Here is a 71,068-nt window from a genome sequence, read left to right on the forward strand (position 1 = left end):
TAAAAGTAACGGAAAAAGTAACGCGCTACATTTTAAATCGGTAACGTATTACATTTGATGAAGTAATTCTTTACCGTTACAAATTACTTCATCAAAAATGTAATGCGTTACCGATTAAAAATGTAACGCGTTACTTGTAATTGTAATTCAGCAATTGTAATTAATTACTTTTTCCGAGTAACGCGTACAAGTCTGCGTGCGTGTGCACATGCTTACGCAGTAAAATCAGACCCAAAAATGCATATATAACTGCTCCGTACAGCGTTAACAAATTCTAAATGCCTTCGTCTGAAAGCCCATTCGTCAGCTGAAAGATTGTGATTGGGGAATCAGGGTGTACTTGTGTTGTCCACAATCACTTGTCAATTTTTATTCGCATTTGAAATTACTTTCGTTTGTCTCGACAATTGTACACATTTTCACTGTAAAAAAAATTACAGACTAATAATTACATTTACAGGTTACCATTCGCGGGAATCCTACACATCAATGTTATAAAGAGAATAACTTCTCGTGCTGATGCTTGCTTCAGTTACCAATATCCACCTTCTTCTTCTTCCTCACACTTTCCGACCTTGATCCAGATCTTGATCTTACACCCCTAACCTTGGTCGTCGTCACACATCACAGGAAAGAAGTGAGGCGCCTGTCTTTCGATGATACGTGGAGCCACACGGAGACTTACAGCTTTATGGCTTTATTTAACTAGCATTATCGCCCTGGCGCCGTTTAAACCTCGTCGAGACCTCACCTCCTATATATCCCTAGCACACAACATTAAAAACAAGCGTCAAAGAAGCCCGAGGTAAGTGCGACCGATATATGTAGCGAACATTAATACACTAAAATGTGCGTATTCGATAACGCACACCGCAGAAAAAAATTGCGAAGGCAAATTGCATACAACCTGTTGATGACAGCGTGGAGTTCGAAATAAAGAAAACGTGCTCCGAATTAACTGGGCGCCTGCGTCCGTGGCGACTCTATGCCGCGCCCCAGAGATTATCAGACACTCCACCCTGATAACGGCTCAATAGGGTGCAAGACCTTTCGAATGGCGCCCCATTTTTTTACCTCCCTTCATAAAGAAAGGCAAAAGACAAACTGTCTCATAGGCTCACACAACATCCCTTCCCTACCTATAGACAGCCTGCAAGTAACCAATCAGCAAAGCACAACTGCTTTGCATAGGTGCTCTTGACAACAACTCATACCGTATGCGACGCATTCACGCAATGCAATACACTGTAATAACACGGACCAATGAGAACGTTAAGTTAGGATGGAGAAAGATGTTTTCTTTTTCCTTCACCTAAAGGGAGCCCCGACGGCTTGCGCTTGTTAGTGGAGAACCCTCCTTTGTCGCATGCTCTTCTTGTGACAGGTCGTTTCGTTTGCCACTGAAGTGAAGGAGCCAAGAGGTCGTCTGCTTCGTTTTTTGATGTATATCTCGCGCGTTCCCTTCTTCTGCTATCTCGACTGGAGACGAATCGCCGTTCTAAATCGTGGGAAATCTTTTGCCAGTTTAGTCGTCTGCCGATATTTTTGTGTTTCGGTTTCGGTTTTACGGGCTTCTGTTCTTGAGAGATTGTGTCGTCTGCTTCTGTCGTCTGCTTCTGTTCGTGCGTCTTCCAAAGAAGGTAGGAATGTTAGCGATGACGCGGATGATGTAATTAACGACATTGTAGATTGCGAACTGTTGCCTTTAATATTTGAACACCCGTGTGCAGTGTAGGATTACATTTCGGAACGGCGTTGCGTTGCACAACGCTGTTATTCAGATAGCACGGTTTAAGAATCAGGGTTATTTCTAAGGTCTTCTGCGTTCGAAGAGATGTGCTTTCAAACAAAGCAGGGCAACCCGTCACGGCCGTATAATTTTCAAGCAGCTTAGCTTGGGAGGTTTATGTGGAGCAATTAACCGCAATAGCAGTTTTAAACGTTCGCTGAAAAGAACATTTGTAACACTTGAACTCCGTGGACGGGCTCGCAACCATACGCATTGTCCTTGAAATGACATCCGGATAGTTGTGCACTTTAATGGGGGCTGCTTTGTTGCGCGTTACAGATAACAATGCTCACACAGGAGTAATTCTTAGAACGTGTTGTAACTGTCACATAAATGGAAATAATATCCAGGAACACGTCCCCGTCAGTCTGAGAGCAGTTATTAAGTAACGTTCTACTGGGTTCTTCCGGTTCATGAAAATGTCGAGCGGCCGGCATATGAAAAACGGAAGTCGTTCTGTATAGAGGGTTTCAGAAGATGAAGTACAGCATCTCTTCTGCGCTATAAAAATTACTGCCGGTAATTTTTACCAGTCACGTAATTTTTTTCCCTTATGTCGCTGATCCTTTTATGTAAAGTAAGGTGATCTGATGAAAGAGGGTATTGCTGTTCCGAATTATTATTATTTGAATTAAAGAGAGCTATGAGCAGCTGTCTCCTACTGCTACGTTTCGACGTTTCGAGACATTTCGTCGACATTCGACGTTTCCTTGAGCCGTCAGGAAGTCACCGGCTCTTTCAAAAGAACTCGGCATATATATTTATTAAGCGCGACGATAAAATGATGTTGTGTGACTATAACTGTACCCGCAGGCACATGGAAGCTTGCCAGGTGCTACCTAGATCGTTCAGGGGTCAACTGTCTTTCAATTCGCGCAATTCGAGAGAGAACTGGATCAAATTGAAAATTATTTGACGACTTTGAAAATGTTGACTGTTTAAGTCACAATCGGTCTTTCAAATTTATTTTTGTTTTATTAACAAGCGTTCTCCTCTGTGTTGGGAACCTTTCTTATTCTTTCCCTAAATGGTGTATGATCAGAGCTTGTCGATACTCCGTCAAGTGGACGATATAATAATAATAATAATAATAAATTTAGTTTTGGTCAGGTGCCCATAAACAACCCGAAGGTTTCGGAAATGGTGCACCGAACGTAAGTAAATACAAAAACACAAAAATAAACATAAATACACATAAATATATAGAAGCTTCACATCAAATACTAACAGCAAATGTTAAAGTCAGTCGTTGGAAAACCAAACAACTAAATGGAAGCATATACGTCAACTGTACATTAAAAATTGACTCGATGGCATTAGTAACGTTAGAAAAATCAGCGAATATGTCAACATCATGATTCTCGAACAGCGTATTCCAGCACGTTAGTGGACGATTAATCTGACTTAGCTCGTATATGCGGTCGACATGAAAGATGGGATGAGATCTAAACGAACGAGAAGGTGCATGGATATTAATTAAGCGTAGTAAAAATCAGGGGAGTTATGAAGACGGAGTGCGAACCAGTGTGTTTGTACAAGAAGACACAATTGACAAAGCGATGTGAACAACAGAAGAGACATTCCGCCCGAATGCTATATCTTTCGAGTCGCGAGGACATCATTTTTGCCTCGGTGTGCCACGTATAGGTGCATCGTCTGCTCATAAAAATCGTCACTGCCAGTTTTTCGTGTTCTGCCTTTATGCTCGCTCTTTTTGTCTTGCGCGTCGAGCTTGTTAAAAAGGGTCATAGATCATGTAGGTCAAATTCGAGCGTTTTGTGTTGTACAGTCAGTACAGTTGACAATGTGTGCACAGTACAGCTGACACAGTATATATTTCGTGGCGCCCGTAGCTCATAAATCTCCACGTCGGGCACATGCGCGGTCGTTCCATAAATAATGCAATCAATAAAACTGTAACGGGCAATGCTGGAAGATCCCGCTCGCCAAAATTCAAACCTGTACAGAATATATGTCACGCGAAGAAACAAATCTCCACTCCGTATATACACGATCCAACCTTATACGGTGGGCCGGCGAAGATCTAAAACTTAAAGACCATCGCAATTTGACATGCAGTACAGCTTTAAAACTTCACTGTGTTCTGCGTTCGTAGAGGTAGTAGTATATGTAGGGATTTTTCAGTGTTGGGGGGAAATGTGTGTAAGCGGGGGGATGCAAGGCGTCTTGAGGAGAGGGGGTCATTTTCCCACACTTCGGTGCCTTTGAGCTGGCGACCCCCTCCTCCCGGTCACCTCCTGCCAGGTGTCGTAGCAGGCAGTGCAGGGATGATGCACCGACCGAAGCAGCTGTTTGAGGACTGCTTTTTCTTCGCACGCCCCAGAAAGATGTGTCTGTATTTTGAAGCACTTAAGTCCTATATGTGTCTCCGAATGAGTACTAGGAAGTAATACGTTTTCGTAAACGCAATAAGATAACTTGAGTAATAAACAACGTTCTGAACAGAACAAGATGGGGCTTTTGCAGATGCATTAAACGGTATGCTTGCAGATGATGTTGCAACTATCTTTTATCTCTCTGTTTCTGTCCCTGCATTTTTTTTTTGTTATTTTTTGCACCTTTCATAACCAATGTCGTCTTTGCGGCATTGCTTGTAAAATGCATAACGCTCGCCGCGCAGAGTACAATTTAGTACAGAGTACTGCGCTGCTCTGCCTCGTCCATACCGCACTGTATCTCCATCTTTATGTACTGTGTCACTATCCGTTTCATTAATAAGTATGCACATATTCAACATCCTCATCAGTCATAATTAGCGAGCGTACTTGATTATGGCCCTTGCCAATCTAACGTTGATGGATTAAGGTCAGAAAGTGTGAGGAAGAAGTAGCTGCCGCGATAAAGAGATGCCGAGAAAACGCCACAACAAACTGAAATCTCACTGCCTTTGCAATACGCTGACAAGCTAGGTTGGATTTCCTGTACACTGGTATATTGACACACACCAAATATTTATCCTTAAAAATAATAATACATAAGTAAAGAAGACAACATTTTAGCCGTTGAGCGACAACGTGAGCTTGTAGTGCCGTTTAGCATGCCGTGCGAGACATATAGTGCACATATATCATAGCGTGTACTGCGCGTTAAATTAATATCTGGTTTGTGTAAGACGTGTTCGCAAACAGCTTCGCCGCACAACTTTAGTGTGATGCGGTGGAGCCGACTTGACGAAACCTTCTCTGTGCTGTATACTAATTTGTAAAATACAGAAGCCGACACTGAAGATTTTTGTTTAAGTTTAATTTGTACAAGCTTTCGCGTGGAGGTCCACGCTTCCTCAGGTACCTACCTGGTACCTAGTACCTACCTCAGGTACCTACCTGAGGAAGCGTGGACCTCCACGCGAAAGCTTGTACAAATTAAACTTAAACAAAAATCTTCAGTGTCGGCTTCTGTATTTTGTTTATGTGATCCACAGGACTTGACTCCCCTCTTCGTATACGCTTCAATTTGTAAAATACTTAAGATTTTTACGTAAGGTTTTGAGACACGAAGGCGTGCTTCGCAACTAGTATAATTCTGTATTTCGAGGCTACACAAATACACCTCAGCTGATGCAAATGACAGATGGGGAGAAAATACGTGCTGCATTTTTGTCCATTGGCATTTCGTGTCCATCACATACCTTTCTTTGAGACTAGCAGAATTTGCTCTGTACATGCACGTGCACTGAGGTATAGTACCGCAATTGTTGCGGTGAATCACCTCATTCCATCGTCATTCATGTTGTTGTTGTTGTTGCTCAGATCCCCCGCAGGCAAAACGCTCAGAAGCAAAAAGCTTTCGAAGAGCGAGCACGTGAAGTAGGCCGCGGTCAACGAGTGCACATGCGCTGCCATCTACCGACAGAAGGGTGAACTATCGTTGTCGTTCAGTTGCCTGTGACTTCTTTGCGTGTTTGTTCAAAGTAATTTCTGCTCGTTGCTGAACAATAATTGTAATTATATTTATTATTATAATCAGTTTGGGCAACTTCTATAACCTGAATGGAAGGTAATCCGTGTTCGAAGTCCAGCACAGGCTGTGTTGTCTCGGTGTTTTTCCAGTTTTTTTTTTTTTTTTTTTCCCCTCACACGCTGAAGGTAAATACTAAATATCGGCTGTTTCCTACGAAGTCGTCCCATGCGCGATCGCCATCGGCAATTAAACTGTCCTCACCAACCTATAGTTCAAATCAGTTGCAAGCGTAAGCTCGTGCAAGAATTTTATTGCATCAATAAAAAAATTTATGCTTGCTTGATCGTGATTTCTTCTTATTGTTGTATAATATATCGTTAGGCAATAAACGACGTATTTACTACTTGAATTTTTGTGCTCTACCAAATGTTGCCGAAAATGATATTGAATATAGAGATCACTATCTTAAAAAGGGGACTGGTAAAAGTACGAAGGCGCCCGGGGCGGATGCCCCTCTCGCCCCTTCCATCGCAGAACGGCTCTGTGCTGCGTTGCACCGCAACGCTATACTTGGTGCGACTCTTTCTTATTACTCTTAGTAACCGAACTACTGTTAGTAACTAGTTTTGAAGACTACCCATAGCTTATCATTGTAGTAACCGCTCCCCAACAATCACTTTTAAAGGACTATACTCCTAACGCTATAACAATAAATAAAATGATCGTTGTCTGCTGATCAGGTGCTAACGACTTCTCCGAACGGCTCAAAAGACGACCATATCCTTGCAGCTTCGAAAAGAAAAAAGCGTCGACACGTAATGGCCATGTGCTCTTTCCCCCTCTCCCTTTTTTTGCAGTGTTGTAAATAATGACGAGGCCATAACGAGGAGAACTGTGTCTTCGAAGGGTCCATGCTGTGTGGGAACGGCGCGTACAGTGTAATCATGAAGCATCAAGGGTGGCCAGTTACGGTCGCGTTCCAGCTAAGGACTGCAGTGCCTGCCTCGGTTCCTGTGATTTAAAGCGAGAGCCCCGGATAAAGTGACGCCCATATTTCCCACAGAGGCATGTTTTGCTAAGAACAGGCTCTGTTTGAAATATCGTGACGTCGCGCAAATTTGCGGTTGTGTGCGAAGTGGCGCAAAAACCGAATTATCAAATATTTTCATTTCATTTATAGCCCATAAACAGCATGATACAGCCTTAATGGAGCAAAGAAGGCAATAATTGTTATTCAACGGACACTGGATAGTGATGTTTTCACATTGCTGGTGTTGGAATGTAATAGTATCAAAATGTCAGTGTCAACAAAGACTTTAAACCTAACCTAAGTTCATGTCAGAAGATATTAAAAAGTTTCGAAGTTCACCTGCACTACCTGGGTTGCCCCTGGCTATAAAACATGTTATACTCAGTGTCTGACCCCTTATGTAAAATAATTACAATAATTCACGAATTCTCGTGGCGTAAAAAGCTGCCGACTTTTCTAATCTCTAAATCGTATCAAAATTTGGATGCCGTCGACATAAAAGTAAAACAGTTCTTCACCGCATTTTTAAAAATAAATTTTAAACTCCGTAAATGCCGCGCAATTATGTCTCACATTGCTTGTACTTCGTTTCTTTTTTTTTTCTTTTCTTTTTTAATGTTTCATGATGTAAGCCGTATTTGCAACTTCCAGTCTGAAGCCAGCACTGCCGTTCCTCTTCCATTTCCTTTTCGCCCGTATGGTCCGGAGAGCCGACCTGACCTGAAGCCAACTTCCACCCGGGGCAGGATGACCGTTGACCGCGATGGCCTCCCCCCCCCCCCCTTCCAAAGTACTGTCTAAAGGGCATAACAGTCAGGAAAACATTTGTCGCAGAATTTACGTATGAGCTCGCCATCTTTAACTAACGCACATCTGCCTGGTAATTTATTATGTCGCATAAATTTCTCCAATGCAATGGTCTACTAAAAAAATATATCTGAAAACAATATTTAAAAAAAACGGAAACGGTGAAAAATGAATCGGAAGAATTCTATTTTAAATTCCCCGAACTCTCGTTTTATCACCCAACCTAACGCGAACTTCCGGGATTCTTCCATCTTACACCCACCTCACCTCACCCCACCAGACTGCGCCAGCACTCATCCTTTAAAAAAAATCAAAAAAAAATCCCTAGTTCCATCACGTCCTATAGGCACTTTTCTCATCCCCTTTTTGTGCGAAGAAAGGAACCAAAAAAAGTCGCGACGCCAATGAAATTGACAACTTGAACCCCTTTTTTTTATCAGGCGTCATTTCTATGGGCGACTTTCTCTCCGCATGTTTCCTCACCCCTAATCTAAGTTCGAACACGTGCATGTTTCTAGTATGGCGTCCGTCTCTGCATCCGGCTCGCCGTCGCAACGGCGTCTTCAGAGTATGTTTTATCACGAGAAACCAGTCAAAGTGTCTCGGATCCAGTTCTGTCGCACTTTCCCATGGTCTGGCTTAATTAGACGATAGCCCCCCGTCCGTACCCGGAACAAGTGCAGACGCTTAATAATTCTTTTTTTTTTATCTCTACACGAAATTTTTTTTGCTTCGTCCAGCGATCGAGCCTCGTTTAATTTTTGTGTTTCTGATTTGCGCCTCTTATACGTTTATATGCTCGTGGCCGAGAGGCATTCTCTTCATTTTGTATAAAAGTTATGTCCTCGCAGTGTTTATATTTATACATTTATGTAAGTAATTCGTCGTTGATAACACATCGCCCAAGGCGTCCATTATCGTACCAACTCTCTGATATACGTCATGCTACCTGGTGACGTCATGTTTATTCTCATATCCTTCGTCCGAAGTACCGATCTATTTTTTTTTTGTTTCGTTTTCTTTTTCATTTCGTTTTAGCACCGGGACGCAACCGTTTCTGTGAGCGGTGTTCAGACGTGTGCACAGCTGAAGAGGAGGACAGCATGGACGAAAGAGCAGGACAGAAGGGAGTTAGTATGCCTTCGGGGCCGACTTCGACGATAATTATGCCGACGTCCCTCAGCAAAATCTATCGTCGAAAAACCCAGTGAAATCTTCGAACGACGTGGCGGCATTCGATCCTATCCCTATTGAAAAATCACATGTGGGTTCATATGGGTCCCATTTGAAATCATATGAGTCCCATTTAAAGTCATAAGGGTCCTACTTGGCTTCAAACAGGTTTCATATGAAATCGCATACGACTCATAAAGGTTCATAAGGGTCATATATGCGTACAGGACTTTGGACTTTAGTCAAGGTTGTGGGTTCGAACGCAGCAACGTGGTGGCAGGGTAAAGGTTGCTCGGGTACGTCATCCGCCGCCAGGGACATCAAATGCCTGGTGTCCCGTGGTGCCGAGAGAACCTTGATGCGGGCGAACCTAATCGACACTCCGGCCATATATGCCCTTAAAAATGGCGGTGGTGTTGTCTCGCGGATAATAAAGCCAGTCACGGGAAAGTTACTGCAAAGAAAGTAACTATATAAGCTACAGTTACAATTACCCGCAAAAATAGTCACTGGGTTACAGTTATAGTTACTCTTTTCGAAGTGTAAATAGTAACAGCTCCATGCAGTTACCGCATTGAAGTAACGAGGTTACTTTGCAGAGACATTTAAAAAAAAAAAAGGTCGAATAAGTGTAACTAAAGAAATTTATGATGAAAAGGAACGAAATTTATGAAAAACGAAAAAAGAAAAACGGAAACGAAAAAAGGACCCCCCCCCCCCCCGAAATTTATGAGGCTTTGTACGTATTTATCCTTTCTATGTGTTCCAGCCTCAGAACATCAATTCCCATCATGTTCTAAAGAAATTTACCTTTGCGATTGTACTGCTCACACTTAATTATACCGTGTTATGGTAAGAGGATTTTCTAGTGTAAAGCCATGCGGGTTAGTCTAGAAAGGGCCATCTTGGGCTGCGTATGAGATGACAAAAATTTAGCCAGAGAACTGGCGCGTGGAAAATATTGGAATGCGGGAGTAACTTAGTTGCAGTTACATTTTACAGTTACTTTAACCAAAAACGTTAACTAGTAAAATTTATAAGTTACATTCTCGGAATAAAGTTGTTTGTAAGTTACTTTTGTAGAACGTGAAGAAAAAACAATGTGCAAGTTTCCGGCGATGCAGAATCAAAAATAACAAAGACGGTTAAGAGCATCAGCTGTTTACTATTTACATTAAAAACAAGACTTTCGTGCAGTAGGCTGCACTTCTTCAGGTTGCACAGCCTACTGCACGAAAGTCTTGTTTTTAATGTATATAGTAAACAGCTGATGCTCTTAACCGTCTTTGTTATTTTTGTTACTTTTGTAGAAAAGTAACTAGTTACTGCAAAAAGTAACTAAAAGTAACTATCTGCCCAAGACTGAATAAAGCCTCGTTCGAACGAAACCTTCTCTTGACTGCGTTTCACGGCACCAGCCGTTCCGTCGGATACATATACTTGCAGGAGATAGCGCATTTTCCTGCAAGACAGAGAGTGACAGAGTCGGCTACTGCCATCCCCGCTGAATGCACGTGCTAGGGCAGGGGATTTGTTTGAGGAAGCGCCGTCTCTGCAGCTGCCATCTTGCGAGGGGGCCGTGGGAACGGAGAGGAGGTTGCTCCTGCGGGTGCAGGTAACTACTAACCAAGGTCGTCTCTTCCTCCTCGGGCTGTTTGCTCACTCCTCCCCCCCATCCAACCAAGTCATACGCACACGCCAAGGAAACAGCTGATCACGACGCCGTTGTCCATCGACAGTGTTAGTAGATTGTTCATTATGTATAGGAGAGTGCTAAGGCCACCGTAAAGCAGGCTTTGGTATAGTATAACTTTACAAGTCACTTGTAACTGTAACTGGCTAACGTTTTATTTTCTTTATTATTTACAAGCCTAACTAGACAACCAAACGACAGAGAAAAGCGACCGAGTTGGTTAGGATCTACAAAAATCATGGCGAAACAGGGGGAAAAAACGTCACTGTTTTTTCCCCGTGATTTTTGAAGAAACAGCGATAACCCACCAGTATGCGGAAATCAAAACTCTCGCTTTCATCCTACTATATTCATATCGTGGGAACGGCCGTCAGACAACGTGCATTGCATACAAATGTGCCATTATAAGCCTCCCCATCATCCTGTGTCTCTCGTTATTAGAGCACCAGAAGAAATTCCCCCGGGAGCGCATTAATACAACATCTTCACACCGGCTTCGTCGAGGTGATGCCTTCGAGGCGTAAAACGGCATCGCCGTTAGACCATTGGGTCTCTCCCTTGGCTGTGTCCCTGTCGGAATCGAGAAGCTTTGCCGCGTATTATGGCGATGCTCGTTTGGTGCAAATGCTCGGGGGTGCAACGAGGTAATGACCTAACCGCTCAGGGAACGAAATGTATGCGTTTCCAGTATACAGCTCACACCAGTGGCTATTAAGTTAGACACAAATCATCTCGTAAATAAACTAGTTAGAGCTTTACTTTTGAAGTCACTGTAAAATGTAACTGGAAGTGCACGTTCGCAACTTCGCATGCTCTGAACGACCTTCTCGTCGTGCAATACGAGCATTCCTTCCAGCTCCAGTGCTCGTTTTGAATGAGTTTTACTGTGTATTCACTCGAGCGACATTCCTCGCAGAAGCGGAAGACGTGAAGAACGTGAAGACGTTTTTACGTGAAGTACCTATAAGTTACTTTAACGTTGCTTTAACTGTAGCTCAGTTACTATTTTTGTAGACTGTACTGTAACTGTACTGACTGTCGCCGCTCGCCAGCAGCGTGCTATAACGCGCAATCAAAATATAGTAATATCCGCCGCGCGACACTGCGAGCATATTATGGGTCAGAATATACAAGGGGCCAGAATTATCGGACACGAAAAAACAAATAAAAAACAAAAAAACAAAAAAGAAAACACACATTGGACGAGTGTATCGGCGAATCTTTCATTTCGTTCTTGGATCTTTCAAAGTGTACCTCTACAACTTTAAACCTTCGAGATGGGGAAACAGGAAAAACGTCGCAGGAAAATCGTTTGGAGGAAGGAAAACACGATCAGAGCGCACATTAATCTTCATTAGAGAATCACTGTCTGAGTGTTTTAGAAAGCACATAGCATTGCACGCAATCGACGTCCAGTCACAGCTTGCCTTTTATGTGTTTTGCGATCCTTGACATCTTTCTGTATATGCAGGTTATTTCGCTTCCTCACTCGATATTGCATTTTAACAAATACGGGACACGATTGTCAATTTACGAATTCCAAGAGATTGTGTTCCAGGGACATTCTCACGAGGAAGGTTTCTTCCGGTGTTTTTGGCGTGTGATGACCTCTTTTCTTATACGTGATATATACTTTATCTATGACGTCAATATAATTTCTCTTTGTTTAATGATCGCACCACTTTTATTGAAAAAAGATTGGTAGCTTTCTGGAATCCTTCTAGAATCTTTCAGGGTTGTGTTATACGTAGAAGAAAACTTAATATGACGTAACCATGCACACAGCAACGACAACAAAAACACAGGCCAGTACGTACCGAATCGGACCATGTATATGGTTCTTCCCATTTAACTACTTACCGCAGTGGCGTAGGAGGGGAGTTCAAACCCCATCCTGAAATCGTACATTTGGTAGTACATTTGTGAGAGGGAGGGAAACAAGAAGGAAACCCTCCTCCCCATGTAAAATACGAATAGTACGTACCCGTCCCAAAATATTGAATAGAATAGATTAGAAGTAGAAAAAAATGGAAAAGTAGGTTGGCACTGGTGCGACTGGTCCCGAAATATGTTTCTGTCTACACCACTGGCTTATATACCGACAACACACCAATACGGACACAAAATACACGCACACGAAGGGAGTACATTCGATGTACGTTGATAACATCGACTCGCGAAGGCCATTTCCGTTGTCCACTCAACTTTACGGTGCTAAATTTAGCGTTTTCAGCCTACAATAACAGGCAACACTGCGCCTCATTCTCCGCCATTAAAAATGAAGGGAAGAAGAAGGGCAGACTAGAGTCACTAATAACATTAATAACATTAATAAATAAGCTTATTTAGTGACTCTAGGGCAGACAGGTCCTTCCTCCGTCAACTTCTTCCTTTCTTTCCTGTATGTTACCGAAATGTGCCCTTAATTTCACGCGCTTTTTGCGGTGACCACCGTACTAAATTTTAGTACTAACAATACGGTTTGGCCTCTTCACTGTCAACGGGCACAGGATGCTGTTAGAAGCACGTACATCGCGTTCCCCCATTGAGGGACGCAGCCATTACACGCTTTATTTTCTCGTGGGAAAAAGACCGGGCGAAAGTTAAAACCCCAGGTCGTGTCCGGTCAGAGGCTCGAGCCCCCTACAACGCGTCGTCGGACAGGAAGTGTGGGACACTGGAAGCGACATTGTAGGGGTTCCGTTTCCGGAAAGACCTCCCGTTTCGCGTTTTCTTATTCCCTCGGGAGACGAACGGAAATCGTTAAACAGCGGAGTCCCGTCTCAAGTGTTCCCGTTTTTGAATGAAACCAACAAACTGGCAACAATGACGCGTGTTAGAAGTGACATATTTTATAAAATCTCCACCGCGAAGCAACTATACCTATGAGTGTACAGATGGAGAGGAGACAGCGGGGAGGAGAGGGAGTATGCGTCCAGGGCCGACTTCAGGGGAAATTGTGTTGGTGTCTGTCTGAAAAAGACTGCCGGAAAACTCCGGGGAAACCTTACACGGCTCAGCCGAACCTACTCAGAGGAAAGCTGAACGAAATCGCACTTTCCCAATGATTTCCGTCTATAATGCCGACCACCATACGTGTTTACCACAATTCATCCTCTCATGAAGTGAAGTGAAGTAGGAAGTATAGTGAAGTCTGTGAAGTGGAGTATTGGGTCCTGTGTCTACCACGGGGAAACATATCCCATATGTCATCATCACTTCTTCCTTAATTTATTGTTGTCGTTGCCGACCTTATCCTTTTATCAGCGCCTTTTCCATCCATTTTCATTTTATTTTAAATGTAGCACCTTATATTTATTTATTTATTTATATGTGTCTACTAACAGCCTAAAGCCTTACCAGCAGTACACAGATATATATTGTCCTTTCGGCGTTATATGTAGCTTGGGTCCGTTATGCAGCAGTTACAGACAATACAACGTTAAGCACGCGTTTAGTTATGGGACATACAGTTTATGATGCAGCACTCATTAAGTAAATTGGTTACGAATTACAAGTTGCACAAACAGGTCTGTCGTCCAGTCGGTTCAGACACATATGACAGACAGCTATATGTCGCTCGTACACTTTCATCGAAACGCATATATTTCTCTTTGTAGCCCTCTGTGGCCTCCGGGAGAAAGCGTTCACCCCGTATGTCATCTTCACTATCTATATAACAGTCGATGTGTATCCCATAGAGTACGCACAGCTAATACCACGGAGCGCGCGCCGTGTCAAAAATTTTGACAAGTTGCATGTGAACGCGGTCCTCACGAAACCCGAGCTTCTAGGCGCGTGCTTCCATCTCTTATCGCCTGCTGAGGCATATGATAAGGTGTATGTGTCGTTTGAGGAAAAGTGTCTGCGTTTGATAAGCAGCGGCACGCACTGTTGCCCAAAATGGGTTATCTTCCATGTGACGCGCTCTATAGAAGCTCTGAGGAGTACCAGGTGCGCCCTGTTTGAGAAGGAGAGCGTAATTTTGCATATCAAAGTTGGCGGCTTTTAATAAACGCCTGGGCATTGTTAAAATTAAAAGGCGCAGGAAATGGCATCATCTCTGCACACACATCTTGAAGATGGCCGAAGCAACATGTAATAAATAAATAATAATAATAAACATTCGTTTATAACAAATTAACATAAATAACATTAACATAAATAACATAATTAACATAAATAACATAATTAACATAAATAATAAACATTCATAACAACAGTCACTGGTATCTATGAATTTTCCGGTGGAGCCATCAGTGAATTTGAATTTTTTTAACCTAGCTGCGGTTCCGTTGACCAGCAGGGCCACGTGTCCCGAGTGCCGACAGCACAACTTAACGGAAAGCGTTGTATGAGTGCCGGTTGGGATTGAGGTGACGTGCAACGAAACTCGCACATGATTTAGCTGACCAACTCAATTTCAAGAATCGAATACCTAGAATGTCTAGAGCTAGACGTCACAACGAACTGTTTCAACTAATTTGGGAGGACTCGGAAGGTAAACATGCAAACACAGACTCAAAATTAACTGGTTGATTTGGGGGGTGTTGCGTCATTGTGACGTTTGCCGTAAGTCTCGCCGAGTGGTTTTTGCTTCGGATACATGCCGTGTGCTATTCCGTTACATTTCTACAAATTTCCTGCAAAAATTCAATAGAGTTCCCGAAAAAACAACAAATTAGTCACTATGGTTTATTAATCGAATTATCTATTTAATTTCCACAACCTTGCATCCATAGCGCTCACTAAAGAAATTCTTAAAAAAAAACAGTTAAGTTTCTTCGGAGTATACTATGACCAGCATGATGTGCAAGGCAAACAAAATGAAATTAAGCTTGCGATCCTCGATAGTCTTGCAGGCGCCTCGCAATTTTTCTTGAATTGAATAATAAGCATATTCCGTAGCAGACGACATGGCCGGTGGTGTCGTCTGCTATGTGCGCATCGCAATGCGCCACTCACGCCGTGCGAGTGCTCAGCGGCGAAACTACCGTCCCGTTGAGCGGTTTACTCGTTTCGGTTTCATTTACCGCTTCGATCTCAGCACCATCGTTGTCGCCATCAACGCAAAATGGCGACGCTCATGATAGCGTTTTTCTAATTTCGGTAACATTATCAGCTGTTTTTGTGTGGCAGATGTCGGTTATGCTGTTGTACGACATCTTTCGGTTTAAGTTATAAACCATGCGTGAATCAAACAACATGAGCGGATGGTGTGCGCTACATGTAATCGTGTACGTGACAGCGATCGCGGTGTCCGTAGGTGCGTTGTTCAGTTACAGGAGCATGATAACAACTGTCAATAGCGATATAGAAAAATGCATCCTGTACGCGAAACCCAAGGTGCACATTAATCAGAAGACCAGTGTTTGCGAGATCGATTTTGCAACATCGGAATGGGGCGATGATTCGCTCTGCAACTTTGTGTTCTTCACAATCTTGGCCTCGCTGGTGTATGGACTCATTGCAGTCTGGTTCTTTACGCTGTGTGCGTCATCGTCAAGAGGCACCTTGCACGATGCTGGGTAATAACTAATTAATAGTTAATAACTGTAATAAGTCATGTAGTGCGTACCGGAAGAGCACAGGCAGACCTGGGGCGTAGAGGCGTAGATCCCGGGAACGCGGGAATGCACACGCCCCGTCATATGACGTCATCACAATGACGTCATGACGCAATCAATTTTTGGGGCATTATTGCATAGATCATTGGAGTACTTTTGAAATTAATCTTGCGGCTCCTGAACAGAAACAACAACTTCCTACGGTCCGAAAGTCCTACGGTGTCGAAAAAGTAGACAAGTGCTTTTAGGGCAGAGCGTTGTCAGACTGTATTTTGCCCATAAAGCAGCACGTTTACAGCAACATCTAAAGGAAGCGGAAAGTTATGTATGGGGTCTCGGACGAAGAACACTCCTTTACCACTATTGGTGCAACACAAGTATTTCCTCTGCTTTCAGTGTTGGGCAAGCAAGGAGCATTGTGTGTCCTGCTTCGGTGTTGAGCGGCATCATGGGTTTGCTCATCCTCATCATGGGCTGGGAAGTCACCGCGGGCTTGAACACCTTCTTTCGCGAATTGGAGTACAAAGGTCAACAAAAGTAAGTGTTTCGTGGTCACTTAGCACCACGCATGTGGGATTGAAAATATTGGAGCGTGCAGGAAGAAATATAGCTCAGTCTAGCAGTAGGCGGTGTTGAAGTGACAAGAACTGCAAAGAATGAAGCATCTCAAAACAATATTAGTAAGCGGTGAGATCTTTGCAAAGTCTGCACTTCATCAGGTGATGAAAACTGCTGATCAAGTAGCATCCAATAGCCAGCGACAAACACACACAGTTAGTGCACTAACAACATTTGGTCCATAACTTGAAAAACATAGACTGGGGGACAAAAAAGGACAACACAGACAAGGTCAGACACAGGTTTTTTGTCCCCCAGTCTCAGGTTTTTAAGTTCTATATCACCTATATATTCTGTAATCTATACCACCAGCTCACTTGCTACCTTTCTATTCTCTCGTTAACAACTGGTGTTTTAAGGACAAAAACTGAACACAGCAAAGTACATAGCAAACAGCGCTCGCTGACTTTTTATCAGCCGTTGTACCTAGAGGTTGGGATACAATTCTTACGTTGGATTTTAAGTGGAACTACGACTCTTGCCATTTTGCCCAAATCGTTCTCGGAATATATTCTTAAACTGACTTTCCACGTGTGCGGACATTTTTAGTGCGTTGTACAGTTATGACTTTTAAGATTCTCATTGTGTGTAGCTGTCACATGGTAATGAGGAAGTGTCTACTTCCAGCTGCACTACAAAGACTGGCAGCATCACGTGGGACCCAGACAGCGCTGCCAACTTTTTCAGGAAGAGGTACTCTCTTGAGGTGAGTGCTGCTCCATTTTGCTTTCACATTGGTGATTTTTTTTTTCTTCAAATTCCGCGTTAGCACTGGGAAGCAACTGTGGGTATGAGCTCATCATACATATACCAGGAGTAAAAAAAAAACAACAACATGGTAACTGAACACAACAAGGGTTCCACTTTAAACAACTTTACTGCGCAGAACAAACGACCCACCCATTTCAAGACATCTCCTGTGGCACCGAGAACACAATATAGAGTGACCCCCTTTTTCTCTCTTCCTAATTAACAAACAAAACAACAACAACAGAAAAACACACGAAAACAACGACAAAAAAAAACACAAACTCCACTGGTTTGGTACATATGGTGATGTGACTGCATTTGCTGCCAAACAAGTCAGTTCGCATTTCTACAGACGTATCAGAGAGGGCAATTTGCTGGGTGTACGTAAAAGAAATGCAGTGAACTGCTATCAATCAATTAAATTTTACTGATACCATTTTTTACGCTCTGTGACAGTGAGGCAATGTCCCACTCCGCATGTCTATGCTGTCCATGTCCCATATCTGAGATATGCTATCTCCCGAGAAGTTCATGCAGTCGACACCGCTCATGCAATTTGTATAAACCTGTACCTACCTTAGTTTTCAATTAGGGAGGTTTCAAAAATTCCTTCCTTTTCCTGTTTAAAGTGCGGTTTACTCCGACATCTCTGTACATGCGGGGACCCACAGTTACTCTGTCACGCTCGCTTTGTGGTGCTAACATGATATTACACACGCACATACATAACTCTAGCTTAATGGTAAACATAGAGTCAGGAGGCAGTCAAGTTGGGGTTGGAAGACATGTAACAGGAAAGAGCGGTCTTGTGGTCACCACCAGTACCTGTGAATAATAGTGTCGCAGCACAACATGCGAAACAATTGGGAGGTAGCGCTTTCGTATTCTGTATCGTCTGTTTAATGTTTTTCGTCCGCTGGTGATGACAAGGTTATTTAGATCACTTGTTAAGCAGAGAGGGGTGATGCTTATGAATCTTTTCCTCTACTAGATATCTGTTTAAATATGAAGTGAAGTTCGGTAAACAGTACACCAGTTACTTGTACAAAATGTGCATTTCATCAGATGAAAGAACAAGCTAATAACCTTTTGGCATTATATGATACTGAGTGGTTGACCATCCAGTGGATGCTGTCCATGCTAACCATGGATATCGGGGACATGTAGCATTAATGTTTATGCACATAATGTGTGCACAAAGCTCACAAAGCATTAATCATTATCTGGGGCAATATCATCAACTAGTCAATCAATATGTATGTATTGTGGCTAAGGCCCCTGGTTTTCTGCTACGGCAAATTCAAAATTCTGCGGCACCGACTCGTAAATTCCGCTATTTTCCGCCGCAAGGAGTCAACGGCTGCTTCGAACGGGAAACACTTCATTTTCTTGGATAATGCGGGAACAAAATTATTTAAAAAAATTATAGATTCAAAGCACTGTTGTGGCTCAGCATAACATACATGATATCTTGCGTTCTCCTCTGATGCGGTCTGTCACCTGCAATCATTTTATACCTGCTGATAGATCTTTCAGCATCTACAGAGTTTATAGGAACTTTTATAGGGAGGAGCTTACAATACATGCCCTGGGGAAGTTACATCTTTAGGACAACCTGTTTTGTTCCTGGGCTGTAGGCATTATTTAAGGGGCAACATCCCAGACATCAAATCAAAATCTCCCCCGTGCCACCGCTAGTCAGCACACGGGAGGGACACCACCCCTTCCTCAGGTGAAGTTAGCACAACAAACTTGGGCTAACGTTATTTTAAGCCAAACTACAATCTGTCTGTGTTGGTCCTGCAGTATGGGCAATTTTGTAAAGCAGGCTTCACCTCATGCAGGGAAGCGTCAGGTGAAGCCCGCTTTCGGAAGGTGTCGTTCACATTCGGCGAATACTCGAATATTCGGAAACCCGAAAATTGGGTATTCGATTCGCAAATTGAATACTTCGAGCGATTGATATTCGATTCGAATTCGAGAACTCGAGTATCCGCACAACCCTAAGAATAAGGGATTCCGTGAAATTCCGAAGGATCCTGTTCACGGAAAGATTCCGTGATGAATTCCGCGAAATTTCGCGGACTCGCGGAAGACCCCGAGCCTTAATTATGGCGTTCTGTAAACATCTCACGTCGTTTCTTGCCCCGTGAGTGTAGCTGACACTGGAGCTTCAGAGCATACTTGAACGTTGACGGTTATTGTGCCTCTACGCAGGGTTGTGTGGATTTAATCCACATAGATTTTATCCGGTGGATTTTTTTGGATTTTATCCACACAATTTTATCCAGATTTTTTAGACATTTTCTTCGGATGTGATGTGAAAGACAATCTGAATTCAACGTCACACGGAAAACTCCCGGTTTATTTTCTTGTATTGTTGGCTGTTTGCAAAAGCTCAGGTATGCGCAACATTAGCTTTTAACTTTTTAATTTTGTAACTTTTTAACTAACTCTTTTCAGATTTAACTTTTTCCCGCTTTCTTCTACTTCTGCCTATTCTGGGAGAGACTTTCTTCCGCTTCCTGGAGGCACTGTAACTTAAGTGCGCCGAAACACGACAGCTAATCCAGACGTGTAGGATCCACACCATCCAACCGCGCGTACATGGAATTCCACTTTTCGGAAAACACTAGAAACTGATACAATGTTGCTGGGACGGGCAGTTCCGTAAACAGAAACTATGTGAGGTAACCTGAAATCGAGAACAGCAAAGCACATTTGTTTTTACTCTGTGTCACATTTCTAGCCTCGTATATATTCTCCAAAAATATCCAGGTTTTATCCAAAAAAAGCCCACAGGAGAGGATCTTTTTAAAAATATCCTGATTTTTTTCAACCCTGCCTCTACGGCAAACTTCTGTGGCATCATTTCAGGCCACAGTGTGGATAATGGTTGTCAGCTGGCTTCTGGCAACATTGCTGTTGTGCGGTCGTTGCTGTGCAGGTGCAGACTTTGACAGAGATGCCGAGGTAAGGCTTCATAATCGGTCCTTCCGTACAACGGAGTTCCGAGGTACAGTTCACTTCACTGTGCAAAACCTGCTTGTGAATGTGTCACACACAGAGTTTTCACACAGCGTAGTTATTTTTTATTTTTTTATTTATGCGAATACCTCAAATGCCCGCGAGGGGCGTTACATGAGGGGGATGTGAACTAATAGTACAACAAGCACTATCACATAATGAATATATTAATATAACTATTTATGGTCGCATTCTTGAGGAAGTCATATTCAGGGCGTTTTTTTTTTTTAATTCCTTACAGATTTTTAATATTTTTTTGTTGCTCATGATTTGATTCTCGTCATACACTGCAGGTAGCAAACTGTAATTTTTTGTTCCAAGCACCGGGCACATTCGAATATTATGAGGTTTCACATGGTGAGCATGCACCACACTAGAAGTGTCACCTGGAAGCGTCACTTGCTCGAATAGTCTTCAAGACATCAACGAAGGGGCACATTACAAAGTCTGTTGCGTTGCAAGTATGATTTGCACACTGCAGTACCCTCAGCGGAACAGTAGCAAACACTTTATTTGGTTAAGTGGTTAAAAGCCTGTTTGATGCACATCGGCGTCTTTTCAACTGCTCTCTGTATCAATTTCAGTACTGCGTCGTTAAAGAAGATGACAGTGGATCCACATTCCTCGAATCGAGCGAGCGTCCCACGTGAACGAACAAGGCAGTCAAGAACTTTGCTCCACAGTACTCAGATCTACTGCTCATCTGCTCGTCAGCTGAGTCTAGATCTAGCTCGAAGCTGACAGTGCAGCTACTTTTGCCAAATTTTTCCACTTAGATATGCTTTCCGCATCAACGTTTCAGCCACATTTCGTTGAACGTGGCTGTCAGTCTGCTCAATTCACAACAGAGACTGATTAACTTACCATTGCTACTTAATTGTCACGGTTAGTGGGTATTTTTAAAGGGACAGTCGAGACTGAAACATAAGCTAAATAGATGCTCTTACATGCTCTCTTACGATGCTCACAGTCGGCGTACAAGATATTTGAATTCACTTTTCAGCAACGTATAATTTTTTTTAGATAGCCAGAGGTTTCACTGCCGTGACACCGCTGTAAGTAGGTTCCTGTTTTTGTCCCACCGAGCAATCAAGTGACTGATTGGAGACAAAAACTTGCTGGTCGTATTTTATGATGTCTCGGAACATTCCTCAATCGCTTATCTCTGTCGCAGGCCCTCCTAATGTCTATCAAAGCGCAGTGGCTAATGCTGGCATCACCATAGAACCAGAACCAGTTGTAAACATGATGTTTACCGTATTTACTTGCATAAGTTGCCCACTTTTTCTACCTAAAAAAGTAAAAAAAAGTTGAGGGGTGCATGTTGCGTGAGAACATTCGTTACGATATTCCCAAATTTTAGTATACCGGTCACGTGGGCTCCCAGCAGAGGCAGGTATTGACGTTATCGCGCTGCATTCTGCAAGCGTGAAAGAAGGACTGGCCTAGTGCGTAGGCCAGTGCGTAGGCCAGTGTGTAGGCCTGGTGCGCCTAACGGGCAACCAGGGATGGCGCCACCGTCGAGAGGCAAAATGTCAACTTTGTCACATTGTGTTGTAGGTTCGTAGCGTGCTTTTCCAGCATTTCCCTCCGCGCCGAGTGACAGTACCTCCTATTGCGTCACTGGACCACAGGCACTGGGGGGGAAATTGTGGGTGCGCAAATTATGCAAGTTTTCTTTCTTCGGCATTTTTCGTGCCAACCTATGGAATGTGCAAATTATGTGAGTAAATACGGTATTTTCTCGTTTATCTAAAACACTACGATGTTATGCGGGATGAAAATTTTGCATTTGTCATGCACTCGTAGCTCGAAGTTGAGTAGAACTATAGTAATTTCGAAATCAGCCGACGTCGCCAGGACGTTTAGGGGATGTTCTTCTGAGGAGTAGCAGACTAGAAAATGTGTCGATAATGTCAGATACAATTATGGGAGAACATACGTAGCTTAGATATATGTAAACATGAGAGCAAGTAAGAAAATCTCATCAAGTTTTTGGTGGTGGTCTGTGATGGGGGATATGAATTGATTCCCAAAATATTTAGGCTTTGATTGTGGTGTGGCTTCTAGAATTGGTGCGAGTTTCACTTATTTGTGCTGAACGTATGCGTTAAAATGTTATGAAACTTTGTTTTACTTTAGATAGATTTAGATTTTACTTTGCAAAGTAGAGCTGTGCAAATAGCAAAATTTCCATTGCGAATCGAATCCGAATAATTTCTTCAGATGGCAAATCGAATTCGAATAATCGGAAAAGGCCCAATTTGTAGACTTTAATGACAGAATATTTCTGTATTTTGTTTATGTGACAGAATATTGTAAACAATGTAAAGCGGGCTTCACCCAACACTGGAGTGTAATAATGTGAAGCTGACTTGCAGAACGGAGCCGTACACCAAAAGAACAATTGCGGTAACGTGAAGTGGGCTTCACCTAACTCTTGGATGTAACGAGGCGAAGCCCACTTGCAGAATGGCGACAGCGAAACCTTGCTTCAGTACTATTCGAGAAATATTCGAATACGGAAAATAGGTTGCAAATCGCGTTCGAATAGCATCAGATATTAGATTCGTATTCGAAATTTCGTATTCGCACAGCTCTGTTGAAAAGTATGTGGATTTTGTCGTATGCTCATGCCTAATGCCTAAAGCAATGCCCAGGAAGCCGTTAAAATGAGTCTTGGGCTTAATAGCGCATTGATGTGTGATATACTGCAAGAACAAGCAGCAAAATGTATAGCCAATATGGCTTGCTTTGCAAGCAGCTATTAGGAGGTCGTCAGCTTTATTTATTGTCCAGAAACAAATTTGTGTTGAGTAGCAGGAGAGTTGTACTGAAGGTATCAACATTTTAGATGCTTTTACAACTCATTTTAATATATATTTTCTCGCCGAGTACGTTCTTAATGGGTTACATCCCAAACAAACAAGTCATGTCATGTGATAAGATGCAATTTTGAGAAGTTATCTCGATGACTGCTGTGTTTGAATTAGCATGACTGTAGTGTTAGCGTGACATGAGCTTAGTGTGACTGTAGTGTGAAGATTAGTGTCACAGTTGCTTCTAAAGAGGGCATACGTTGATATGTTGAGAGCAGACAGAGCGCAGACAAGTTGTTCTGTCTTTGTAATCTCAACAGTAGCTCACCAGCTCTGCTCAAGATACGGTTGTCAGTTTCCAACCTCCGTGAAAGTGTTCCACGTTTTAATGACACTAGGTCGTGCGCTCAAGTCACAAAATCCTAGCGCTTTTAAGGACTGCAAGGTGGACTGTTTACAAGGTGCACAAATTTGTCTCCTAGAGACGAGTACATGACGGCTATTTACAGCACTGCATAAATAGGTGAACGATACGAGTTTACGTTGCATTGCATTGCATTATGTACATTTTGTCACAATGTGATTGGGCAAACTGTGCTGGTGCTAAGTTTAGGTAGAATAAATTATATTTCAACAAGGAAGCCCCATGGTGACTCATGCTGTTACCCTCTTGCCACCACTCCAATTTTCATGCCAACGCATCCGTAGATTTTCTTGGTGTCGTCATTGTAGAATGTCAGGTCGCCATCATAATTTCCCTGCAATGAATGGCAGAAATAAGAAAAGCTCTACACTTCGGCTCGGGGAAAATCTAAATCACTCGCACATTATGTAGGACAGGGGGTTCTCAACCGGTGCGGGATTTCTCCACAGGGGGGAATGACACCATGTAACATTCACCTCAAATTGGCTCGGATCGCCAGGAATATCTCGACGATGTCATGATGGCTCCTGAGTTCACATGGTACTAGAAGGGTTATTTAGCTGTAATGTCACTTTCCACAAACAAAAGTTTGATGCTTGTATTGCCTTGGAGTTAATATGAGGGTGGGGGGGGGATAATGCTTTTGATGAACGGCAGAAGTGGTGCATGGAGCAAAAAAGGTTGAGAACCACTGATGTAGGACAAGATCTGGTGTCAAATCTGTGGCATCACAGTATAGGTTGTTTGAAACTACTGTGCAGGGACAGGACATATACAGGACACCGAGGTGTCACATTTCTGGGGGGTGGGGTCGACGCAAATTCTGCACAAGCCTGCCTCAAGTCGATGACCAGGTTGCTCAACTGTTTCGGGTAAATCCAAATTTAAATGCTTCTAAAATGTTGTCAACTGAAAGGATGTCACAGCCATTAATTTGTGTTTGCTCGGTGAAATTCAAGCTGTAAAGTGCGCTTCTCCTACAGCAAGTATGTTTTAGGTGAAACAGACTTGCAGACCAGTTTCGATGCCCAAACGAGAGAAGCTTAAAAAATATATGAAAAGCTGGGGGAGAGAGAAAATAAGTAAAGGGGGGGGGGAAGTACAGAGCAGCGAAACAGGCTACACTTATTTTGCCACCGTGAAAGCCACCCACTGAAAGGTGCCAGCGCACTTGTGCCACCACACATACGTCAGGACCGTACCGGCGTACCGGCCTCAAGCAGTCTTGGGTAGTAACTAAGTTACTTCTAACTTGTAACTGTAACTAGTTACTTTTGGGGTTAACTAGTTACAGTAACTAGTTACATTTCCAGAAAAGTAGCTTTTAACTGTAACTAGTTACTATTTCTGTGAATGTAACTGCAAAATGTAACTAGTTACTCGAACAAATGTCGATCCTTTTTTTACGTACGTACACACGTCGTATTTTTCCCTGTGGGAGAGCCGCATATTGACTTGTACAGCTTCAGGTTAAGTGCAATAATACTTTTATCGCACTTAAGTAAATGTAAATAAATGAACGTTTTTAACGATGTATCACCCCCTCATGGTCGTTTTTATAAAAAGGAACTGTAATGTAACTAAGTTACTTTCTTTCAGTCACTGTAACTGTAAGTAGTTACTTGACCAAGAAAGTAACTATGTAACTGTAACTTAGTTACTTTACAAAGAAAGTAACTGTAAGTAGTTACTTGACCAAGAAAGTAACTATGTAACTGTAACTTAGTTACTTTTTAGAAGTAACTTACCCAAGACTGACCTCAAGTACCGGCCCTCGGTGGCTCACCCACTGTAGTAGGTGCCTGCGTAGTGCACGCAAAGATCGAAACCATCATACCGGCATGGACGTTAATTATCACTTTATATCACCTCCTTCGCCTGCCTAGAAACTTTCACCAAAACGCGCAGCGGTTATCGGCCTTTGCCATAGGCGATCCTTTGGGACAAGCGTACACTCTGGCAAAGTCTGGAGAGTGCGCCAGCGGGACGTTGACGCGTAGAGGTGCTGGTAGCCCAAGCGTAAGTTCGATCTTGCGCCTGGCTAGGGCTGCCTCAGCATCGACGTCCTCACACTCCGCAGCTGCCAAACCCAGGAAGAACAACCGTTCCGTGGTTACGTTGGAACCAGGCAGCCGAATTGCGTACTGCAGGCTTCGAGGCGACGACAGGGCCCGTACGTAGGCACGCATCGATGGAGCAAGGGCTGCCTGAACGCCGATCATGTCATCCACGAAGGCAGGTGGTCGAACCGTCCAAGAGTACCGGCCAAGGGGTGCCCGGTACAGCTCGAAGAGGCATTGCTCTAGTGTGCGGAAGCGGTTAAGGGCATCGCTGCTCCAGCGTCGACCGATTGGAGGCCTGCGAGGGTCGATCGCGTTGAACATGGCCCTGGCTATCAAGGGAGCGAGCAGTGGCACGAGGACGGGGGACACTGTTGGACCGCCGGCAGAATCCAGCACTGCGACGGAACCGAGAGTAATGTAGAGGGCGTTGCGGCCGGCGCTATATTCGAAGCCAGTTGAAAAGCAACTGATATGATGCCGCGCATCCCAGTCGGCGTCGTTGCGGGACTTCCAGTAACGGGTCAACGTCGCGTTCAGGGATCCCGCGTAGTCATGGATCAGCGAAGATGCACCGAAGCGAGCTGTGGTGCGCGGGTAATAAGACGCCAGGACATCTGCTGACCCGTTGCCACCTGGGAGGTCGATCTTCATCGTCTCTACTCTGCGCACCGCAGCGGCAGCTTCGGCATCGTCGAGCCAGCGTGCGCGCGACGCCGTTTCGACTACTGCAGCTCGCACTTGGTTGGCAAAGGTAGCGAGTCCCGTGGTCAAACTCTCTTGTTGCTCGACTGAAGCACCGAAGGTGAGCCGGGCCAGTTTTATAATGCCGTATGGAAAGAGACGCTCAAGCAGGTGAACGCACCCTTGTAAGCGACTGCTGAGTCTAGCAACATGGGAATCGTAGCTGAGGGGAATCAGGAGGTTGCAGCACTGTCTCCCTGGTGGCAGGAGGGGAGACAAAAAAACCACGATGCGATAACCAAGATAGTTGAACAGAGTCCGAGAACTGGTAGAAGGCAACACCTCAGTCAGCCGATCGAGGTACTTTGAACTAGCTACCAGCGTTTCATTCGCCTCCGGTAGAAGACCGCGCAGGTACGCCGCCCAGCTGAACCCGACAACTCGCGGTAGGTCTGTGACGCGAACGGCGTTGTCCCCGGACCTGCCACGTCCACCAGTGTTCGCGAGGTCCTCTTCAAAGTGGGCAACATCCTGGGATAGTTTTCCAACTTCTGGGATCTTCTTCCAGAGGGATATCGCTACTCGAACTGCTGTCCGTAGTTCATGAAGACCCGCTTCTGGTCGCAGCTGTACGAGGCGGAGCAGTGTAAGCTGCGGTTTGTCCAACTGAGGTAAGTAACCCTCACTCTCGAGCCGCTTCTTGAGGGACACGTCAACTATCGGGAAGAGTCCTAGGATTTTGCCGAGGCGGACAAGGATTGGCTCGAGCGATGACGTTGGCTGTCCCCGGAAGGGCCATCCTCCGAGACCCAGTGAACGTAAAAGGTGACGAATGCTAGCCCACCTGACCGTCTCCTTCTCTGGTTTCAAGCTCAAACAGCTTCGCAGAAACGAAGTTGACTGATCCAAGAATCCTTTGCTTTGGCCAGTGTTCGGAGACATGCGTCGGCGGGTTAGCAGAGAGGCTACCCGCTTGATAAGCAGTCCTGTCTGACTTGCCTTGAAGGGACGTTCGCCTAAGCTCTTGGCCTGGAGCCTTGCCTTCGTGCAGACATAAGAGTAGAAGTCTTGACAAGGATCCAGCGTAGGGTCTATTTTACTCGCTACCACGTTAGCTTGCCATAAGCAGGCATCTGTACCGCATTCCGGTGGAAGTGAGGACACATTTGCGAGAATGCCGAGGATGTTCTCAGTGTCTGGTTCAGGGTATGGTTCCTCCGTACGCCGCGCAGCGATCACCTGCCTCTGTCCTTCGTCACTCGGTTGCTGCGTTCCTAGTGACTGAGTTAGGTGGAAGGATTGTTGTATGACGAGTCCTACAAATGTCCCGACGAGCACCGTAACAGCAATTACGAGCCACAGCTGCTTCGTTGTGAGATCAGCTGCGGCACCCAGCGAGGCCAGCACGCGTGCTGACTTGTGCGATTCGTCAATTTCGTTCGAATCGTTCGAACAGTCTTCGGTCGACTTTATCGTTGACACGCTTTCTGCTTTCCTCCCACGGGGTCGTGGAGGCGTTGGAGCTCCTGCTGGGGTGCTGCCATCTTGATGGAACGCTGGCACAGGACGCGACGAAGTACCTGCGTTCGGGGCAAATGCCGGGTACGGGTTAGTGACTACATTAGCAGCTCCACTTTGCTCGTAAGGTGGTGATGCTGAATGGGAGGCAGAGTTCGCGTAATATTCAGCCGTTTGGTAACCTTCAGCAGTCGGATACGCTTGATCGGTCAAGTAAGCACCAGTGCCCGGATGACGTGCAGAGTGAGACCACGCGAGTGCATCCTCCGGACGAGTCGCAGCTCCAGGTGCCAATGGGTTTTCCGGAACTGCTCGGCTAAAATCGCTTGGCAGTCGCTTAAGGGAGGACCTAATTGCTGGTACTGGCTGCTTACGAGGATGTCGCCACTTCTGGTCGGTGCCATGGTACGTAGGAGATTTCTGGAGAGCATTCACAAATGCTCGTTGTGCTTGCTTGCTGATATCGCGCGACAACTTCGGGGATTCGTTGCGCGGTCTTCGAGACGGTTGCCGTAGTGCTGCACCGGCGGTCTTCTTTGGAGTCACCTCAGGCATCAGGAGCGGTGCGACCTGAGGCGTCGCTTCGGACGTTCCTTCGGGTGTCCGTGGAGGTGTTAAGCCAATCCTTATCGGTCTGTCCGCAAACGTAACTCTGCTGTTTGGCGAAGAGAGTCCAACAAGAGGCACGGGTGGCATGCTTTCGTAGAATTCCTGCTCTTCCGTTCGCAGGGCTTCTCTCGAAGACATTTGTTGAAACAAGCCTCCCGGTCCATAGGGCGAAGCTCTCTGTGGGCCTGGTTGCCAAAACATCGGGTTGGCTACGGGCGGTGGCAGAACGGGCACGGCGCCGGGAAGTGGACTTCTTGGGGCAGGGTACATCCTCGGTGGACTTCCCCTGAAGTAGCGCTTTGTAGCGTCCATTGCCAAAGTACACAGCTGTCCCAATGCGGAGAATGCCGTTCGAAATTTAAACTTCGCCTTCCTCCAACGCAGAGCGCGAGAGCACTGCCGATGGGGCTGTTTCGGGAGCTAATTTTCTCCGAAAAATTGTGTCACCCAGCGCGTCCCAGTGGCCGTACTTTAAATCTATAGACTGCTCGTCAATCGCCCGTGGTGTCCAAGATATCTGCCCTGATCCGAAATGGACAAGGCGAACCTGAACCTGAGTAAACTTTCCAAAACAGCGTTCCTGTACAGTGAACCCTCGTTAATATGACCCTCGATAACCTGACATACGCGCTTTACGACCATACTCTTGGGAAACAATGTAGTGAATCATCTGCAATATGACCCCCCGTTAATATGACCATTCCGCATTATGACCAAAATTTTCGGGAACGACCATGGTCATAATAACGAGGGTTCACTGTATATGTAGTGCGTTTCGCCTGCCGTGAAAGTACGGATAAGTAAAGTATATGGATAAGTACTAAATTTGTTCTGACGATATGAGAAAGAGACCTTGCATGATTTTACCTGTAAAATAGTGGCTAATAGTTTCATGAAGCGGGGCAAAGCGATATCAAACTCGGCATTGCGGTACGTTCCGGCCGGGATTGGACAGGCACAATCTCGTTCTCCGTTGACGCTCGGACACAGGACGTCTTTGTGCTTGTTGATCAGCTGACACACGTTGTAGGTGCTGAAATGATGCGATCAATATTAGTTGTATGTTCCTCTTTCTTTGGTTTCAGCACTGCTGAAGCGTCGCCCATGTTTCCAGTATAACCATGGATATATAACTAAAAATTGGCTGCTGACAGGATTAACACTTCGGCAGCATCTCGTTAAAGTAGCAATGAGGCTATATTTAGCATTGCCCTAAACCTTGGTTTCATTCTATGAGGAGCCACAATGCAAATTTATTTTCTCGTGTCACAGCGGAATTTAGTTTACGAGAACGCGCCTTCAGAAGCTATAGCCATGAGCTGTGCGGCCTGACCTTGCTGGCGTGGCCCGATCTGCTAGCGTGACGTAACCAGATCAGTGTGACGTATATAGAATCAAGGTATATAAATATGCTACTTGTGACGTACTCTACACGTGATGAAGCGTCGTCAGCATCACCGATTTACTTGGGGAGGCCCTCTGAAGAAGTTGAGGAGTTTCTCCATGGTGCGTGCCTCCCTCAAAGATCTCGCGCGCAAGAGGTAAGCTGTGCGACCACCATTGCTCTTGCGCTCGAACGCACGTTATCCGTGGCACTGACCGACGCAGCCAGAAGCGAAAAAAAAAACAGAAAAAACAAATGGCGGTGAGTTCGTGTTTGACTTGTGCTCACCAAGATCCGAACTTGCTCCAGCAGGGCACGGGCATGCGGAAGGGTTCTAGCTTGTAAAGCATCATCTTCATCTTGAGGTTGGTACGCAGGGGTTTTCTAAGGGTCACGTTGAAGATGACCCTCGTCTGCGATGGGAGCGCCACCGGATCGTTGACGATGTGGCCGCCAGCGAACTGGATGACGCTGTGATCATTCCCTGAAACGGAGCACAACGAAGTATGGAGCAACCTACCCAAGGTGCCTAAGACAAGCTAACAAAACACTTTAGCCTCACAACGCCGGGAGCATTACAATTAGACGATGTCAGTTGTAGGACTTAACTCTGGACTCGGGGCACGTTAAAGGACACAGGGGGGTCAGTACATGCAGTCTTGGGTAAGTTACTTCTAAAAAGTAACTGAGTTACAGTTATAGTTACTTTCTTGGTTAAGTAACTAAGTTACAGTTATAGTTACTTTCTTGGTCAAGTAACTACTTACAGTTACAGTGACTGAGAGAAAGTAACTTAGTTACATTACAGTTACTTTTTATAAAAACGACCGTGAGAGGGTGATACAATCGTTAAAAACGTGCATTTATTTACATTTACTTAAGTGCGATAAAAGTATTATTGCACTTAACCTGAAGCTGTATAAGTCAATATGTGGCTCTCCCACAGGGAAAAATACGACGTGTGTACGTACGTAAAAAAGGATCGACATTTGTTCGAGTAACTAGTTATATTTTGCAGTTACATTCACAGAAATAGTAACTAGTTACAGTTAAAATCTACTTTTCTGGAAACGTAACTAGTTACTGTAACTAGTTAACCCCAAAAGTAACTAGTTACCAGTTACAAGTTAAAAATAACTTAGTTACTACCCAAGACTGAGTACATGACTAGAATGTTTACCTAGCAATACGCGACGCACCGCGACGCGATAAGTATGTAATATAAATAACCGTGGAGTAAACAGATTCATGTGATCACGTGAACTCTGAAACGACAAGGGTTCGTACGGAAAATTTAACCCAACATTCGAGGAGAATTCTAGGATTTCAAGCATTCCAAACGGCAAAAATGCGAGGAAGGTTCTATTAGTCCTTGCTTTGTAACTTTTCAACGATGTACCGCCTAACACGGCTTGACATTGACATCCAATGTGTATGCATCGTCAAATACACAGTAGCACCAAGTGTTCTGATTTCTTCAGCGTGTCTTCAACTTGGGAAGCAAGAAAAACGGTCGCATACCATGACATGGCATGTACGTACGCATTTTCAGTTATTTTCTTCTCGATGCAAGTGAAGCTCGTTGTGATTTCACTATATTTCACTATACTTTCACTTTCGTGTTTGTGCCCAGACTGTGGATTTCAAGGGCCTGTACGAACCCTGAACAACAACAACAACAACAACAACAAATGTCTAAGGTACGGCTCTGAAACCTGCTGAATAAAATGTCGCATGAGTGGCAACAACAACATGAAAAAAAAACAAAAAAAAACAGCTACTCAGGAGATAAGATGTCGCTTGTCTAAAATAATCTCGAACTATACTGCCACGAGGGAGGCAATGGGGGATTAGCATGTGGCAAGAATGACCCCGCAATGACCAGTTTACTTGGTACGTGTAATCAAACTCTCGCTTACCACAACTGAAGAGCTCGCTTGGGCGAAGGCTCGATGGAGGCCGCCTGCCGTGCACCAGAACGGCAACCGACAGGATAAAGAAACCGGTGAAGAACTGGAAAGAAGTTTCAGTGACGTAGCGTGACGTAGTGTGACGTTTACGGAATGAAAGGCGGTCTGCCTGCTGGAAAGGGCGGTAAGGTGCCCAAAAACTTGAGCGTGGACAGCCGGTAAAAAATACGACAAAAGACAGACGACTAAAACCAGCAAAAAAAAACATAGAATATGAATCTAAGAACAGGAGGCTTTCCTGGGGGCTTCTTTTATAAGAGAGCTTTTCGCTCTCTTTCTTCTTTTTTGTTTAAGTCACGACGCTGAGGCTGAATTTGCGTAATACATAATACTTAGTACATATTAATTTTGCGTTTAATTAGCGTACATGATTAGCGTTTTAATTCTGAGAATAAAAACTCGCAATTGTCTGACTTACGTACACCCACTGAAGGCTCGGCTATGCAAACATATGGTCAACAAAACATGTTCCCTCGGTGTAACTTACTGATCGTGATTAAGAAGGTTTCAAAAACGCTAAAATTATTGAGTAAAGCTCCAACACAGAGAACATACACATACATCGAGCGCTCGAATTCTGTGCGTGTTCGCGCTTTTATGAACTTTTTTAATCGCGTTATACCAACAAGTCCAGAGGAATGTTTTGCTTCACTGATTATAATACTATCATCCCCCAATATAAAAAACAATGTCGCCATTCTCCGCTGAGACATACGGCTACATTCAAGATAAGTAGAATCTAATAGTAGTTAAGAATATCTGCTATACGATGGAGCATTAAATTTGACCTTTGGAGACGATTTCTCAGTTTCAAAAATTCCGCAGTTTCAAAAATGCTGCTAAGTTGGATTCTTCGATATTACTTACATGTAACACTTTAATTTTTTTCCTAACTATCAATAAATAAATAAATATATATACAGCCAACCCTCGATTCGATTTACGAACCAGCTCGATTTACGAATTTCCCAACTTTATCAACGGTGCCCGCTGGGACAAGACAGTTTTCTCCTCCCCTGTTTCAAAACTCGATTTATGAATCCCCCAATTAATGAATTTTTCTTCTTCTTTTTTTTTTTTTTTTTCGTCGAGGGTTGACAGTATCTAAAATTAACCTTTGTTCACCACGGGGTAGATGGGTTTCTGGAAACGCAGGATTTTCCACTTTCCGATACGCATGTCCGTACAGATCGCTCACGATCTTTGTTGGAGATATCGAGCACTGATTGGGGTTCTGGGCATTCGTAGCGAGGACCTCAAATCAGATTGGGGCCCCGAGGCCCTTGAGTCCGTAATCTAAAAGTCGCTAAAAGTAAATCTGAAACTGCCGAACTAAGTTATTTGTCGGCACTCGGATATATACATTGGTAACGAGAAATTAAAAAAACAAAATTTCCTTCGTTGAAAATCCGGGAAGGACACTTTCTACGAAGCTAAACAAAATCGAGGGTGACTTACCATGCTGGCCGGGGATGCTGATCTGAAGAATGTCTAGAAAGTGAAGCTTCGAAAACACGGGCAGTTTCTGAGAGAGGGAAGCCGGTCACAGTGTCAAATTGCGCCCGCTTCTAGAAAGCTGATTGGAGGAACTGGCCGGCTTCATCTGCCAGATACTGATATGATAGGTTGGTGTGCGACCCTGTTGCGTAATAATCTCGTCACCCAGTCCGAAAAAAAGCACTGCCCTTTCCACGTATATGTGGCAGTTAAAGGAGATTGAAAAAAAAAAAGCTTGTGTGTGATTATTGCGAGGACAAAATACTCATAAATGACCCGTGATTCTTAAGGTTAAACAGCGTCCGGTCGTTGGTGGTAGCTATAAGGTCGTCCTGAAGACTGCGAGGTTGCGGGTTCGAATCCTGCCACCGTCTCCGCTGTCTGAGGTTTTCTCCTGGGTTTTCCGGCAAACTTTCCAGGACGAAATACTATAAGCACCTCCTCCCCACTCCTTCCTGCTGCAACACGACGCGGAATTATGGGCTAGTTGGTGCGAATGCATAATGAAGTAAACACGACGCAAAGGACAAAGGGGACATGAGGAAGAGACAGGACGAGCCTTCCTTGTCCTTCCTTCCTTCCTTCCTTCCTTCCTTCCTCTCTTTTTGGCCTACTTTTTGTGGCAGTAAAGTTGGAAGTGACGCTCGTCCTGTCTGTTGTTCCTCCGTCCCTTTGTCTTTTGCGTCGTGTTTTTACTTCCTCCCTGCTGTCCTCTGTTCACCTGTCCTTGTCCGTACGCCGCTGATGGCCACAGTTGCCTCGCGGCGATAACACGGAATAGAAAAGGTAAAAAAAAAAGGTGATACATGCGTGGGAAGGTTGATAAACGTGATCGGGCCGTGGCCCGTGACCGCCCTTCCCCTATAGGGCTGCGGGTTCGAGCAATGCTGAGGACACCAGCAACTTTGGGGCGTGTTGCGCGATATATACGATCTCCGTGTAGGCCCTTGGCTTTCGCGATGAGGGACATTAAATATATTAGCCGCATTGATGTTCTTTGACCAGCCTTAGTCGCTGGGTGAGAGTTGGTATTCAGAATGTTGTTCGAGTCTATTTGAGATGCTGCAGGAAGCCTGCCCCTGTGGCCGGCCTTCCATTTGATGCCAATACACTCTGGTGTTCTTTGGGCTCCCAGCAGTTGATTGGGCCACCGTAAGGTACCTGGAGCCGTTGCCGGTCGCACGCGCAGAGCGAAAGCAACTAGCATTGCTGATTTCGGAAATTAACTTCCAAATTTGGATTCGCCGATGCCGGCTGTCCTTTGGTGGCCCAGATGTTGGGAGCATGGCTATTTTTCAGGCAGTGAGAGACGGGCTGCGTGCACATATTACCCGTGAGCAGTCATTACTTGGGTCTGTGGAGTGCTGTCGCCGCTGGCTTACAGCGACTCGGCTCTTTGATTGTGATCAAGGTGAGTGGCATATCAAGTTCTACTAAGCCCACTAGGACTGTACTGCTCCCCAGTAGCGACTCTTCCGGAGTTTCAGGATTGTTCGCAGGGTATGGCACGTACAAAAAGCAATCTCCCTTTGGAGCGTTGTTATCTGGTATGTAAAGAGGCTACCTCCATAGGTAGTTATCTTGCTTGATGACAATACACGGTGTTCTTTTGGGTGTTCTGCGGTTGACTTGGTACTATCTTTGGTACTATTCTTGAAGGGTGATGTGGGCAAGCTTTCGCTTGTCCCAGACTACCAGACTACGACTTGGTTGGGGAAACTAAAGCAAATCTGTAAAATTGGCAGTACGACTGTAAAAATTACGGATATAGGGAATGGTTGGGTTAAAACGATGAGGAAGATTTTGTGACTCACCTGACTCACTAACGACTCACTAAATGACTCACTAAACTCCATGGAGAAGAGAACAAGTGGGGGGGGGGCGAAATTAATTTGGCTTCGTACGAAGACTGTGTCGGTGCTGGGGAATTTTGTCGTTATCATTTATTTACGTTATTATTCTATTTACAGTACGCACATTTGGAGCGTAACTCACGATTGTAAATAAACGGCAGAATTTTGCCCCACGCCCCATTTAAAAAATATCACCGCATCAAACACCCCCCACATGTTCTGCTTGCGTAGAGATTTCTGTTGCGGGAAGTATCTCTGCCAAGTACACATGCACCGAGGTGCACTGACATTAATGAGAAAAAAGAAGATAAACATCGCGCTTGTCGTCACGATGAGCGATGCTGCGCGCTCTGTAATGTGACGCTGGCCCTCCGTATCTGTCGCCCAGAGCCGCAGAAGAAATGATAGTGGATACGCGGATCTACATTTTGAAACGAAAATGAAAGATGTACTTGATGTTGATTAGGAACCAGTATATACGGGCAGCTCGCTGTCATATGTGACAAATTGCCTGTTTTGATATAGATGAACGCTAGACAAAAATAGAGAAAAGGTTCACGATATATTTTGGTCTTAATGATCTTTTTTTTCTGACTGTCTTTCTCTGATTTCTGAATTGGATTCTCCTAGGTTCGTCATCTCTCTCCAGTTGATTCGGGATTTCTCTCCTGCTCACATACAAGAATTTATATTATCATGGGTCCCAGGTACGGCTGAGGTCCTTGCCAAGGCGGACCTACGATCTACGTAGAGTCACGTGGATCCACTGTCATCTTCTTTAACAACGCAGTACTGAAATTGATACAGAGAGCAGTTGAAAAGACGCCGATGTGCATCAAACAGGCTTTTAACCATTTAACCAAATATAAAATATTTTCTACTGTTCCGTTGAGTGTACTGCAGTGTGCAAGTCTTACTTCAATGTCCTCTATCCAGCAATATACATGAAAGCTGCAAAAAAAAATGTCTCACACATTTTTTTGCTCATGCTTCCTTGAATTTGCAGTGCCATTTCCCAAAAAAATTGTTGATTCGATTGATTCGATTGATTATTCGAATGTGCCCAGTGTTTGGAACGAAAACTTACATTTTGCTACCTGCAGTGTATGCCGAGAACCAAATCATGAGCAACAAAAAAATATAAAAAATCTGTAAGGGATTTTTAAAAAACAGCCTGAATATGACTTCCTCAAGGATGCGACCATAACTACGCTGTGTGAAAACTCTGTGTGTGACACTCACAAGCAGGTTTTGCACAGTGAAGTGAACTGTGAAAGATGGAAGTCACTGAAAAGGTTAGCCAGGCTGTAGAACTCGAATCCACATCTTCTGGATTGCCGGTCCAGGGCTCTATACCAATTGAGCTAAGCTAACACACCCTCTCAGTGACTTCCAAGGGTGCGTCATCTGAAGGGACAAAACCAACCACTCTCTCACTCATCCCCCTTTCACTCTTACATGTTTCTCACTCATACACACAATCATACGACGGGATCGACGCAAGCGGCAATGTGTTGAACCTGAGAGAACTGATGCTCTGAGGCTGGAACAACATAGAAAGGACAAATAATGTACAAAGCCTCAAACTGTCTAAGAAATATAACGATGAAAAATGGAAGTCACTGCTTCGCTTCAGAGTATCGACACTGAGGTCCAGGGGAGAGCATGAGCGCCATTTTGTTTCCGCACCACACCGGTATACCATCCCACACTCTAAGAAAAAAAAGGAATAAAACGGGGAGTAATTGCAGCTTCTACTCCCCTAGTCTGCGATTACTCCCCATTTTAGACCCCTAACCCAACATTTAGTCCCGACGTTTACTCCCAAGGACTGGAAATTGTCACTAAACTTCGTGAATGGTCTCCTGAATGCAAAAGTCTACGTAAATAGGTGCCCTTGGTCAATTTGAACGACATAAGGCTGTATAACTCACACAACGTAGCAATTTTCCAGCCACACAGAGTGAGAAATAGTTAGCGCATCTTTCTTCGCAAATTGTGCCCTAGTATGGCGCAAGATTTTATATCACTCGATATATCACGGTTGACGGTGGTGGTGATGGCGATAGGGCTTGCCGTTGTCGGCCTCACGTATGTGGGCAACGTCACGACTGACGCCCTGGGGGAATGTGCGTCCTGGGCCGACTTCTAAGGGAACTGTGCCGACATATGTCTTAAAGCGTCTGAGGAAAACCCAGGAAAAACGGTTGACGGAAAGGGAAACGGAAACGGAAACTAAACGGTTGACGGTTTGCTTCAAAGTATGTTCATGCATGCGCACCAATTATGTACCTGGGACTCTTACAACAGCGCGTGAAATGCGGTCTCCACTCTGTGACATTCATTTACTCCCGTGCATTTACTCCCGAAAGGGACTATTTTTTGTGGCAATGCAATTACTCCCCAAAAGGAGCAAAAGTACTCCTTTTTTTCTTAGAGTGCAGTTGAGGACCAAGGACTGCTAACATAATGCTGCCTGTGGGATCGAGAAGCCTGTATGATTGTTGCGCGATAATCCATGTATTGTCGACCAGAGCGTTCCGAGGATGTCAACGTGAGCTCGAGGCCGTCAACTGCTGCTTGCAAATGAAAGGAACATTTCACCCGCGCACGATAGATGGCATCGTGCGCTGAAGTGCGCCAGAGCCGTATATAGAGAGAGTTTGGTCATCTTTTGATCTTTTGCCGCTTCGCGGGCGGAGTCTGTTTTGACGTCATAGTCGTCATAGCACCGCCCAAAAAGCCTGAATCCAAGCGAAATCCGCTTATCAGCCAGCAGGTAGGCGCCATCTTGATGCACTTCACCGGCTGGTCGACATGTACTATTGTCGCGCTCAATGTAATCTAACAGGGTCACCGGCTTATGACCCACAGGCACCTGTGAAGTGGGGCCTTTGTTACCAAACTGAAAGGATTCAAGGACGAAGCGGTCTCGAAGGACGCGGTATGCACGCGTCTTCCCCCTTGCATCGTGACCAACGCTTTTGCATCAACATGGCGGCGACAGGTTGACGACTGGACAACAATAGAGCGCGGAAAGGGAGGTCGTTAAGCCGTGACGTCGCATGACGCGGTTCAAGTTAGGCTCCTCCTAATGGCCAAACTCTCTCTATAAACGGCTCTGAGGTGCGCAGTGCGCGTGCGCGTGGGTAGCGTGGCGCGGAAACAAGATGGCGCATGCTCGCTCTTGGAACTCAGTGTCGCTACTCTGAAGCGTAGCTTATTTAGTGACTCTTGATCTACAGACCTTGCGGTCATCCTTCTTTTTCCCCCCGAGTCCCAGATTTTCAAGCGGTTTCATCTCCTTAGTCGCCAATGTGCAGATAACATGGCCCTATACCTCGTCCGGATCTTTGCCACCTCCGATACAGTTGCTTTCTCCGTCGCGGCGCATTTAAACAATCCTGACAAAATAGGCGATTTCAGATATTGCCCTTGTGCTCCGCATGGGGGCCCTCCGTCGCGCAAGTCACGCGCATCGCGCAATGCGTTGTGGGAAATGGTTTGCATTCGTGCTCGTCTGCCTGTTGCTTGAAGGTGCGGGAGGTGAAGGAGAAAGAAAACCGAAACCGTTTGCGCTCTTCTTCTTCTCTCTGACTCATGAACACTAAGTCCCAAGGTGCAGCGGGGCTTTCGCAACACGGCGCTCTCTGGTGGGCCATCCATGCAATTTCTGAAATCGTCTATTCCGTTGCGGGGTTCCACCCTTAATTTTTATCTTTATCGTGCACGTACGCGGTCGTCTTATAACTGCCCGCATTGACCCTGTGACAGGGTCGGATCTAGGATTTTTCCTAGGGGGGGAGGGGGTCCGCTATGGACAAGTGCCAGGTGCATGCTGGGATTGGTCCATTGAACCCTATGTTCAAGTCTGGAATTGAGGGGGGGGGTCAGGACATCCGGACCCCCTCTAAATCCGCCCCTGCCCTGTGATGAGACAATAGATCACTTCTTTCTCCGCTGCCCCTTTTATTCCGTCCATCCGTCTCCAATTTTTGATCAACCCCTCCTGCATATCTTTTCTGTTCCCTTATCCTTGTCCGCCATTCTGTTTTTTTGGTCGCACCGCGGACTCCTCCGCCCCCATCAGGCGTCTTGTATTGCCAACTGTCGGATGATACAAGCGCTATGCTTGCCCACATCACATATCAAAAAAAGTACTGCTCTCGTCCTAAAAACGAAGAGCGGACATCCACCACTTTGTCTCCCTCCACGGCGATCATTAGAACGGTGATCTGAAGGGCCGTTTAGCTCTATAGTTGGAGCTCATCGGCGCGGCGCAGGGCGGCGTCTTTCCTGCAGTCCTATCTCGTCATCCCATCGCTTTTACATCCCCTTCATTTTATCTTGTACCGACCCATTGATCCGACCCTTTGGCTGTGTGTCATTCCGTCATTCTTCTTCTTCTACCTGTTGGTAGAAGAAGAAGAATGACGGAATGGCGGCCATCATCTGAGGTCGAAGGTCAACCTCATAGCCCTGGCCGATCTCCCTTGTGGCTAATGGCCATTCCCCATGGGAAGAAGCAGAAGAAGTAAGAAATGGAGAGCCGAGAAAGTTCGTCCGGGAACATTTTCCTTGTGGCTGTACCCCCTTACAAAGAGGCCGCCCAGGGCCGTGGCACCACTATCCATCCATTCATCCAGGTCACGTGACCTTGCGCACACGCGCAAATAAGAAGCCGACAACCTTTTGATTGGAAGAAGAAGAAGTAACGGTTCGAAGTATATGTGAGGAGGAAGAAGAAGACATCTGCATCTGTGTCTTCCGCGTTCCTTTTTCCTGGCTTACGAGTTGACATGAGTTGCTCCCCAGACGCCCAATCCCCAGAAAGACATAGGGCAACTCGCCTTCTGCACGACGACTCTGATTGCACATCCGGGTCACTGCAACTGCCTTCTCTGTATTCATCGTTCTGCGCCAGCATTCGTAGTCCTGTGCACCACCACATTGCTCCTGGCTGCGGTTCCACGGCCTCGAGCAGCAGGAAACCGACCACGCCTTCCACCGCAGACGACGAACGGGGTGCCGACATATCGCAACATGGCACTTCGCCGTCGGGCTTTGAAATGCGTGATATTTCGTGGACAACTAACCGCAAGCCGTCTACGGTGAACGTGAGACGGACTAATAATCGAATGTCCTCTCGTATATCGCTGGTTCCGAGTCTTTCGGCCATTTCTGAGACCCCAGAACAGAGCGGAAACAATATGGTCAACCGCCGTGGAGGCCAAGTACGAAGGCAACACAGCGATGCCATTGAGAAGACATTCGTGGCTGCTAGAGGCAGCAATAAACGCGAACGCGTTTTTCAACATCTTCCCACAACTCTGAACAAGACTATGACAAGGACTTCACAGTCCTCAGCCGCGGAAGAGTTGGCGGAGTCAGCAAGCTCGCAAGGTAGACGATCAAGCGACGGCGAGGAGAGCTGTTCAGCATCCGTGGGTAGGTCAGGATTCAAGTTACTTACGCAATATCCCAGCGATCCCCGTGATGCGACTATGGATAGCTGTGACATGACTGCGTCTCCGCAAGCTCTGGAAGGGGGAACCCGCTCTCCAAAGCGATTGACTCAAAGGCAGAGGAATTCCGTTGCAGGACAGAGAGAAGAACTTCAAGAAGACTCTGATAAAGTGGAGTCCAAGGAAGTTAAGTGTTACAACAAGGGACCTGCGGCCGGGCGCTCTGCAAGACCTGGTGTCGGCAAGAAGAGCAAGAAAAAGAAGTGTGGAGATTTCCAAGCGTGGTTGTTTCCTAATTTGTCCGCTCCAGCCGGTATGCTTCAGTGCGAAAGAGGCTCTGTAGAGGGGGACAGTTCAAATGATCGGAAGTGGCACGAAGAGCATGGAAGTGGCAGTCGAGAACAAACGAGAACTAAGACGGCTTTGCGTTCATCCAACAGGGGTGTTTACTTTACTTACCCTGTTACCACAGACCGCACCGCAGAACAGGCTCCAAATTTCAACGCCTCCGCCAACACCCTTGCTCCAGTTCATGTGAACCATCCTGACAACGATGGTGCACTTGATGAACTCGAAAACTTCTTTGTTATGAAACGTGAACTTTTTCTCTACCCTATTGCCATCCTTCTGAGCTTGGCAATCGTGGTCATCATACTCATGTCCTTCTTCTCCACTGACCCTGCAGCAGGTCTAGGCTTTTTGGAAGCAATGCTAAACAAGAGCTCCACGAAGGTGGACGCTCCCGCGGGGCCAGGACAGTCAGTTGCCTGCAGCCCGGGAGCGTGCTTTGAAGACACGGCGTTCTTGGACGATCTTTTGTCGTGGGAAATCGATCCGTGCAGCAACTTCTATCAGTTTGTCTGCGGTCGATGGAAAACAACACACAGATCCTCAGAAAGGGTTTCCAGTCGAATAACCTTCGACGACGAGTACGTCGGTGCTTTGGAAGTCAGAATGTTCGAGGCATTAACGAACGCAACGAAGGAAAACAATATCCTTCTTCCTCTTCAAGGCCTATTCAGAGAATGCATGTCCACTGAAAGTCTCGCCAAAACAGGATGGGATCCTCTGTTGGAACTCCTCGCGATGACGTCCTTAGAAGGTTTCCCTTTTACTCCACCCGTTCGAAGCCATTCATCCGTTTGGGAGATCGCTGCGAAAGTTCTGAAGCTCACTAGAGCCGCGGTGCTTCTGAACGTGAACATAGTGCCGCACCCAGACGCTGCAGACGCCGACATAATCACCTTAGACGTGCCGGACACCTATGTCAACGCCAACGGAGCAAACATCAATGAAGCCGTCAAGTATTATTACAACATAGTGTATTCTTCGGTAAAGGTGCTCCGCAAAGAGTTCATCCCCGCCGTTCACACCCTTGAGATCGTCAACTTCGGCTACGACATCGAAAGTTTGTTCCTGACGACGGTAGAGAAAGAGAAGCCTGCTGTGGTCAAGCTATCAGCTTATCCCGAGCTGGAGACTTTCCTTTCCGAAATCTTCGACGGCGTCGCTTCCGCGGCGTACAAGAATAACAAGTCGGACATATTGCTCAAGTCTCCACGTTTCACAGTGGGCCTTCTGGACCTTATCAAGAGAACCGCACGGCACACCGCGATGAATCTCCTTGGCGTCCGGTTGATGGTGCACTCTTCAGCATTCATTCCGCCCACAGACCTTGTTGAGTCGTACAGCACACTGCTGCTTCGCAGGTCCACGCCGTCGATCCCTCGCTGGAAACTGTGCATTCGGGTAGTAGAAAGCACTATGCCCTCCCTCTTCTTGCTCGCAACGCTGCTGGAAATTCGTATACAGCCTATGACGACGGATCTCTTTAATCTGCTCAAGAGTACCGTCGACGTCGTCTCTTCCAGCCTTGACGACGCGGTCTTCTTAGACGACGTATCTAAGGAAGCCGCACGGAACCTAATTTCCGCTACACAGTACAAGGTTCTTGGACCTGCTTGGCTGGGCGATAAGAGCTCCGTGCAGGACTATCTCAGAAGGCTCCCCAAGGTAGTGCGTGGGCAGGGCCTGATGTCTTTCGTCGTCTTACAGCAGCACACGTTTACTAGGAAGCTTTCTCAGCGTTCTGCAGATCTCTGGCGTTTGTCTGTCTTCGACACGAGGTGCTCGGTTGAAGGTCGGACCAGATCGATTCATATCCCCCCTCTACTGTTCAATGTATTCCCAACATCTGTAGCGTACAAGACTCTTCAACAGGCTCGGGGTGAAGTTGGCGTGGCTCGGTGTCTCTTCGGGATGCTTTTGGAAGAACTCCCAGATGCTTGGATGAGCGAAACGTCGAGGCGTAAGATCAACGAGACGTTGGTCTGCCTGCGTGACCACTACACCGGCGAACTTAATGTCACAATGAGGATGTTCGAAGACTCGATCGCCATACAACCTGCGTTTAAGCATTTTGCGAAAATTGCAAATACGGTCAATCGTACGCGACAGTTGTTCCTGCAAGGCAAGAGCGTCCGTGCCGAGCAATTATTTTTCATTTATCTGATGCTTCAGTCTTGCCAGGGTTATTCGCCAAATGATACCATCAAGCAAGATGGAGCCCTACTCTTTAATGTGCCATTCCAGAACGAACCAGAGTTTCATAAGGCTTTTCGATGCAGTTCGTCGTCACTGATGAATCCATCTCACAAGTGTTTCCTGTGGAAGTCTTCGTAGTTTTTCGCTTCTCAAAGTTCGATACATGCATGAGGCACAGACTTGATCGAAGATGACACGCATCCCACGTTGATTTCCCTATAGAAATAAGTCATAGCCCCGTTGTGCATTTTTAACTTTTGAATACAGGATTGTATAGAGTCTACCGTTTATTAAATCGATCTGCAGGTGCCATGCAGATGCAGTCCTGGGGTGATGCCTGAGTTTCAATTAACTTTTAACTGTAACCGGCTTCTTTTTACGGTAAAGCAGCAGATGAACAGGCTATGTTGGCGGCGTAGTTTTTGCAGGCTGTTGCTTGTAAAACCAGTACAAGTTATACATGTGACAGGGAACTCTAAATATTTTTATTTTGTAAGTAAATTGGCGGTAAACCAGCTAGGGACGATAGGGAGCTCTGGTGGGAAATAATCCCCAGTTCGTCAACCAACAGTGATTTATGTTCTCGACTAGCTTGCATGCTTATGATGACTACGTAGCCGACTTTTTTGTTTTAGACCCAGTGTTATGAGCATGCAATGTAGTTTTGCTGCCGTACTTGACGGACCAATGCGCAGTTGTTGGCTACTTCGACACAGTGTTGCCCGTCTTTTTTTAATTTTAATTTTCTGCAAAATTAGGAGAGCATTTGGGATGAAAATTATGACTTAAGTGTACTTAAGGATTCAGGCTGTCGAATAGAAAAATTTTCTGAGATTGCATCTGTACCGCTTTGCAGTACCGTTAAAGGGAGACTCCGCATCCAAAAACGTGTTGAGGTAACAGTGCGACATCAATCCGCACCGTATGATATTTAAGTGAATACAATTTCACATCCCCAAGTGGCCCAGATGATTAGAAAATGAATATTTTTCTTCGAGTGATTAGGTGCTCCTCCATGGAAAAGTAGGTCAGCAACACTGTGCTTCACCTCACCGGTATTCCTCGTGTACGGCTTTCTGTAGGTTTTGCTGTTAGCGGCTGGCGGATATCTTAGAACGAAATCGAGGAAGCCGACGACTGGTCATTCACGCGACACGAAGAAGTTACAAAGCGCGTGCCCGAAAAACAGCCGGTGGCACACACGAGACTACCAGTGACGTCACGCATGGTACAGGAGGTGAGGAAATCTTCAGAAGTTTCGGTTTCGTTTTGAGCTTCCCAGCTCCTTTGGCAACTAACGAGTCCCCGACTGCCAAATCAACTTAATTTCTAATTTCGGAAGTATGTATCGAACCCATTTACATAGCCATTCTAATAGTTTCAAATTGTCCTGGAGTCTCCCTTTAAGTGACGAGCTACTTTACCTATAAGGTAAGTTGTAACCAGTTGTAACTGAAACCAGTTACCACTTTCCCAGTGTGGGAAGGGATGTGCCTGGACTGAAGTGATGAAGCTTACTGGCGAAACGTTTCGAAGAACAACTGTTTCAGCAACAATTATACTGTTTCAGAGCAATTATACACACACACACATGATGAAATTGCGATTGGACAGCACAAATGCTACAACAAAGTTTTGAAGAGCTGCATTTGCTCATGCCAATATTGCCTAGTTTCTGAAAAAAGTTAACTCAGTTACCACACAAGACTGGTACTAGGCAAAGTGAGAAAGTACCGACCTGGCACTTTCTGACTCGGGCCTTTCTGCATGCTCATATTTGCGCTAGCAGTTGTTTCTGAAATTTGCGACGATGCCAATATTCCATATTCACTGAGATGTCAACGGTACTCTTCCGTTAAAAATACACTGTAGAGAACATTCTACTGTGCGCTATGAAGCGTATGTGTGCGCCAGTGCCACGGCCCGCGTGGCTGTTCTTGGGTGCGAATAAACGTATCGTTAATTCATTGCCACAAAGTCCTACGTTACCGTTAACTACTTTACCTTCAGTCACCTTTATTCGTTTTCATTGTCCAATTCGCTCAAGGTCGTCGTTCTCTCGTAACCCACACTCGATTTATGTCAACACTCAAGTTCTCCGCTGCTGACGTTTATCTGTGTGCAAGTGTCAGTCTCCTTGTGTGACAACACTCTTAAGCGAGACGCAGACGGGGTCTTCTATACCGTCTCGTGTATATACTGTAAAGATTATATCGAGAAATATTACAAAAAAGACAGCGAATCCGTGCAAAATGCTCCGGACATTGAAAACACTTCAAAGTAAAGAAAAATATTGAACTTCAATGTTTTTGTACTTTTATCTTCTTTTTTTTTTCTGGATCACGTAAGTGTGGCTCGTTCAGTCTTGGCAATCAAGGACGTTTCGAATAATTATGTAACTACATAATTATGTACTGAAAAACGAGCAATGATTGCCCGCAACTATAGTTTACTGCAAGCGTATGACACAGGGTTCTTCTCTTATATTTTCTCGCGACGTAAACCCCCGATTATTATTATCTTTTTTATATTTAAATAACTGTATCTTCGCGTGCCACTTTAAGAAAGCCTTCCAAGTTGGTCTCTGCAAAACAGTACGATGAAAGATGAAAGTCACTGAAAAGGCTAGCCAGCTGTAGGACTCGAACCCACATCTTCTGGATTACCGGTCCAGGGCTCTACCAATTGAGCTAAGCTAACACGCCTTCTCAGCGACTTCCAGGATGCGTCATCTGAAGGGACAAACCAGTCACTCTCTCTCACTCATCCTCCTTTCCCTCTTACATTTTTGCACACTCATACACGCATTCATACGACAGGGATCGACGCAAGCGGCAACTGTTGAACATGAGAGAACCGATGTTCTGAGGCTGGAACAACATAGAAGGGACAAATACATACAAAGCTTTGTATGTATTTGTCTCTTCTATGCTGTTCTAGTCTCAGAACATCAGTTCTCTCATGTACAACAGTACGTGTCAAACATGGCCATGTCTTCGTCGTAACGTTTGGTTACTTAAAAGGGTGCGTCACGCAGAGTATGAATTCCGTCACACCGATAGGAGTCATAAAGTGGCCCTTAGCGTTCGCAGCTCAGCTACAAGGTCAGTTTAGATTACGCTTCTCTCGTTGGTGAGAAGACAAAAAAAAGGGAAGCGATGCGGAAACCAGGGTAAACGTATATAGCTGATGTTCCTGTACAATGCGGACTAGAGAAAAAACCTGAGAGAGCAGAGTAGTGCCAAAGGTTGAGTCAACAAGAAAGGCGAGAACAGGCATAACGCCTGAAGGACCGAATATTATTCTTGGAAATCATTCAAGGTCGCACGAAGCACAAAATAAACAAGAGGATTCATTAGCTTGTTACCCAACACTTTGTATATATTTTATTTATCTGATCGATAGATTGGAAAAATAATAAGTGGATAATTTTTATCGATATATTTCGTTTCGTTCCTGCGACTTTATTGTGTTCCACACGAACGAGGAGTGTATAAGGCAAAAACTTCGTGCAAAAGCTGCTTGAGAAGGAGCATATAAGGAGCGCATAAAAAATAAATGTACAGAAATTTCAACTGCGCATTACTATTTTTTTTTTTCATCCTGGTTATAGAAAATGGATATACGCTGCAGAGACAGCATTCGTCCAAATGGAGAATACTTCGATAACGGTATGGCTACGCACTTTTATCGTGGTAAACGTCACCATATCTCCTCCTCGTATATGTATTCATGTACTGATAACATCGACGCGGAAAACGAAAGCATCACTCGCGCATGAATCTTCTCAGCAGACTCTCCATGCACAATGCTCTCTCTTAGTACGGTCTGCTTTCTAGGATTGCAGTTAACCAGCCTCTATGCTCAGCAAGTACCGGTGCCGTTCTTTGCGTTCCTGGATCCAGATGCACTGAGAAACGTGGTAAGTCTCTATAGTGGTAAGTAAGTGGTAAGACGTGTATAGTCTCTCAGCTTTCTCTCACTTTATCCACGGTGTATATACAGTGAACCCTCGTTAATATGACCCCCGATAATCTGACATACGCGCTTTACGACCATACTCCTGGGTAAAAATGCAGTGAAACCTCTGTAAATCCTCCTGTTAATATGACAATTCCGCGTTATGACCAAAATTTTCGGCAACGACCATGGTCATAATAACGAGAGTTCACTGTATAGTAGAGGGTGCCACGTTTACGGCATATATATTCCCGTGTATAGATTCGGCGGGTGTTTTTCGCCACTTATATGTTTCGTCAAATTCGGATATTTTCGGCATTTTTAAAACGTTTGTGCCAAAAATAGATGCCGAAAATTCGGTAGCTATAATGACTAGGGAGAAGGACTATGGAAGGTTGAGCGCTATATTCCCCGCATTCCACCTGGTGGAAAACGAATACGTGGTGCCCCGGAGGAAGAAAAGTGCAATCGGCATTTTCGGCATGTATAGTACAATATGCGAGAGTATGAATTCGGAGTTTTTCGGAACATACCGAATTAAAAAAAAAAAAAAACATTCGGCTGCTGTTTTTCGGGTGGCGCGGAGCTCTATGTGTAGGTCGCTGCATAGTAACCGTGTAGCTGTACAGCCTTTAGAGAGATAGTGGTGCTGAGTCAATAGGTTCTTCAAGTCAACACGCTTAGGAGAAGTCGAGAGGCGACCTTGAAATAGTTCTTGTTTCGTTTCTTGTTTCTCCCAAGTTTCCTCCCAAGTCCTTGTTTCGTATACGGTCATTTCTCGAAGCTCTGTGTGAGCAGAATGCGTTCAGATTATGCAAAACGCGTAATGTACGAAGACGACCACAGACTTTTCTGTCAGCGGTATAGATTCATTCGTGTTTACATAATTCGTTTGGCGTGTGTCTCTGTTTCCCGGCACTACAACACTGGACTAACCGGGCTTTAAAAGTGTTATATTTTAAGACTTTATATAGTCCCTCTTTCGCTTTAGCAGAGAGTGATGAAAACCCCTAGCAGCCTTCCTCTACCACGTAATGTTCATTGACCCTGTTACTCTGTCACTTGTGTGTCCCATTGATAATGATTAATTGAGACATTGCATATAGAAACAGAAACTGAAAGAGATATATCAGGAAGCATAGAAACAGTCCGAGACCCGCGCCCATGTCTGTTTCTTTTTATTATTTCTTTTTTTTTTAATGAGTGACGTACAGATGTGTGCAGATGAAGAGAGGACCGCAGGAAGGAGTGGGGGACGATTGTATCTCATTACGGCCGAAGTCTCATTACGGCCGATGTCTCAATACGGCCGAAAGTCTCAATACGGCCGAAGGCAGTCTCATTACGGCCGAAGATGTCTCATAACGGCCAAATGTGAAAATGTGTATTTGGGGGACAGGGGGGTTAATATATGCGTCCTGGGCCGACTTCAAGGGGAACTATGACGACTTTCGTCTGGAAAGTCTGCCGTGGAAACCCAGGGAAAACCTGAGACAGCACAGTCGGTAGGTGCCGGGATTCGAACCCGCGTGTTTACCTCTCAGTCTCGACGTGGAATCTGGTTTTGTCGACGACCGCCGCATTTCTGTCAGAAACCAGAATATTGTATCGGCTCAAACGTATATCTTCATTGGCCGTATTTATATATATATGTTTCAATGGAATACCGTATTTTATTAGAATCGTCCGAGCGTTATCCGTTTCGTTTTTTATTTTTATTTTTTTTAGCTTGGTTTTTTAAGTGGTCGCTCGGTGGTTAGTGTCGGTCGAAAGATTACATCGTCGAATTAACGAGGAAACCAGTAGCGGCAGATTGGGAAGTCCGCGGTCGCTTACTTTCAGCCATTCTAATTGCCGTCAGTATATTGGCACAGAATTTTGTTTCCTACACCGACATTTTGATAGTCCTCATCCCAGCAACACGGGAATTGTCAGATCCACAGTTAGCATCGCCGGACGGCTCAATCGTAGCACTTTGTCTACTTTTAAAACAGCTGTGGAAACATCTAATCTCTGTTATCAAATCTCACATGCGAGGAATGTATGATTAGAAACAATGCGCTCATTGTTTACCACCAGCGTTTCGATGGAACGAGTCATCCCGTTCGTCCGATAAATCGAATCCCAGTCTTGCCAGAACCGATGTTCGGTGGTAACGGTGTTCGATATAACGTTGCGAATCTTCGCGGTGATACGCATATGTTATAAATCCAATTTCCATGAAACTGCAGATGCGTTATCTTTCCTCATCTCGCTTCTGCACCTGCAGTAAACCGCGAGCTCGTTCTTTCTGCAATGGCCTTCCAAGAACACCCCTTTCTGAAAAAAAAAAAAATATCATCACGTACTGAGTGGTTTTTGAACCAAATTCGTTATCACAGAGTTGATGCAGTGCACACGAGACTGATCTCCGCATCTATTGAATTCACTGAGTTCATCCTTGTGGACGTCAGCAGAGACAGGGATGCTCACTTGCGGATCGTGACGCTGACTCTTCCCGTGGTCCGCAGTGGCGCGTTTCATCCGCGCGGATTTCAAAATGTCGAGTTTCCATCCATAAATCAGGATGACACGCGGAACCGCGCGTTTTCGCTTGCCCTTAAATGCGGCAGAGAGAACAAGAGCTGCGGCTTTTTCTCACTCGCGTTTAAGGGCAAGGGAGAAAGCGCGCTTCTGGCTGAGCTTCAAAAATTACTTAAAGAAAAACTGTGGTTTTTCGGGGGCCATTTCCTTGGGCTCGACCGTTCTATAAAGACGGCGTCAGTGCACCAAAAGAGACAGATGTTGTTTTCTTTCACAATTAAAAGGTTCATTAGACAAAAATTAAGGTGACAACTAGGATGTTGCCATATGGTAGCCGTGTAGGGTTAGCGGGGCCGCCCTGCATATTGCAGTGCGATCAAATACTAACCAACGAAAATGCTTTCCTCTCAGTCTCAACTTATCAGCAGCAAAGGTTACCCCGTGGAAGAGTATGAGGTGATAACGAGAGACGGATTTGTCCTCAACGTACAACGTATTCCTCATGGGCGGGACCAGTTTCCTGTCTCACCTGGCAAGCGCAGAGAGGTCGTTTTTCTTCAACATGGTCTCTTGTCGTCGTCCGCTGATTGGGTCATGAACTTTCCGGACGAAAGCCTAGGTACGTATATGTATAGCGTGGAAGAAAAAGCTCGAAGTCGTAGACATAAGTTATAAGTGGGGTTTGTGGTTTTCGGCATTTATTTTCAACCCAATTCGGGGGGTGTTTATCGGCATTTATATTGGGGACTATAAATCGGATTTTTTCGGCATCTATATTCCGTCCAAAAAATAAGAGAGCCTATTTTGCGGGCGAAGTAACAACGAACCGAAAAGAAGTGAATTGATTCATGGTTTCATTAACAATGTCTTTTATTGCCTGTGCCAAACCAGCAAACAATGACAAGACTACCTCTTGTTGTAATAGATGCAAGCGTACATCATCATGCTCGCATCTGTCATAGCGGCTCGGTCCTTGCGATTAATAACACGCAGTTTAGAGAACGCGCGCTCAACATTAGCGCTAGAAACAGGAATAGCCAGTATGCTTAAGATGCACTGCGATAACAAAGGCCATGTGCTGGAACGGGTCGTCCAAAACTGAATAGGAGATATGTCCACCTGAGGGGCAGGGCATGCAGCATATTCGAAAAACTCGCGCTTTCTATCATCCATACGAGATTCATCAACAGAGCTGAGGTCATCCTCCTATAAGCGCTTACGCAAAACGAAACAAGAGCACAGCCCCAAGATAATGCCACACTCGAGAAATAGTCGACAAAGGGAGATTCCAAGGGGATTTCCCTTTGCGGTACCAGGAATGGCAGCTGTCAGGATACGAGAAATTCGTATTTTTTCGGAATATTCCGAATCTGAAAAAAAAAATCATTCGGGGGGTGTTTTCCGGCATTTTTCGGAAAATGCCGAAAACCACGAACCCTAGTTATAAGCTATATACAGGGTGTTCAAAATTAAGCTTTCACGAGCGCTACGCAAACACAGCGATGACAGGAAACCGGATGATAACTTTACGCTACTTGTGTAAGAAACAGGTGCTGCTAATTATGTGGCACCTGTTTCTTACTCGAGGAACAGAAAAAATAGCAGCCAGTTTACTTTTGTTCGCCTATTTATAAAGTGCTAGTGAAAGCTTAATTTTGAACACCCTGTATACAGGGCGTTATACGGCTATATACAGGGTTATCTTGCAGATTTTTTTAAGCTGTTCGAGCACCACTGGTGCCATTTTTGTAGATGAGTTACACGGCCAGGCAGACAGCCTGTGGGAAAAAATGCTTGGAGCTACTAGACGACTAATTACCCAAAATTAATTCATTAATTAATTACCTTTTAATTTGGCGTGTTCGGGAAAATACGAGACAGCAGAATTGGAGGCAGTGATTATTTGAATCCACCCTCCCATTTTAGAAATCCTCAAACGAGTAAGTACTTTCAGATATAAATCGCCCAATTTTGATACGCAAATGAGCCGAAACCAGAACTATATACGCAATTAGGCTAAGCAGGCTACCAAGATGGACGACACAAACACATAAGCCTCCGACGGCCAAGAATTAATGAGAACCAAATATCCCAGAAGAAACGAGGCACTTCTCGAGCTCAGAAACGACACGACCTTCGACTTATCTGGGCGGGAAAGCGGTGTTGGTGGTGGTGATGGTGATGATGATGGTGATGATGAAAGGCGTCGCCGTTGTCGGCCTCACACAGGTGGGCAACGTCACGACTGAGGCCCTGGGGAATGTGCGTCCTGGGCCGACTTCTAAGAGAACCGTGTCGACATCTGAGGAAAATTAAGGTAAAACACTCAGACAAACACAGGCAGAGCCCGGATTCGAACCCGGGTACCTCCCAGTCTCGACGCCGGAAAGCGGTCTAGGTAGTGGTGGTGGTCTATCTGGCCATCAGATCAGCGCTTGCTCCAATATAAGCTCCATCTCTGTAAAACACGTGGCGCTGCGACGCGAACGCCTGTCGCTCCTTTTGCGCTCCAGAAGTGCATGGTTTCGGTTTCGGTTTCGGCTCATTTCATTTGCATAGCGAAATTTACCTATTTATATCTCGAAGTACTAGCTCGTTTCAGGATGCTTAAAAAAGAGAGTGTGTATATGATGATCACTGGCTCCAATTTCGCTATCTCGTATTTCCCCGAAAACATCTAATTAATAAGTTAATTAATGCATTTCAGGTAATTAGTCGTTCATAGTTACATACGGTTTCTGACAGAATGTCCGCATGGCCGTGTAACTACATGTGAAAAGCGCGTCTGTTTAGCTCTCATAGTCTTATTATAAAAATTCTGTACATAACTAAAAAAAATGCCCCGTATAAAGGTAAAAATGTAAAGCAGAGAGACACTGGCGTTTTGCCCAGCTCTAGGGTTCCGGGGTAGATGGCAGGTTGTGTACGGCATTGTGTTGCTGGGGCCAAACTCATATACCGAAACAAAGGGGTAAAAATTGAGCTGCAGTCGATACCAGGGATCGGAACATGTATTTTTTTCGGTTCGGTTCGGGTTCGGGTTCAGGCATATTGGTTCGGTTCGGGTTTAGCTCCGCTGAACCGAAATTATCAGCTTGAACCGGTTCAGGTATATCGGTTCGGTTCGGGTTCGGCTCAGGGAGAACCCCCACCCCCCCACCCCCGCACATACACAGACAAAAAAAAAATCTGTCAGCGGTCGGGGCATTGATAGGGATTGGAACAGTTACTTTTTTCGGCCTCGGTTTAACCGGTCCACGGGCAGTAATTTTGCTACATGCAAGCAAGCTTACGCTCACCGTACACGATTGTAAGAGAAAGGTGTGAGATAACCGTTCAGGTGAGCAAAAAAAAGGTCGGTCAGTAGTACAATTACTTCACCTCTGAACCGATTCCCGAACCGGTAACCGTATCAATTTTTTTCGGTTCAGTTCCGGTTCGGCTCAGGACAAGCAAAAAAATCGTTCGGGTTCGGTTCGGTTCGGGTTCGTCAGAAAATAACGGTTTTTTCCGGTTTTCGGTTCGGGTTCAGTTTCGGTTCCGAGCCCTGGTCGATACACGATGGACGTTGAACTTGTACGGGCTGCTTGCCACGTTGAAGGATAGTTTGGGGACCACTGCGTGGAAGAATGACTACAAATCCCACGCAAATACGCATCACTTTAATGTGTCGGCTGGTAGTATCCTTCAAATGAATAAATAAATGCATATGACGGGGCGCAAAAGGTCACCAACGCTCAGTCTCTCACTAACGCGCAGCGCTTTCAAGTGGATCCTTCCTCAAATATGGCCTCTAAATCCTCCCTTTCCTCAGGATACATCTTAGCGGACGCTGGCTACGACGTTTGGCTGGGAAATGTAAGGGGAAACACGTATTCACACCATCTTCACTACACGAGGAAGGACAAGGAATTCTGGGACTTCAGGTATGCATTCAAACCCTTCCGTTCATCAGCTTAGCTGCAAGCACTCTTGACTACAAGCTGCTACCGTTATTCCATCGTTGAATTTAACACTTTCTTCTATCCGGTTGCCGCGAGCGTTTATGGCGTTTCCAGTGCGGTTAAACGTCCATTTACTCGGGTAGTTCGCCAACCCTCCGCATAGCGGACATTTGTTCCACCTGCGATGCTACGTATATACATCAGATGCTCATGGGCCTGCGAGCGCTACCAAGAAGAGCTCCAAGAAGAGCTTCTCAAGAGCTCTATGGCTTCTCTTGTAGACCGTTCACTATCGCCAAAATTGGCGCGAATACTGAGCAAACACGAATTGTTCTTCTACGTCTCGTATAGTTGGCGGGATACAAACCATTGAACAAACTCGCGGCGTCCATAGCTCTGACGTCAGTGAAGCGAGAGCATCGGCCACTCCTATTGGTTGTCGTAAGCGACTGCGACGTCACAGTCGGTCTCCCCTTTGCTGTAAAGCAGTGCGAGTCCAAGTCGATCCAAATATCCGTCTATCACATTTATCCAATATAATATGGGTGTCACGAACCCAAGTTATGTCGTGATAATTTTAATGTTATCATCCACTCTATCACTCGTGACCGCCTCGCACAAGGCGAACAACTGTTCCACGTGATCATCACCATCATCATTATTTCTGTATGTGTGTGTGTGTGTGTCAGCTGCATAACAAAGGCTTTATTGCTACTTGTTTCCAGTTTCGACGACATGATTGAATACGATCTCCCCGCCATGCTAGACTTCATCCTCAAGGTGACCGGTGCACCGAAGCTACAATATGTTGGCCATTCTCAGGGAACCCTTATGCTGTTCGGATTATTGTCAGAGCAGCCGCAGTACAATGAAAAGGTGCTTCTCCATACATACTCAATGCTCACTGCTATTATTTCAATCCAGCGAAACCTCCCTATAGTACGGACGTCCACGAGAGCAAGATTGTTGTTCGCTGAAGGGTCCCTACACGAGAGTGCATCAATCGAAAAATGCCTAGGTTTACTGTGCACGTGCTCGCGACATTACTTGTCTGAAATATTGATCGGTGGTTTAAAGGCCTGTATTGGGTCTTGTCGCCTATACGACTGGGCTGTACCACTATTGTGTCTGGAGGTGGGGCCGTATGCCACAGAATTCTATTACTCAGGGGAAACGATATTGCAACAGCTGGAGATTTCAGAATAAGACAGATCATATGCTGTCGATTCCAGACAAGTATGTCGCAAGCAGTACCTTCACTCAAGGCCGGCGATAGAAATTACGGGCACCGGGGATGAGTCCTGCCCGGGCCCGTCTCATCGCGTCTCCTGGTGCTAGCAACCGTCGGGCCTTGGGTTCTGCGCGCCCCTGAAGAGGCACGGGCCCCGGGGCTCCATCCCCAGCTGACCGCCCCCCCCCCCACTTCTCGTTGTCCGTGCGTACTTATACAGGCATAAATACTTCGCAATGCAACTGAAAAACTGTACATAGTGCTTACATGACCTGCTGAATAGCACGACGCATCATTCAAAAGCAAGAGGAGCTTCCCTTTAATCAACTTTTTCGCAACGGGATATCACTTATCCTACGTCTGCCATGCAAGATATGACGACTTCGTATTACTATCATTTCAGATCAAGCTCTTCAGCGCTTTGGGACCGGTGTCGACCGTAACGTACACGATATCTCCTATACGCCTACTTGCTCCGTGGTCTAAGGATCTCAACGTGAGCGGAACCTTCCTCTTTCGTGCCCGCGTAGCTGTTAAACTAAATACCAGTATTTGTTATACTTGCAGTTCTTATTTACGCTACTTGGAGAGCACGCCTTCTTGCCGAGCAACCGGTTCATGAAGTTCCTGGCCAACACCATGTGCAGTTTCAAAATCTCACGCCTAATTTGCGAGGATATGATTTTTCTCATATGTGGCATCGACTCCAAAGAAATGAATGAGGCAAGTGCGTATTCCGCGGTAAAGTGTGGTAGTAATTATGCCTCCTGTGGAGGTTGCTGAAATGAAGAAGTAATGGGACCGTAAGAAGTAATGGGTAAATGGGTGTAAATGTTCTGTTCGTGGTTTTCGTGTGTCGCGCCCTGTCGTTGCTGTAATGTCTGCCATAAGTGCTATTTCGAGGGCGTTTAGCACCACCAGTCCCCTTCTGTGATATCCATTGCATTGTGACATGCCCAACGTCCTTACGAACGTTTGGTCACAGTGACCACGTCTTTTGAACGTCCAGGGGATAGGGGGAGCTGTATGTTAACATCGTGGCTATATAGTATGGGTTTCTAGGATTCTCCAGGAGCGGTCCCTGAACGCTATCATTTTGATGACAGGGTGCAGGTTACTTGGGGACGTCTTCTTCCGTCAGGGAACGTTAGTGACGGAGTGCGTCCTGCTGGTATGCAGCGTACATTAAATAATTGAGAGTCAATATAAAGAAGCTTCGGTTCCGAGTAGCGACACTCTGTTCCACGGGCGAGAGTAGGGAGGCCATTTTGTTCCCGTTCCACACCAGCGCTGTCCCCAGTTGAGGAGCAGAGACAGCTTCGAATGGCAGTGGGTCAGGGAAGCGTATGCGATTGCCGCACGTCAAAATCAATGCATACATGATGAAAAAAAAACCTGAGACTAGGGAGACGGCAAACACAGACGAAGTCTCAAAACAACATGGACGTTGGACACAGACGGTGACTCAAAATACACAAGTGACGGGACGAAGCTTGCATGAAGAAGGGGATACAGAACGAATAATATATTTATTTATTTATTTATTTATGCGAATACCTCAAATGCCCACGAGGGGCGTTACATAAGGGGGGTATGAACGAATACTACAACAAGAACTATAAATCACATAATGAATATAATATAAACTAGCACGCAAGGTTACATATGTTTAGTAACACACAAACAAAATAATACAAGTAAATGAGACACACTTTATAATTCAAAAAAGGAACACAACTGTCTACGAAATGCAAAAACATCAGAGATGGTGGCGATGGATTGGGGAAGGTCATTCCAAATGTTAATAGTATGAGGAAAGAAGGAATGGAGAAACTGGGATGAACGACAATGGATATGCTCAACTTTGCATGTGGGATCAGTCCGGGCGGAGACGTAGTGTGCTGGTGCAGTGAAAGAGGGTCGGATGGCTTGATTGGAGTAAAACTTGTGAAAGAGACACAAACAAAAGTATCTTCTACGGAGTGTATATGTACTGTCCACTAGAGCGGCCAGGTCCCAGGTCCCGAGGAGGCCAAGGTGATCTTACTGAAGCGAAGCTTATTTAGTGGCTCGAACCCTCTGATGGACAAGATTCTCTGATGGACTCTATGGGCCGAGCACTATAGTATGCACGGCTACACTTTGCGCTGGTCGGTAGACTTCAGGGGTCTCTACCTTTTCCTTCTGACACCTTTCTTAGACCCGTATACTAGTTAAGCTGTACTTTGCTTTCTAGACACGCTTGCCTGTGTACATAAGCCACACTCCTGCTGGGACATCGGTTAAGAATATGGTTCATTACGGCCAGGTATGACGCCCTACTTTTGATACCTGATACTTTATCTTAAAAATTCAATTTCTCTTAACGCAGATGATTGAAGAGAAGTCTTTCAGCAAGTTTGACTATGGATGGTACAAGAATGAACTTGCCTACGGCCAGGTAAGTTGTTTCACGTCGGGAGCGTGTCCCACACTTTGGGAAACAGCTTAGCTCAATAGGCCTCTCCCTGTTTGTAGACAAATGACGTCACAGTGTTCGACAGCGCCACCGGTTTGGTAGGGTTGAACTACGCTCGAAGCTATGGGGCGAAGAAGGTCGCGCCCGAAAACCACGGTCTTGAAGGGATTACGGTGATCCTTGAAAGGGACGCGATCTTCGGTCCTTGTTTTCTTTCAATAGGAGGCAGCGAACAAGTGTCCATTCGTGGAACCCAGCTCTCCCCTTCCCGATCTGTTCCGGTTTCAGTCTGTCTACCAACGTCATGATGACGTTTCTCGGGTAGAGGTTTATTGGTAGAGCCCTGGACCGGGTAATCCAGAAGATGCGGGTTCAGTGACTTCTTTCTGTCATCATTAATTTCTTAGGCACGTGAGGCTTTGTATGTATTTGTCCTTTCTATGTGTTCCAGCCCCAGAACATCAATTGCCATCATGTTTAGACGGAGTCGTCCGAGGAGAACGCCACGAAACGCTCATTTCTTTTCAGTCAAGCCCCTCCACGGCGTATAGGGGCTGTGGTCAACGTGGCAGACGACTTGGCTTGAGTTTGAGGCCCTACATTTGTATAATGATTTCCTAGTAATTTACGGAGCCATAATTTGCGAATGACATTATTTCTGCTACGTAGCTCAGCACGAACAAAATGCCATTCGCTGAAGATAATATCCAATCTTACACAGTCGTGTACGAAATGATTCGATATTCGTATATTCTTTTTTTGACACCTCTCAAGTCGCACAGGTATAGTCGCATTTCTTCATTATAGGAAAACGTATTAAAGGAGTACAGAGGTCCATCAAAAAAAAAAAAATCAGATTAAGACATCTGATGAAAGTGTGTGTGTCATTATACCGAATAGCGCGAAAGGTTTTGATGTGTCCAATTTGTTTCCCAGAAAAAAATCTCACATAAACTTAACTCGCCACTCCGGGCATAACGAGGATGAGGAGGTATATGATGCACGTCACCGATGACGGTATAAGGAGAACTCGTTCTGGTTCGCCGGTCAGTGGGGGTCAGCTCCTTGTCCCTTTGCCGCTCCTTCTATCCCCAATTCTCCGGGAGACCGGAGAATTGGGGATAGAAGGAGCGGCCGAAGCATTACCGAGCAAGGAGAAAGGCTTTATCAGAACCCCGAACAGCCGAGTAGCAGACAACATTTCTCTAGGCCAATCAGCGAACGTTCTCCTTATAGCGTCAGCGCGAGGTCCCAGGCAGATCACAGGCTTGTACTGCTCTTCACCACCGTTGCGCACTGTCGCTTTTTGCGGTGTATTTTAAATTCAATTTCTGCGATAATTATGACTCTGTGGTGTAAATTACTTCGCATGGTGCATCTTACTGGCCTACTTAACAGTTTTGTAGGAAGAAAACTGGGTGTTAAAAATTACTTCTGTGCTACTTTAAAGACACAAGTAACCAAGAAACTCAACAGGATTTCTTTTCGCTCAACAGATGCACCCTCCAGAATACAACGTATCAAGGACAGCTGTTCCCGTGGCGCTGTACTGGAGCCAGAACGACTGGCTCGCTGATCCTAAGGACGTCCTCCTCTTGAAGAACAAACTTCCAAACGTTGCACTCTACTTCGAGGTTCCAGACAAAGGGTTCACACACTTGGATTTCGTGATCGGCATGCACGCGAACAAGCTCGTCTACCCCGTCGTGCTTAAGACGATGCGCGACCATTAGAAATGTTACCGTTATATAAATGTTGCCGAAATTCTGGACCGTTTCTTCTAGACTGTTAAATAATCTGCAATGTCCCAGGTTACAGAGATTTAAATTAATCAATTTTTTTTTTATCCAGCACATTGTTATCAGACCAGAACTAAGAAGGACGTGACTTTTTTTGCTTAAAAAGAAAAAAAGAAAAGAAAGACTAACTGCTCAGACGTTCCAAATTCGATTGGAGATTTCTCGAAAGAAATACAAAAACAGGAAAGCTATAGCCGGGAATTGAAAAGGCCAGCGGTGCGAACACACGGTGGTGAAGCAGATAAACGAATTATATGACGTAAAATTCAAAGAGTCTCATTGATAATAAAGTGCACAGCATTTAACTGTCTGTTGACTGGAACTGTCCATTAATTGTTTGATAACGGATCCACACAACGTTTTCACCTCAAGTCCTGCAACTGCCGGTTCCTGAGTAAACTATAGCGAGCGTATATACAAGAGATATCAATGATTGTTCTGGCTGTGTGTGGAGTAGAACGTCTGTGAAGACACAGCGGCCGTCGAGGGAGCCTTGGACTGCGCAAGGAACGAATGGAGGCTGACATCAAGGGTATAGCTGAATGTTAATCGTGCTCTCTCACAAATCTTACTGTGCCCCCATCTGTACCTGGGTAAATTACTTCTAAATTGTAATTAAATTACATTACTCATTACTCCAGTTAGGATTTAACTAAATTACATCACTCATTACTCCAACTGAAATGTAATGACATTACATTACAGTTACTACGAAAAAGTAATGGCATTACCAAGTCATTACTTTGCCATTATTGGCATACATGTTCCCGAGTTTTGTGGAAGGGACAAAAACACAAAAGTTGACGAAACTTGCCTTCCCCGGAATTCGGGAAAATGTATGCTGTGCTGACAATGTAACAACGGTTAGCTTGTACTCTTCTTTTTGTCTCTTCTACATGTCAGGCTTGTGTGCCACGTATGCCGTATCGTTCCACAGTGTAGAGACGATGGTGACACAAAGTATCACGACAACAGGAAGATTGTCTGGAGGATGGGGCCCGCAAACAATGATTCTCCAAGGCTACAAACCGTTGACCTGAAGAACAACAACAACAACAAATAAATCATGACATATGGCCTGGGGTGATTCACCGCTTGAGAGCAGTACACTACCCCATTACACGAGAAACATGAGATGTGAAATATGAAAATGAAGTTGTGTGCAAGTACAACTCTTGAACTCCCGTCCTCTTGTTGCGCAACGCTACGTCACACAAAAGGAAGAAGCACATGAAAGAAGCGCCAATGGTCCTTGTGATGCAGGGGAGGACCCTACAGCGTCTGGAGCAAGCCGGTAGCCAAGAGGAACTCCAAGAACATCAGAAGACCTCGACGGTGTTGCACATGGCTCTGACATGGGCCAAGAATTGCAGCCAGGTTGAACGTCTGTCGGATAGCACCACGCAGCTGAGCACAGAGTTGCCGCCTCTCCGCTTCGTTGACCTGAAGAACGTTTGTTTGTGGGTGCCCTAACTAAGGCAACTGGCTCGTCGAAGGGAACCAACTTCCCCGTGCCGATTGAGTGCGTCACCGTTTCTAGTGGGCGTTGGAATTCTTTTAACTCGCCTGTTCCCAACCCTCTGCCAAGTGCGAACACAGAACACACACTCGATACTTTTGTAAAAAGTAATGAGTAATGTCATTAAAGTTACTGCCCAAAAGTAATTAAATTACATTACAAATTACATAATGTGAAAAGTGATGCATTACATTACAAATTACCAAGAAAAGTAATTCATTACAGTAATTTCATTACAGCAATGACATTACTACCCGGGTATGCCCCCACCCCAGCCACAGCCCAGCGCGTTTCTTCACCCGTTAAAAGTAAATAAACCCCTCGGGAGTTGCTTCAACAGCTCCATCTCAAACTCTGTCTTCCAAAGTCTGACATTTCTACTCTTTTCTCCTCTGTCAGAATACAAATATTACATTATTAGTAGCTTGCCGGCATTCCCGTTGTTCAGCTTTTACCGCGGCCAGGGCGAGGAATATCGTGATCAAAATAATCCATAACGTAGCTGAAGACGTCTTCAGAACGGGACAAACTAATAAAGGGTGGTCTTCCAGATGACCTGATGACCCATACTGAGTCATATTCTCCAAAACATCCGCTGCAAGCACAAAGTAAAATGGCGCTTGGTGTCCTCTGCAGTAAAGTGACCGAGTGGACACAGCATGGAGTTACCAGACGTCCCCCCGTTTTGGCCAGCACAGTCCCGTCTTTGGTATTCGACACTACCGTCCTGTCTTTTCTGACGTCACGCCTGGTGTCACAGCTCACTACTGACGTGTTTGTGCATGCATGTGGCTTGCAAGCAACACGTCAGATGTGGTTGCACGCCATGTCTCTTTGGAGCTTGATGCGGTGGTTACGTGAGTCACTGCGTTCTCAGCAGGTAAACAGAAAACAGAAATCACACGTAACAAAACTTTTTTCGACGGCATTTTGATTTCAGGTGCGAATTTTGTGCGCTAAAGCGAAAAAAAAAACTGATGTAAAAGTGTTTTAAAGCAATTAAGAAATTCAAAATGTTTTTAGTCGGTATTCAGTACTCCGTACAAAAACTTAGCGGTAGTGGTGGTGATGAACCTCCCGCTTGCCGTAGTAGACCACACTCAGTGCGTCCTGGGCCACCTTCACAGGAAACTGTGTGAACAGCCAGGCGCTCGGATTCGCACTCGGCTCACCTCCCAGTCCCGGCGTGAAATGCCATCCTTCATCCTAACCTCATCCTAACCTCATCCTAACTTCCATACTTCTTCCTAACATTATCTAGAAAGGTAGCAAAATTCAGCAAAATGGTGGGGAAATTGTGGTGGTGGAGGTGGTGACGAAAACCAGCTTGCCGTTGTTGGCTTCACGTATATGTGGGCCGCGTCACGACTGTATAGCCAAGATGAGATGAGATGATGTGATAACAGATGAACGGAATGATGACGGCCGAAAGTTAAGATCTAGGGCAGTCACTGCAGAGTTGGCGAGAAGTCCGAGCAGTACTCATAGCCTTTGAGCGAGGCCAAGATTCCTCGAGAAAGCAGACGAGGCTGCGAATTTTGGAATGTCTTTCCGTGAAAGAGCCTCTGGGATGTATAGGACATCATCCACCGTAGAGTTCCTGCAATGACCAAGGTATTCCTCCCGCACCGTATACATTGTTGAAAATGTTGACCTGTTTCTAGATATCTCTCGCGCCGGTCAAATCACGTCGCGTCCGATTCGTTTGTGCAACCCAACTGGTACGCAACTGGATTCCGTGCTCTTTGTGGTATGTATACCACCACGGCACATGTGGTACACAGGTCATGGCTCCGACACCAACTGTTACGCAAGCAGTGACACACGAACGGGTCCCGTAAGTGAATTGTTCATTGTGACAACAATGCTGCATCTCGCAACAATCGGCCTTTTTTTCGTGAACGCATTTAGTGTAGAGTTACCAACGCTCGATGGTCAAGATCTCCCTCTAATCTCCGTCGACCCTGATGCGAAGCGGAATGTGGTGTGTGTTTCTGTGATTTTTTTTCTTCTTCTCATTTCCGCGTTTGATATTCATAGAACATGGAAAAAGATCGGCGTCAGGAGTACAGTTTGTCCTTGACTTTAGCGCGGGTCTCGCTTTCACGAATCTAAAATTCTTCGCGAGTTTCTTCGTCATTCTACTTCCAAGTCTCACAAGACCTCCCTTCTCCCAGAGTAGCAGAGCAGGCAAATTCAAGCGGGAGAAAACAGCGGTGCTTTTATAAGGCAGTTCCTGAGAACCTACGTGTGTCGTCTTCTGTGTCCGTGTCTCTCGGTCTTCTTCATGGCTTTTATAAGGCCTTGGTGAGCTGAATTTGGCCGTGGTCCAAGCAACCTTGAACGGACAGGCTCAAAGTCTGGCCGATTTAAGGGCGCTGTAAAAGTAGCCACGAAAATTTGCGAAGGCGGACAATGAGGAAGAACATCCTCCAGATTTTCCGAATCACCGTATAGCGACGTTAGCTTGGCGGCTGCATCTTTACAAAACACCAATTGACGACACATCGTCAAGTTCCATGTTGGAGAGCTGCCTCTGCAACCGCAATCTTATAAAATAGAATAGAAGTAGGAAAAAAAAATGGAAACGTATAGGTCGCGTTGGTGCGATTTAAAAGATTATTCCAGTATACGTATGTCCTTGAGGCAATCCACAATCTTACCGTACGGTGCGGACTAAATAGAAAGTTTTAGCTGACCGTTGATAACGTGGCTCGCGTCGAACCGTATCAACCGGAACCAATCAGTGGATAAGATTCTGAGTCACGCACCACTGCGATTGGTTCCGATAGGCACGATAACGTTATCAACGGTATACTAAAACTCACTACTATCGTGTCGTCAGGATCTCATCATAAACTTATATGCAATCCACGTGTCCCGCATTGATTGATTGATTGATTGATTGATTATTTAAAAGAAAACATTGGATTCTGACGTGTAGACTGGCCCGCTTGCGCGAACGTTGAGGAGGTTCCTCAGTGGCGTCCTCGCGGTAGCTTCGCGGTAGTTCGTGCGCGCGCCCTCAACGCTGTTCGTGCGGAAAGCATTGCCAAAGCTACTGAGGACGTCGCTGAGGAATTTCCTCAACGTTCATGCAAGCAGGGCCCTTCTCCACCTCTCTTTGTCTCTCCCAAGTACAGCTCCGGCTCAGATGAAACAGCCTTCTTTTGAAATATGCCTCGCGGTGTACCATGTGTGTGTGTGTTTTTACCAGTGTCTCACGGAGCTACCGATATGACCCTATCACAAGGAGGTCATCACGATACTCCTTTCTCACAGTCTGAGCTTATCAGCAGCAAAGGTTACCCTGTGGAAGATTACGAGGTGACAACCACCGACGGCTTCGTCCTCAAAATTCAGCGCATACCTCATGGGAAGGAAGATCCCTTATGCCCTCCAAAGAAGAATCGCAAGGAGGTTGCTTTCCTGCAACATGGCCTCCTCGGATCGTCCGCTGACTGGGTGATTAACTTTCCGAGTCAGAGTCTAGGTATGAGGTTTACTTCGAGACAGGTCTTTATGCTATGCCTTTCTATTCCTCGCTAAGTTGTGTATTTGCGCCAGGTCAGAAATGACCTTTTCTTCATTATTACAGTGAACCCTCGTTAATATGACCCCCGTTAATCTGACATACTCGCTTTATGACCGTTTTTCTCGGGAACCGTTCCGCCGGCATGTAAATCCCCCTCGTTAATACGACAATCAGTTTATCGGACAATGACCAAGATTTTTGTCACAAGTAGGGTCAAACACAGGCATTATATCCCCGCTATTATGACCAGATCACGTGACCCTCAGAGCAGCCCCGGGAGAGGCTATTTCGTACCTCGCGCAGAGGGCAACACGTGTTAAAGTCACAGGTTGTCACGTTATTTTTTGAGCAGATAAAGGTAGATAACGTGTCCGCAATTGATGGTGCTATTGCCCATTTAGAAAAATGAATGACTGAAAATTGTTTGACGTAGTCATTGTTAAGAGTTTTCGGAAAATAAATCATAATTACGTCGGCTTCTGTTGTACGTAGCGGTGTGTGTCCGGTCCGCGGAGGGTGCGTTTCTCGATAATATGACAATTCGCTGTATGACCAAAATCCGCGGGAACGGCAGTGGTCATATTAACGAGGGTTCACTGTATACGAACAATTTGTCGTGGTCTGGTCTGTTGTCAGTCGCCTCTTGAGCAAGTATAAGAGCCGCGTAAGAACAATGTATACCTTGAAAACATTCTCCCCGGCAGGATTCACCCTGGCCGATGCTGGCTATGACGTTTGGTTGGGAAACGTCAGAGGAAATACCTATTCACGTCACCTTCATTACACGAGGGAGGACAGTGAGTTCTGGAACTTTAGGTATACAGGCGATGACAAGGATATACACATAGTTGTGCTACTACGACTGTTCTATGTGCTTTTCAGCTTCGACCAAATGATTGAGTACGATCTCCCAGCTACGCTGGCCTTCGTTCTCAAGGTCGCTGGCGCGAACAAGTTACACTACGTTGGCCATTCCCAGGGAACCCTAATAATGTTCGGGTTGTTGTCAGAACGGCCCAAGTACAAGGAAAAGGTAAACGTCGTTGGTGTCTGTGGAAGCTTACTACTGGTAGAAGCTTATACGGGGCGCGCAATCTTGACGATTTTCTTATTGAAAGCTCAACTTAGTTCACTCAATGGCGCTGGCCACACGACCGCGAGTCCACAACGTCAGTAAGGATAATAGGTTGCGTTACTTTACGTCGCGTGCGAACTATGATCATGGGTGACGTCACAGTGGTTGGTCTGTGGGCTACCCTTGCTCATGAGGGGGTGGACACGCGGTATAGGTGGACGTGCTGTAGCAACTGATCCACCGCGGCTATGTCTATGTCCGGCTAAATATGTCTGGCACGGCGTATATTCTTCTGAGATTTCAGACCTGATGTAATACATGTATATCGGTGATGGGCAGAACTTGAGGGAAGTACTCAAGTACTACTTTAAGTACATTTCACAGTATACTTTGTACTCTACATTAAGTACTTATGTCTAGTACTTCCCGTCAAGTTGGCTTTTTGGAGGCGACAGGCCTAAAGGACTCATTGTGACCCCAACAGCGCTCTCGCACATTCCCACCATCACGATCAGGATCGCCATCGCCGCTCCGATCATTCCCGCCCATCTCTCATCGTCATCGCTCATCATCGTTATCACTCATCATTGTCACCACTCATATTAGACCCCCTAGCTATATGGGGTAACGTTCCACTCCTAGAGTGGAAAACCACCCGACTGCATCATCAGAATATATCTGTTGTTGTTGTTCCCATCAAGTACTCAAGTAACCGACTGAAAAAAAAAAAAAAAAAGAAGGAACGTGTGAAGTAAGTTTTCTGTTTAGAAGCACCCCCCCCCCCCTCTTATTTCAGATCAAGCTGTTCACAGCGCTGGCACCGGTGACTACATTAATCTACGCAAGATCGCCCATCCGCCTCCTTACTCCGTTTGCTGAAGAGATCAGCGTAGGTGGACATTACATTTTGTTTGAGAAGTAGTGTACTATATATCTTCTAGGCACTAAAGAAGCACCCGTAACGCGTTAAGGTTAAGTCTGAACGCGACTGTACTCTGGTGGGCATATACAGACTGCGCATATGTTATGCGCTAAAATTTTATAAAAATTGCTACTTGGACCAGTGTAGTGGTTTTTGTGGAGAAACTACGCTCGCTAAGTTTCGTGTCATAAGAGTTTGCGTAGTTTCGTTGTATACTCTATAAACTTTGTTACGATGTTTTTACTTTACTGCTTTCTAACAATTCTCAAGCAAACGCGCTTCACTTGCATCAATTTTAGCAAATGCGTCTCCCACGGTTAATTGCAAAGACCCAACACTTCCCCGAAATCTCAACCGAACGTCGGAAAATAGGGAATTTTTAATTTTAAATTATTCAGCGTGAAACAAAATCCTCTGGTTTTCGCACTTCATACGTCATTGACGAACTGAGCTACGGCGCCAGTCGTGCCAACGGTATTTTTTTATTTTTATTTTTTTTTACGGAGCGGAAGAAATACCCTGTACTTTGGTAACCCAGCGATTTGACCTTTGTAGCTACTCCTGCGCCTGCTTGGGAATGAAGGCTTTTTAACGAACGACCAGATCATAAAGTTGTTCGCCGATATTGTCTGTACAGTGGACGCTACCAAGCCCGTATGTGAGCTTCCACTCACAATCCTCTACGGTAGCAACCCCAAGCAACGGAACGAGGCAAGTGCGCATGTCTTTCCATGGTCATGTTCTTTGCATGATGCTACACCACATTCACGCAGAAAGCAGGAAACGGTAACGATAACGGTTTACAGAAAGGGTATATCGGAGATTCTAGCGGCAACGTAAACGGAAACGCTTACCATCACAGTCCTCCATTTCAGAAACGGGAACGAAAATGATATCGCTCGGTATTGAATTGGATAATGGATATCCCTTTTCTTTTCTTCTTTTCCTTTTCGTTTCTTTTCTTCTTTGTCTTCTCCTTTTCTGCTTTTCCTTTTCATTTCCCCTTCTTTTCTTCTTTCCTTTTCTTTTCTTTCCACTTTTCTCCTTTTTTATTTTTTTATTTTGGGAGTAGCAGAACTAGTCAGGAGACAAGTTCAATTTCTTCCTGATTTTCTTCAAATAATCAATCAATCAATCATTTCGTTCCAGACCCGCTTGCCCGTGTATATAAACCACATCCCAGCTGGTACATCAGTTAAGTACTTGGTCCATTTTGCGCAAGTATGGCACCATGCTTCTCAAGTCAAGACATTACTTTACTTTACGTACAATACAATGTTGTAAAATAAGCTGCCGGCAGGAACTCCTCTCGCCCATTATTTTCTTCTTGTGCAGTTGATCAAGCAGAAGGCTTTCCAGAAATTCGATTATGGGCCAGAGAAGAATAAACTCAAGTATGGTCAAGTGAGTGACATTATACTTGCGAGAGAGCTTCACAGAACTCATTGACAAATGTTGAAAGTAATTTAACTGAATAGCCGATTTCAGATATTGCCCTTCTGCTCCGCACGGGGGCCCTCCGTCGCCCAAGTCACGCGCATCGCGCAATGCGTCGCGGGAAATGGTTGGCAACCTGTTGCTCGAAGGAAGGAGGGAAAACCGAAACCGTTTGCGCTCTTCTTCTTCTATCTGACTCATGAAAACTAAATCCCAAGGTGCAGTGGGGCATTCGCAACACGGCGCTCTCTGGCGGGCCATCCATGCAATTTCTGAAATCGTCTACATTTCCATATTCCGAAAGGGCACAGCAGACGACGAAAACGACGAAAAGACATAGCAGACGATTCCATATTCCGAAAGGGCACAGCAGACGACGAAAACATAGCAGTCGACACGAACAAGCTGTCGTCTGCTGCGTTTTGTGCTCTCCATTTTCGGAATATGATCTCTTGCCCACACGCCCGTCTTTCAACTCTCAGTGACGCTTTGCCCTCAGTTGTAGGAGACTAAAAGTCCGTTGTTTGTGTCGATGTGAGCTTGCGATTCCCATGACAAAGCGAGTCGTCACTATAGAGTCACAGAAAATCCCGTTTGCGACTACCGACACTGGGGCTACTGATGGCTGTAAAGTATACTTTTTGTAGCACCTTCCTGTAAAGTACTCGGGTAGCAAATGTGAATCGAAAAACAGCGAGGAATAAATTTAGCATGATTATATTTTCTAGCACTCTTTTCCGTGGTTTACTGCACAAAAGCATTCAGGCAATCATTCAGATGATTCAATTCAGACAAAAATCGCTCCATAGATTTCTGAAGAAGTGATTCTAGTACTTTTTACGCACTAGTACTAGCCTAGTACACGCCTAGTACTTTTTACCGCACTTGGGGGTACATTTGCAATGTGCCACTGATAACGCCAGTCGCCAAGTACTTCGTATATACTTTTCTTCAGGTAAAATTTTGAGGTGCTTTACCCTTCACTGCCTAACGCAGTAGCGTGTAATGGAAGTCTGCTCATGGGCAATGCACCACGAACATCAAACTGTTACGAAAGAACACTTCTAAATCGAGTCAAACAAAGTAAATAGATTATATGTCGAGCTACCCAACGACGACTCGCACATTGAACTGTGCGGGTATTCAAATTTTTCCAATAGCGGAAGGGAATAGTTGTCGTGGCGCCGCCATTTTTATGGTCACTTGTATGTTGACGTTTTCGATGAAGTGTGTGTGTGTTCAGAATATATTAGAGTTACCGGGCAGCTATCGTCTATGCACTGATAGCGGGGGTAAGGGTAGGGCAAACGTGTGACTGGCGACCATATAGGGAAGACATGTATATTATATGTAGGAGGCTCAACGCAAAGAGGATTTTTCTAATCTTGCGATTCTGTTATTTCATCACCAGGCGCGCCCTCCGAGATACGACGTGTCCAAAGTGGCTGCACCTGTGGCGCTCTACTGGAGCCAAAATGATTTGTTCGCCGATCCTAAGGACGTGTCTCTGCTCAGAAGCAAGCTTCCAAACGTTGTCTTATATTACCGGGTGCCGGACAAACAATTCACGCACTTGGACTTTGCCTACGGCATACACGCCAACAGAAATTTATATCCCGTTGTGCTCAGGACACTCCGAAATCACGACTAGTATATGTGGTATTCACCACTTTGTTGTTTCCAACTACAAATTGTGAAAGAAACTTGTGTCTGTGTGTAACTGTAATGTGGCTGTAACGTGACTGTAACGTAACTGTGACGTTAACTGTAACCCACTTTATTTTGCTGGTTGGCCGCACGGCGGCGCCAATCTTTTCCGGACTGGCCCTTTTCTCCCTTTTATCTCGTTTTCCAACATCAACGCTTCATCTTCTTCTTCACCGTCTGGCTCTTTGTGTCTACAATAACGAGATCGTGTTCGTATATCTGAGGCACGTTGGGGTCGAGCCGGGAACTTTGCAGCACGCCGTCGTATAGGGGCGTTCCCATTTTTAATATTTTTCTTTTTTTTTTTACAAGGGGGAGTGGGCAAAGTGTTTCAAGGGGGGTGGGGGTGGGGGGGACAACCGGCTCACCTCTCTCCGTGGAGACGGACGCTATACGGATTGTGGGGGTGTTCAGATAGGCATATCTTGTTACGACATCTGAGGACAATCATGCCAACCTGCGAATAAAGAGTGCACAATTTTCACCAGTGATAAATGTCATTTTGGGACATTCAGAAAGGCACCGTGTGACGTCACCCGTGGACATGTGCGCCTTCTGGTGGCTGGAGGGCAGTCCGATCACGTGTGCGTATGTACGTGTTATGTATTTCGTGTGTGAAATGCTCCCCACAATAAAGCAACTTATCAACGCCACCGTTTTGAGACAAGTCTTTTTTCCAGAAGCCTTCAGCAACAGAAATGAGACTATATTTCTTTATATCGCGAAACCTCTCTGCTGCTGCGGAGCCACAATGATGCGGCGCTAAACCGTCTGTGGTCTGCACACGTTGTGACACCCCTCCTCCCTCCGCAAGCAGGGGCTAACCTTGTGGAAGTCCTGGATTGGTTGGCGACGCAACGCGTCATTCGGGGCCGAGCCTGGAGATACAGGGTTCACCACATTCGTCGGCTCCACTTGACGTAGTTCTGTGACGTTTGCTGACGCAGTGTAGGAAGGAGCGAGTGCGCTAACTTCGCTACTTGATATGGTTTTTAGATAACGATAAAGCAAGTTGGGGATACGGAAAATCTTGCACATATATAGGTACAATGAAACCCCAACTGGTTTTTACTCTCTTGTTTTCTAGACACCGTTGCCACCACTTTTTTGCGCCTTACTAAGAGATAAGGGAAGAATGACAGGAACCGATAACGAATGGGAGACAAACCGGAGTATTTTTGACATCACCCACGCTTTAAACTACCGCGTTGTACAGTATTGCAGGCCTCCCTCCGCCATATCTACACGTGCGGTACCAAACGTGCGAGAATAGCAAAACAACATTAAAAAAAAAAAAAAAACTCGTTCCATAAACCTACATCCTGACACCTGCGCATGCGTTGCGCTGTTCATATTACGGTTCTGCGTTGCCATCTGTTCACTGTCTCTGTATACCTCGCTGTTTACGATGGGGTATTTCGCCGTGGGGTTTGGGAATATATGCATTCTCTCGCTTCTGTGCTGGACGACCTTTTCGTCCGCGCTCGATGTCTGTCCCAAAGCGCAATGCGAAGAGACAGATCGTTGTCCCGTGACAGGAGTAGAGGCAATCTGTTGGAACATCGAAGATACTTCTAGGAACACGACCTGTCAATGTTGTAAGAATTGTAAAACAGGTAAGAATTCATTATTCATCTTCCAATGCTTGTTTGTTTTTACTTGGTGTATAATTCAGATTGTATAATACGAGTGTCTCCATTAATTTCTTTAATCTCAATCAAATGCTTACTTTTAATGGCGGTAGGTTTTCTTTTAC

General features: G+C 45.4%; 4 protein-coding genes across 6 annotated transcripts; 3 read left to right on the top strand and 1 right to left on the bottom strand.

Annotated features, from left to right (window-relative positions):
- The first annotated feature begins 15,487 nt into the window (after window positions 1-15,487).
- On the top strand, window positions 15,488-23,835 carry LOC135401690 (uncharacterized). Of its 3 annotated transcripts, none has more exons than XM_064634209.1 (5): window positions 15,488-15,941; window positions 16,377-16,517; window positions 17,226-17,304; window positions 20,226-20,321; window positions 20,960-23,835. In XM_064634209.1, exons 1-5 carry the CDS (start codon window positions 15,601-15,603, stop codon window positions 21,023-21,025), a joined length of 723 nt encoding a protein of 240 aa, XP_064490279.1. In that variant the 5' UTR covers window positions 15,488-15,600; the 3' UTR covers window positions 21,026-23,835. The 3 variants fall into 3 exon arrangements, with proteins under 3 accessions (XP_064490279.1, XP_064490282.1, XP_064490280.1); XM_064634212.1 differs by having other exon boundaries at window positions 15,488-15,679; XM_064634210.1 differs by lacking the exons at window positions 20,226-20,321; window positions 20,960-23,835 and adding an exon at window positions 17,368-20,214.
- LOC135401691 (uncharacterized) lies at window positions 23,563-33,352 on the bottom strand. The gene is made up of 5 exons (XM_064634213.1): window positions 33,302-33,352; window positions 31,793-31,886; window positions 30,162-30,357; window positions 29,357-29,522; window positions 23,563-23,952 (listed from the first exon to the last, which is right to left on the bottom strand). Exons 1-5 carry the CDS (start codon window positions 33,302-33,304, stop codon window positions 23,857-23,859), a joined length of 555 nt encoding a protein of 184 aa, XP_064490283.1. The 5' UTR covers window positions 33,305-33,352; the 3' UTR covers window positions 23,563-23,856.
- A 13,598-nt stretch (window positions 33,353-46,950) lies between these two features.
- LOC135401692 (gastric triacylglycerol lipase-like) lies at window positions 46,951-59,427 on the top strand. Its single transcript, XM_064634214.1, has 9 exons — window positions 46,951-47,124; window positions 50,097-50,304; window positions 53,500-53,611; window positions 54,355-54,505; window positions 55,264-55,356; window positions 55,428-55,583; window positions 57,097-57,168; window positions 57,232-57,300; window positions 58,815-59,427. The coding sequence occupies exons 1-9, from the start codon at window positions 47,011-47,013 to the stop codon at window positions 59,049-59,051; spliced, it is 1,212 nt and encodes a 403-aa protein (XP_064490284.1). The 5' UTR covers window positions 46,951-47,010; the 3' UTR covers window positions 59,052-59,427.
- A 4,374-nt stretch (window positions 59,428-63,801) lies between these two features.
- LOC135400662 (gastric triacylglycerol lipase-like) lies at window positions 63,802-69,480 on the top strand. The gene is made up of 8 exons (XM_064632491.1): window positions 63,802-64,129; window positions 64,876-64,987; window positions 65,054-65,204; window positions 66,043-66,135; window positions 66,724-66,879; window positions 67,318-67,389; window positions 67,504-67,572; window positions 69,017-69,480. Exons 1-8 carry the CDS (start codon window positions 63,814-63,816, stop codon window positions 69,254-69,256), a joined length of 1,209 nt encoding a protein of 402 aa, XP_064488561.1. The 5' UTR covers window positions 63,802-63,813; the 3' UTR covers window positions 69,257-69,480.
- Window positions 69,481-71,068: the final 1,588 nt, after the last annotated feature.

This window comes from Ornithodoros turicata, chromosome 7, assembly GCF_037126465.1.
Source record: "Ornithodoros turicata isolate Travis chromosome 7, ASM3712646v1, whole genome shotgun sequence".
NCBI classification, from domain to species: domain Eukaryota; kingdom Metazoa; phylum Arthropoda; class Arachnida; order Ixodida; family Argasidae; genus Ornithodoros; species Ornithodoros turicata.

Bases quoted from the DNA above. Each gene is read 5' to 3' on its own strand.
- LOC135401690 (XM_064634209.1), top strand. From the start codon at position 15,601: ATGCGTGAATCAAACAACATGAGCGGATGGTGTGCGCTACATGTAATC. The intron at 15,942-16,376 runs GTAATAACTAAT...CTCTGCTTTCAG, and splicing joins GGCACCTTGCACGATGCTGG to TGTTGGGCAAGCAAGGAGCA. The intron at 16,518-17,225 runs GTAAGTGTTTCG...GTCTACTTCCAG, and splicing joins GAGTACAAAGGTCAACAAAA to CTGCACTACAAAGACTGGCA.
- LOC135401691 (XM_064634213.1), bottom strand. The intron at 30,358-31,792 runs GTAAGCGAGAGT...GCTCCGTTTCAG, and splicing joins AAGCGAGCTCTTCAGTTGTG to GGAATGATCACAGCGTCATC. The intron at 29,523-30,161 runs GTGAGCACAAGT...GCATCATTTCAG, and splicing joins TGGAGCAAGTTCGGATCTTG to CACCTACAACGTGTGTCAGC.
- LOC135401692 (XM_064634214.1), top strand. From the start codon at position 47,011: ATGCTCTCTCTTAGTACGGTCTGCTTTCTAGGATTGCAGTTAACCAGC. The intron at 50,305-53,499 runs GTACGTATATGT...CCCTTTCCTCAG, and splicing joins CTTTCCGGACGAAAGCCTAG to GATACATCTTAGCGGACGCT. The intron at 54,506-55,263 runs GTGCTTCTCCAT...CTATCATTTCAG, and splicing joins AGCCGCAGTACAATGAAAAG to ATCAAGCTCTTCAGCGCTTT.
- LOC135400662 (XM_064632491.1), top strand. From the start codon at position 63,814: ATGCCTCGCGGTGTACCATGTGTGTGTGTGTTTTTACCAGTGTCTCAC. The intron at 66,136-66,723 runs GTAGGTGGACAT...TGACCTTTGTAG, and splicing joins CGTTTGCTGAAGAGATCAGC to CTACTCCTGCGCCTGCTTGG. The intron at 67,573-69,016 runs GTGAGTGACATT...TTTCATCACCAG, and splicing joins ATAAACTCAAGTATGGTCAA to GCGCGCCCTCCGAGATACGA.